Genomic DNA, 60,948 nt, shown 5'->3' on the forward strand with positions numbered 1-60,948 from the left:
CTCCTTACCAACCATGCTTCATTAAAGCTGCATATATTTACTTCCATTTTTGTCCTAAATGTTCTGCTCAAGCAGGTGGCATTTCCATACACCTGGTGCCCGTGATTTGAAGAGTCAATTACATTCCACACTGATTAGCTGCGTTGGGAGTTGATAACTGCTGATCCAACAGAGCTGTTGCCCGCCTAAAAATCCTATAGTTCTCCAAGGCTTCATTCCTCACCATTCCTGGTGGACCTTCATCTGACCTTAAAAACAATTCAAATAGCAGAAATGGAAGCTGCATCAAAAGAAAGTTCATAATCCTGTTTTCTTAAAGAAAAACCAGCTTCTACTATCAGTTGCTTCACAGTTCCCTCTCCCGTCGAGTCTTCCATCTTTCGCCTAAAGCTCTTGAAATGACTTGGAAGAGAAGAACAGGTTCCTATGTTCTTTGAGGTGGCTCAGAGACACTGGGAAAGTTCTCTAGGCTCTGGACCTTCTCCAGAAAATGTGAAAGTCATACTAAAGGTGCAGGGAACTATTTCTATAATATGAGAAGACAGATTCTTCTGAAAATGGAAAAGGGCATGTCATTGTTCATCTCATACTTTCTCCATCTTCTTCTTTTCATGAGAAATATATGGGTTATATCTTTTTTTTTTTAAGAACTGTTCTTGCTCATGGTCAGTGGCAATTCCTTCTTGTATAAGTCTAGTCAATTTATTTTATCAGTCTAATTAAGCACATTGTTCTCTCCCATAGTGGATGAGGACATTCATCTTCTCTTAGGTAAGGTCAACTTCTCTTGAGTTTGTTTCATCCACAAGCACCATCCTGCTTCAGCAGGGATCTGAAAAATTTAAAACAAGAACCACTTCAAACACATGTATTTATTTTTCAAGAAAAATGCCTGAGGGGCTAATTCACAGTTTGAAAATTGCAAAAGAGGGAGAAGCAAATTCCTGTCCAACAAGTTCAGCGCATAACCATCAGCGTCTTATCAGAATTCACGCTGATCCAGTTTTTCTAATGTCCAAAGAATTACGAGCACCGTTCCTAGTTCAATTCCATCAGCAGGTCGAAAGGAATCTCAAAAAACGGAAGTGAATTCAGCATTCAGAAATATCCTCTTTGACTCCTTTCTTCTCATTTGGAGAACACTATAAAAATGAGAATAGGAACAATGATCAGCATCGGCTAATTCATTCCATCCACAACAATTGTTTTGGACACGTTGGGGTGCTTTGAGTTGACATGCTATAGCAAGAGTCTCCAAAGTTGGCAACTTTTAAGACTTGTGGACTTCAACTCTCTGAATTCCTCAGCCAGCCATGCTGGTTGAGGAATTCTGGGGGTTGAAGTCCACAAGACTTAAAGTTGCCAACTTTGGAAACCCCTGCTACAGCATGTAGTTGTCAAGTTTGGAGACCCCTGTACTATAGGAACTGTCCAAATATACATTGCCTCATTTATCCATGCATGTCTATGCTCATTTTGTGTTACCATCCGATGTGCCCTCTTCTCTACCTTCTCAGACTCAGAGGCCACAAGGTGGATTGTTGTTAGTTGTGAAGTCGTGTCTGACCCATCGCGACCCCATGAATGTTCCTCCAGGCTTTCCTGTCCTCTACCATCCTCTGGAGTCCATTTAAGCTCAGGCCAACTGCCTCAGTGACTCCATCCAGCCACCTCATTCTCTGCCGTCCCCTTCTTCTTTTGCCCTCCATCGTTCCCAGCATTAGGCTCTTCTCCAGTGAGTCCTTCTTTCTCATTAGGTGGCCAAAATCTTTGAGTTTCCTCTTCAGGATCTGGCCAAGAGCAGTCCAGGTTGATCTCCTCTAGGACTGACTGGTTGGATGGCCTTGCAGTCCAAGGGACTCACAGGAGTCTTCTCCAGCACCAGAGTTCAAGGTGGATAGAACTAAAGAAAGAAACGGGTGGGACACCCTTTCCTTGGAAAGGAAGGAATCTGAAAAAATGGGGCACTTAATTGAAAAATAAATTGTCGCCAAATTTAGGCAGTATAATCTTCAGGGTGTACATCTCAGAACTACAAACAAGAGATAGCACTCCATACTTCCTGTTTCTTTGCCTTACTGATACCAACAGAGCAAATTTGTCACTCACATAAATTGCCTAAAATACATGGAAGCAGAAATTTCCACAAAACTTGATCAGTAATTTATGAGCAAGGATGGGTTTGTTTGACTTTCCACAATTCCCATACTATTCCAGTTCTTTTAATAGCATACCATAGAAATGAGAGACAGACCAAGATCTGTTTTGGCTTGATTACCTGTAGCTTAAGGGTATGGGGGTGGAATTAACTTTGACTGCCCCCAAGTGGTGAAACTGAGGAAGTGAACCAAATTGAGAAATTGAGTAGTGAACTAATTTCTCCACTTGGGGGCAATCAAACGACTCAAATTACAGACCAAATTGGCAATTGATGCCAGATTAGGAGATTGTGAAAAACTTGGAAGGAATTCCTCCATCTACCCATGTGTTTGTTTTTGGAAAACCATATAAAAACAGTGACTATAAATAAAATCATCTGAACAACTAAAATAACAAAGTTACATTTTAAAACTACATTTTTTATTTGGGGGGGATTGTTAATTATTTTAGAGAAAGTTCTGCAAGGGGGGGAAAGAGATTAAATAACATTATTAGCAATATTCTCTCTTTCTCTGGGTACAGTACAGTTGCAACCACATAAAAAGAGAACTGAAATTTCTGCCCCCCAGTGGCCATATTTTGCCAATGCTCCCAGAAGGAAACAATTTAGAACTATTCCAAAGAATTAAGAGTCTGTCCCCTAGTGGCCACATACTGCCCTACCACCTGGAGAAAGAAAACATGCAGGGAATTATATTATGAAAATATTCTTCCCTCTGGCGGCCAAACTTTGAAACTACACCCAGCGGAAGGGGGAAAAATACTACTGTATTCCAAAAGATTGAAGTATATTGTCATCTGGTGGACCTACTTTGCTATTGCACTTGGAGAAATGAAACAATAGTAAGGAGTGAAGAGTTTGCCTTCTGGTGGCCACAATTTGCAACTGTTCTCAGAGGAAGAAAAGAGGGACTATTCTGAAAGCTTAAAGTACTTTGCCCTCTAGGGGACCTAATTTTCTATTGCACTTGAAGAAACAATAGCAAGGAATGAAGAATCTGCCTTCTAGTGGCCACAATTTGCAACTGCACCTAGGGGGAGAAAACAGTGCTGGCATTATGTCAGTTATGGCAAAGGAATAAAAAGTCTTCCCTCTAATGGCCAAGCTTACCATAAGCAAAGAATTTTTCAAATTCTTGCAAATACTGCCCTCTATGGTTTGTTATTCAGAAAACACTACTAGACGATCAAAACTGACATGTAACTATAAAATGTGGGAAATGAATTCTACATTTTTTGGATTCACACAGCCCTGAGTTACAACTTAACCAATCCCATTGAGCCTACTCCCCTATTCTGGAAATCTAGCTCTTGAGAAGCATAAGAACAAGTTGTTGAAGATCTTCAAAATGGAGAAAAAGAAGAAATTGTGGTATCCCCAAGGAAGGGTGATGGTGAATACACAATTGTAAAATTTTGTCAAGTTCACGAGAACTTGAATTTTGTCAAGTTCAAATGAATTCTAGGCTACACATTCAGTAGCAAGCTCTTTTGTCTGCTCTCTCCAGCTTTTCTCCTTGTGGTATTCCCCAATTCTCAACCTCACCCAGCCACATTCATTTTTTTAACAATTATGTGAATTGCTTAAATAATTGCTGATGTCTTGTCAACTTAACCAAGCGGACCAGACAGGAAATATACCCAGATGACCTAATCCTACTTTATTGAAAAGGTGAATGAACCTCTTGAAAGGCTAAAAGTACAAATTGCCCGCCGTTTCCTTTACAGCTTGAGAAACTACAGAGGGTCTCTTCTTTCTCTGTCCATTATGTAGTTGTGGTGTGGGAAACAGAGTTGTATTGTTTTTACAGAATTGTAAGAAGACATGTTGGCCTGTGAACAAAATACTTTGTATATGTTTTGAATTTCATGAGCTAGGCTGAAGCCTGAGAATTGTATGTAGGAGCTAGGATTAGAGGCCTTTGTTATGCTAGAAACTGGCCATAACCAGAATTTATTGATGATAGTTACTCTAAAGAAAATCCCTAGAAACTAGGACCATAAAAGGAAATTCGTAAATAAGGGCAGGGGGAGATAGAATTACAGTAGTGGGAGATGCAATCAGGGGTGGAGATAATGCAGGGGTGAAATCCAGCAGGCTCTGACAGGTTCTGGAGAACTGGTAGCGGAAATTTTGAGTAGTTCGGAGAACCGGCAAATACCACCTCTGGCTGGCCCCAGAGTGGGATGGAAATGGAGATTTTGCAATATCCTTCCCCCAGGAGTGGGGTGGGAATGGAGATTTTTCAGTATCCTTCCCCTGCCATGCCCACCAAGCCACGCCCACAGAACAGGTAGTAAAAAAAAATTGGATTTCACCACTGAGATAATGTATTCATTTTAGACACTTTGAATAGGTTGTGACATCATTATTACTAAGCCAATGAAGAAGAGGTGGGAGGTAAATTTGTAACGGGACAAGGGAATATAAGGCAAATGTATTGATGATTTAGGGTGTGTCCACTGTACCTGCGTGTGCTTGGTCCACCTGCTTTGCAAAGTGAAGAATAAAATTACCATTGTTTTCTCTTGGAAGTTTTGGCTGGCGATTGTTTATTTCCAAACTAGACAACGAATCCCACAATGGGCTATGCTAACTGGTATCTGATTTGAAAGTCTCTAAGCAGTGTCTCTGGGCCCAGCCTCCAAGGTCATTCCCATGTACACGTTCCTTGCAAAGCAAACTCTGCCAGAAGATGGATTACTCAATTGTAGATTAGGAGATTTCAGAGTTCTCAAGCTGTAGCAGAATCTGACTAACCCTGCCTGGACCATGTAACTAAGCAACATCAGGTCTGGTTAGAGTAGACAACAGGCCTATAGACGACTAAACCTCTCTGGATGAATGCCACCTACGATTTGTGTAGGCTGGGAAGGAGGTGCCTTTGAAAAGCCAGTTCTCAGGATCAAGATGGCACAGAACGGAGTAAATCTCTGTTAGGTTAGTAATTACTGTGAAGGCAATTGAGAATGAACATTCCAACACCTGCTTGAATGAACTCTTCTTCTTCTTCCACGCAAGTGGGTGTTGGGCCGCACCTCTTGGGTGAGCCTCCTCTTGTCAGTCAAACACTATAATCAACCACCTCCTCTTTTGCTTCTTTGTTTCCTTTCAAATTTGTTTACCAACATTCCAGAACTTGTCTACCTACAAAGAACGTCTCCTGAACAAAAGATGTGAGGGAAAATCTCAAGAGCAGAAGGATTCCATTCAAACCCCTCTTTCCTTCCCTCCAACTCTTCAGTTTCTAACTCATCAGTCCTGAACATTTTGTTGTTGTTGTTGAGTTGCTAAGTCATGTCCAACTCGTGATCTCATGGACCATAGCACACCAAGCCCCCTGTCCTCCATTGTCTCTCAGAGTTTGCCTAAATTCATGTCCGTTGTGCCAATGACGCTATCTAACTATCTCATCCTCTGTTGTCCTCTTCTCCTTTTGTCTTCAATGTTAATAGATGTCATTGCAAGGATGCAGGAACTGGGCATGGCTAGTCTAGTGAAGAGAAGGACCAGGGGAGACATGATAGCAGTGTTGCAATACTTGAGGGGCTGTCACAGAGAGCCTATGTTCCAAAGCACCTGAAGGTCAAACAAAGAATAATGGATGGAAAATGATCAAAGAGAGATTCAACCTGGAAATAAGGAGACATTTCCTGACAGTGAGAACAATTATCCCATGGAATAGAAGATGCCTTCAGAAATCATGGGAGTTCCATCACTGGAAGCTTTCAAGAGGAAACTGGACTGCCATGTGTCAGAAATGGTGTAGGGTCTCCTGTTTGGGAGGGGGTTGGACTAGATGATCTACAAAATCCCTTCCAACTCTGTTAATCTGTTAATATCATCTTATTAGCAAGTATTGGATGGAAGTATCTCATGTGAATGCAGTTACCAGGTCATCTTTCACCAAAGAATAGCCATGTCAGTTGACTGTAGCAAAGATAATCTTCTCACATTTGATGAAGCCAATGTGTCTCCATCCAGAGAAGTCTTTCAGCATCAATTCCCACCCTGGCAGGGGAGAAAATAACGTAAATTGAGCATCAATGTGCTGATCGCACATCCTTGCATTGGATCAACAGGTGTTGACAAATTGCAAAAGTTCAAAGGGAACCAAGGCAACATACTCTATGATGTCTTCAGAAAGCTACGGGAGATCCGTGGCCCACCTTGTATTGAGGTCAACATCATTTGGCACACTTCATAGTCTTCATAGACATCTGCGTCACATGACAATATTAACAGCTGTGACAATTTTGTCAAAAGGATTATCATCAAAGTATGCTAACAACAAAGACTATCACATTCCAAAATCCAGTTATGGATTTGGCACACCCTGTTGATCCAGATTCTTGCTTGCCATCACTGATAAGAGTACATAGATATCCAGATAAGGAAGGTTGGATGGAGTTTTTCAGGATTGGGTGGGTTTTTTTGGGTTAGTTCTTCAGCGTGAGGGTGGTGTGCTAACCCAGCCAACTGTGTCAGGTTAGGTTAAGGTTCAAATCCAGGAATGGAAGAAGTCAATCATCATCTGTTGAATGAGGTCAACTTTTAGCAGCATAATTACGAAGTAGATAGGATTTCAGTTAGAAAACTAACTCCTAAGGTTGTCTCTTCTCTTTCCCAATAGTGTTTAGGAGTGAACTTCAAAAAAAAGAAGAAGAAGAAGAAGAATGTTTTCAAGAAATACAATACAAATACAAACCAGGAAGTAATGACATCTGGGTGGGTGGGCGGAGCCTCGCACTGCCGCCGCTACTGGTTCGCTGAACCACACATTGCAACCGCTACCAGTTTGCATGAGCCAGACATAACAAGCAGGATTTCAGTACTGGATACTGGACCGGTAGATGTTCTCAGCTTAGAGCTGGTCTCGGTATGATCTACAGTTTGACGTGGGACCAGCAGTCACACTGAGGGGAGAATACTATGCCCCATTTATTTCAACAAGTCACTAATACGAACTATTACTTCACGCCTTATAGAATATACATTTACTGCCACAGTTCACAGAGTGAAGGCAGCACAGTTTTTTGGGGGGTATTATCTCCCCCTTCAGGGCCAGACTACTCCTGAACAAGACATTTTACCCAGGGTTGAAATGCTCTTCAGCCGAAGAGGTTGCAGAAAAAATAGTTTTAAAAGTTTAAAAAAAAAAAGTTGGCCACGCCCACTCAGTCCCATTCCCCCCCCCCACCAAGCCACACCCACAGAACTGGTAGCAACAAATTTTCACCACAGATTTTACCTAAGAATTGATAGATTTTTCTCTTTCCTTAGTCCAAATCCACAGTTTAGAAGCCACTGTAACATTTAGTGATGATTAGTTCCCTATCTCAGCAGCCAGAATTTAGAAAGCAGCTGCCTCTGTTCATGGAGACTTGAGTCCTAATTACAATTGATAAGGAAAAAAGGAGAATAAATTGCAACTGAGCACCATGTGAAAATTGCCGTTCAAGAGAGGGAAAACATGCTTAATTCTTTCTACAGTACAATCAGACTCGGGATGATACAATTTGCCCCCGGCCTGATTTCTGATTCAAATGTTTGCTCGTATTCCCTCAGGATATAAAAAGAAGAAAAGAGAGGGAAGGAGGAAAGGATGCAATGATGACAACATTGTATCCATTCATTAAAATGTTAGGGAAATGACTTTCAAAGGCCCATCATTTCTTTTGGCTAAAAATCTTTTGGCTTTGGCTCAGAATGTTTCCGGTATGTAAACATTGAAATGGGAGAAATTGGGGAAATGAGAGAAGAAGGAAGGGAGCGAGGGAGCGAAAATGGAGGGAGCGAGAGAGGAAGGGGGGAGTAAGGAAGGAATAGAGAAAGGAGGGAGGGAGGGAGGGAGGGAGGGACGTAGGGAGGAAGGAAGGAAGGAAGGAAGGAAGGAAGGAAGGAAGGAAGGAAGGAAGGAAGGAAGGAAGGAAGGAAGGAAATCACTGTTATGTCATTTTGTATCGGGGTGAATTTCAGCTGGTTCTATCCAGCTTGGGTGAACTGATAGTGGCGGCTGCGGGAGGTTCCGCCCACCCGCGTGGAAGTCATGACGTTGCTTTTTTTGCAACATCTTAAGCCTCTGTGCATGCAAACCAGTAGGGAAGGTAAGTGAATTTCACCCCTGTTTTATTTTTATTCTTGCACTGTTATATTTTAACCAGATTTATGTTTATTGGGCTATAGGCTTCCCAGAGTTGTTTGCGACTAAGGTGCTTATGAGGCCCATAAAGTAAATACAGAAATAAACAAACCCAGGGGGAGATTATTTTTAACTTTTGAACATGTATTTATTTCTTTCATCAACTTTATATGGTTACCTATCTCACACGCACAAAAATAATGACTCTGGGCAACATACAAGATAGTAAAAAAGTTAACATACAAAAGACAGCTGTTATTTTAAAAAAATTGAGGCTAAAGGAGAACAGATGTTAATTGAGATGTTACTCAATTACTGACGAGTAACTGAATCCTTCCCAAGGGATATCTATCCTGGGAGAATCCAATAACCCATGATAGCATAGTTAGGAAACAAGTGGTAATGAGTCACCTGGAGAAGAAGTTAGCAAGTTATACTGGATCTTGGGGCCCAGGTGACTCAATTCTTGAGATCTGGATTGATGCTAAGACTGAAAAGTATGAAAGGACAAAATTCACAGAATACCAAGCAAGAAATTCTTTTAGCACGTAATCATGACAGAGATTTGTCATGATTGGAGATTCCAATCAATTTCAAAAATCAATCCAACTCACCTCAAGCCCCCAAATTGATCTGGAACAGATCTCCAACCCAAACCTGAACTTGTCCAGTCCAATCCAGAGCTGGAGACATCTCTGAAACTTCAGAAGATCTCTGAATTGCTCCAAGTTAATTCAGATGCTGTCATATCTGGCCCAGTTGGCCCCCTCGGAAAATCAAGATTGTTGAATCCATTGAGTTGAATCAAAAGAATTTTTACTTAGAGAAACTGGATGCTGTAAATTCAGGCAGAATCTGAAGGTGCCAAGCAAAGCACAAAGCAATTCTTTTGGTTTCCCAATCCCAACCCTCCTGACTGGTCCACCACCAGCCAATGCAATGCCGAGAAGATGTTTTGAGAACGCTGAGGTGCTAGGAAGATAACAGTTCACACTCAGGCCATGATGGCCTTGGAACCTGACAAAAACCAGCTGGGAAGGAGTCCATCCTGTCTTCGAAAATAGTCTCCATTCCTAATTCCCAAGCGAACAGCAGAAGCAAAAAAAAAATGCCAAGTATGCCAACACCCTCCCTCCTCAGCATGATGTCAGGACACTAGAATACAATGGTGAACCTGACAGATGCATTCACTTGGTCCAATGGATTTGAGGATCTTCATCAATCTGAATCAATTGAGACAAATGAAGGTTCACCATGAAAGGATATGTCAGAACTTGGTATACCAAAAATAACTCTTCCACTTGCCTTTTCTTGGCATGGGGGGGGGGAGGAGAGAGAGAGAGGGAGAGAGAGGGGGAGAGGGGGGGAGAGAGAGGGAGGGGGAGAGAGAGAGAGAGAGACCCGATCCTGGTATTGGGTTCTAGAGCCAGAGAAAAGAGAAGATACCTAGGAGCTATGTAAACATCTCAGAACTGCAATAAATCAAAGAATTACTATTGCCTTTCACGTTCCAGACAATGCTTGTTGCCAATCTAATCTTGGAGCTTTGCAATTAAAAGTCTGTTTGCTTCTTTCTTCCAACTTTTGCTATGTCTTTGAGACAGCTGGGTTGATTCACAGGCTCTGCCAAAAGACGGTGAAAGAGAACCAAGTGTGTTTGTGGGTCAGGATCATACACAAATGTGCTGACTTTGGCAGAGAAAACGTAAGCATGAAGCTAATGGCCCAGGGGTCCACCAAAGTAGTTGCAAACCAACCTTCCCTAATCTGAGCTCCAGTTAATCCCTATAAATTGTAGGGTGTACTGATGCCATGCAGAAAGCCGAATGGAGCAGGCAGATTTTCATTATTTGTGATACTTCAGGGCTCCAGGGAAGGGCCAGTAGACACCATGTCTCCATTGCCACCCTCCATTCCTCAAGGGATGAGAGATAGCTGACATTTTGTGAGTTTGTCACACTTGCCCTGGAGAATAAGTGTGACAGAAGAAATCCTTGGATTCTGATTTACATCTTGGATTGCTAGTGACCCATTCCTCCAAGGGAAAAGGCAAGGAGATCAGGCTTAACAAAGATAGTCTTCTGTCTGCGGACTGTTGAGAAGAAATAGCCCATCTGCTTCCCTGAATGAATGGAACAGGAAAGTTTGAGATCCACCGGAGAACTATGCTCTTCCAAAGTGACCCAAGTCAAACAATCGACACTGTGGTTCAATATAGTGCAGATTCTGCTATGAATTAGAACTTTGAACCTCACCAACTAATGAAACTGATGAAGGACGGATCTTCATCAGTTGCACCTGCTTGAGCAATGGGTAGGACTGGAAGACCTCCAAGATTCCTTCCAACTCTGTTATCTTTAGCCCCACTTTAACTTCTTTGGATTGACCAAAATAGAGGTGGGATAATCCATCAACCAACCAACCAACTGTATTTTATGCTTCTGCCCACATTGTCAAAGCTGTCACTCATAGAACTAAGCAAAGATGCTGGTTAACCTTCAAGCAAGTCAATTCTTATCCAATATCTGGTCTTTGACTCTAATAATAAACTTGATTTGATTCGATAACCTCTAGACGTAGAGGTTCCATTGTGATCAATTACCATCTACTGCCTATCAACATCTTTTGAAACATTTTTATAGGCTTCTTAGACCATTGGACACAGGTTGTTAACCCTTTAATATATTTCCAAACCTGGTCCCTTTATTTTCTCTTTGACCATAATCAACCTGCTCAGGTTTTCCATGCTGTTGAGCAAGCTATGACTGATCCACACCAACACCAGCAGTCTAAGCAGACACATAAGCCAACCCAGACAGGATTGTCCACATATGATGAAGCAATCAGTTGCCTGGACAATTGGACAATGAGTTAAAACATTGGATCTGGGTCAACACTACTGATAGCAAAAAAATAGCTATTGATAAAGAAACTTGGTATGAAGATTAAATGTGATTAAATAAGGTAAGGATGTGGAAGGCTCAGCTTATCTTCTAAGGGACATGTTCTTGGCCAGGATAAATACTTCGGCTGATAATGGGGAAATTCTTAACAACATTCCCCCAAATCCTCTCAGGTTTTACTCATACTACACCAAGGAGAAATATCTTAAATAATGCCTTGAAATGGAATCTCTGAACCCACAAAATTTGTTCTGATCTGTGATCATAATAATCAGTCAGATGCCTTGACAGGAAATGGTCACATAAACGTGTCCTGCTATCAATTCCATTCAAGTGAGATTTGAAGATATGAGAACATCCAGTCTTCAAGACTGATAGCCTTCAACAGCCGTGTCCTTCATGAATTTAGCCATTTCCCTTGGAATGCCATCTGACCAACGACTTATATGGTCCTCAACTCCACTGATTAATGATTTTGTCTTATCAAACTGTTGAAAAATGTCTTCCTGATAATTGTAGATCCATGTAGTCCACTGTTATGTGAGGAGAAACCACAATAATGTAAGGACAAGTGAGCAAGACATCTGCAGCAAAATCATGTGTGCCAGCACAAGATCTACAGAAGCAGATCCCTCCACTATGTTAGAAAGCCCCAAAATAGCGTTGCCAGGTAGAAAATTGGGAGAATCAGGGCAATTTTTCCAAAAGGGAAAATACTCCATCTCTTCTTGTGCCCAATTCAGATCTTCACCTCTTTCCATTGGTGTCACTTTGTTTTCTTTTCTATAAGAACACATTTTGGACTTTTGAAGTGTTCAAGGACCCAAATTAGTTGATAGTAACTATTTTGTTTAAAGAAATGGCACTGTTGCAAACATTCCCAACGTACATGCCAGAGTAATATAATCAAAGAAGTCTTCCGGCTTGGATTGTCTATGCGCGGATGAGGTGATACTTTGTTTTGGTAAAGATCTACAGCCATCCAGAAATTTTGGTCTCAAACTTCTAGAAAAAGGATCAAGTTATTGATATTAGAAGAGTATGACAATGGAGTGAGTGGTGTAGGTTGACCTAACAAGCAATAACTCAACATTCTCTATGTATTTCTCTAGAGATTCTTATTCGGTACTAAGTGCATAGAACTGGCCGGTATTACTTTCTGAACTCCAATAGTCCTGAAGATATCTACTTATGGATTACAAGATGCATCTATGGCCTCTTCTTTCAAAGAATTCCTCCTCCTCTTCTTAGCTTCCTATCCACTTGAGTAAGAAGCATATCTTTCTTATTAGCTTAGCAATTCATTCATCTTCTTAGAGTAGTTTCAAGGACTATAGGGTGACCCTGATGATTTCATAATGCTGGAGAACCAAAGATGTTCTAGTATGATGGAGGATAAAAGATGTCTCATCCGTGTTAAGGTACAATTTCCTGGATGATGCTGACGGAGAAACAACAAAGTATAGCTTGAATGTTCTTGATGGATTGCAGCTCCCCAAATCCTAAACAATTATCCATGCTGGCTACGGTCAATGGGAGCTGGAGTATAATATCTGGAGAGCAACATATTGTCATCAATGTTCTATCTCTTCAGGTAGTGAACAGGATAAAGCTATTTTTTAGTTGTGGACATGTTCTGAGATTGGAAGTGATATATTACAGGACTTCACACAAAAAGATACAGAACTATCTCCATTCCCATCCTCCAGAAATTGTCCTCTGTAAACTCCAGCTCCATCCTGGTGGACTTCAAAACTAGTTTTACCTGGAAAAGCACACTTCCATGACCACAAACATTTTGTACCAGATTAACATGACTGTGGTCAGGCTCTTGATGAAAAGATGATCGCCAATTAATGAATGCTTGAAACAAGAGATGTCAATCTTTACATGTGGTACGGATTATCCTGGGTGCTTGCTAGACACAGTACAAAACAAGCAACCTCTCATTCCTGGGGGTGTCTCATTTCCTGTAGGACAGGCTTGAAGAGACAATATAAAAGGATCTCCAGACCCCAAAGCTCCAATCACTCAACTGCATCACTGCTGCAGAAGAAGGTAAGTCAATTGTTGTATCTATCCAGGAATAGTCAATCTGTTGAAGGGATTTTGGTTAAAAGAAGGCAATCAGTTAGACAATGAAAGTATAGCTCATCGTAACCTCTGGCTAAGGGTTACTCAAGAGGTCATTTGGATAATGGAGTTTGATGCAACTGAGATTTGCTTGAGGGAAAACAAAATGAGGAGAGAGATGCAAACGAGAAGGAAATTCAGATGAGATGGTAAACTGTGAGTCAATGCAACTGTCTAAAAAAACTATGCTGAAGGTTGTTACTGCTGCATCAAGGAATACTCTAAGCAATAGCCATTGTGTGCAATTTCACTGGCTTTAAAGCATCATGGTCAGAAATCAGAGATTATGGCTAAAATAGTACAGTAGGTTGGTACACTAAAGGCCTCCAGCTTGGTCCTTGGGATCTCCAGGATAACAGATTGCAAGAAACTATTGGGAAGATTTTAATACTGTCTCCACAAAAATGCTGCATGAGAGGTATAGAATATGGGATCAGTAGTACAAATCAACATTCCGTTGACTCAAAGAAGCTAGATGGTTGTGGAGGGCTTTGCAGGTTGACTCTCTTTTCTGGAGCTTCTGGGGTTTTTATGAGAAGATACAATCCTGCAACTTTCTTCCCATATATCACAAATGTTGGAAAAGCAGCTGAGTAGTGCAGTGGACTCTTCCACCTGGACAGCAGTCTCCCAATACTTGAGGGACAGTTAGAGAGAAGAGGGCGTCAGCCTATTCTCTGAGCACCTGAGGGCAGGACGAGAAGTAACAGATGGAATATTATTAAAGAGAGATCCAAATTAGAATTAAAGAGAGAATTCCTGGCAGCAAGAACAATTAATCAGCTTGTCTCCAGAAGTTCTGGGTGCTCCATCACTGGAGGTTTCAAAAAAGAGATTGGACATCCATTTGTCCAGAATGGTAGAGGGGCTCCTGCTCAAGCAGGGGGTTGGACTGGAAGACCTCCAAGGTCCCTTTCAACTGTTATTCTATGATTCTATCAGGAACCAAATGATGTGCTTTAGTACCTCATAAAACCCTCTCTGCCTATCAGAATTCTGTGTGGCCTGCAAGGTTCACAATTTAGGGATTTGCCATTATTTTGGATACAAAGCAGAGAAAGTTTATAGAAGGAGCCTTGATACACTTGATACACTTATTGTACTTGTTGATGCATCCTTTAAAAAGCTGTTTTTCTTCCTGGGTGCACACAACAACAGGGAATAACCACGAGTGCATGGTTGATCCATTTTTCTTCCCTAAGCAATAAAAAGAAAGAATATATCATAGTTTTGGATCCAATCATTCTTGAATTGGAGTTTCACCAGTTTCTGAATAACATAACATTCTTCTTTTTTTTCCCCCAAAGCCATCACAACAAAGAAGGTGGGAAATATCATCCATCGGACCCAGAAAGATGGCGTCTTGGCAACAAAGTAAGACCTGTTGTTGTAGCAGTGGAGGCAGCTGCGTGTGTATCTGTTCAGGTCAAGGAGGGTCATTGTGCTGCTGTAAAGGAAGAGGACAAGGTTGTGTTCGCTGTGTGTCTCCCATCCGGCAAACTCAGACATCCGTCTGCTGCAGTGGTGGCCGTCGAGGAAGCTCTGGCCAAACCATCGTCGTTCTCCCGGGCAGCGGTGGTGGAGATGGATGGTGTTGCAGAGGAAGAAGAGGCTCCAGTGGTGGAGGATCTGGCCAGATCATTATATCACCTGGAGGAGGAAGTGGAGGTGGACAGTCTTCTAAATGCTGCATTGGAGGAGGGGTCTGGGGGGCACCTGGAATTGGGATGGGTCAGCAGAAATGTGGTGGAGGAATCATATGTTCTGGAGGGGGGAGGCGGGGTAGTGGAGGTGCAGGAGGGTCATGTGGCGTTAAGGTTATTTCGGGGGGATCCAGTGGTGGTAGAAGGGGTAGCGGTAGCGGTCAAAGATCAGGAAGCCCCATAAGAAGAGGTTCTGGCAGTGGGGGTCAAACCATTATTATCCCATGTGGTACAAAGGGTAGTGGTACCGGTCAACGATCAGGGAGCCCCATAAGAAGAGGTTCTGGCAGTGGGGGTCAAACCATTATTATTCCATGTGGGAGAAGGCGTAGTGGTAGTCGTTCAAGATCAGGGAGCCCCATAGGACGTAGCAGTGGTGGAGGTCAAACCATTATTGTCCCATGTGGTTGCAAGAGTATTGGTGGTGGCCAAAGATCAGGGAGTCCCACAAGAAGAGGTTCCAGTGGTGGCAGAAGGGGTAGTGGTAGTCGTTCAAGATCAGGGAGCCCCATAGGACGTAGCAGTGGTGGAGGTCAAACCATTATTGTCCCATGTGGTTGCAAGGGTATTGGTGGTGGCCAAAGATCAGGGAGTCCCATAAGAAGAGGTTCCAGTGGTGGCAGAAGGGGTAGTGGTAGTCGTTCAAGATCAGGGAGCCCCATAGGACGTAGCAGTGGTGGAGGTCAAACCATTATTGTCCCATGTGGTTGCAAGGGTATTGGTGGTGGCCAAAGATCAGGCAGACCCATAAGAAGAGGTTCCAGTGGTGGCAGAAGGGGTAGTGGCAGTCGTTCAAGATCAGGGAGCCCTGTGGGAGGTAGAAGTGTTGGAAGCCAAACCATTATTGTCCCATGTGGTTGCAAGGGTATTGGTGGTGGCCAAAGATCAGGGAGTCCCATAAGAAGAGGTTCCAGTGGTGGCAGAAGGGGTAGTGGTAGTCGTTCAAGATCAGGGAGCCCCATAGGACGTAGCAGCGGTGGTGGTCAAACCATCATTATCCCATGTCCTAGAAGAGGTAGTGGCAGTGGTTCAAGACCAGTGAGCCCCATAGGAGTTTGCAGTTGTGGAGGTCAAACCATTATTGTCCCACGTCCTAGAAAAGGTAGTGGCAGTGGTTCAAGACCAGGGAGCCCCATAAAAGGAGTTTCCGGTGGAGGTCAAACCATTATTGTCCCGTGTGTTAGAAGGGGTAGTGGTTCAAGACCAGGGAGCCCCATAAAAGGAGTTTCCGGTGGAGGTCAAACTATTATTGTCCCTTGTGTTAGAAGGGGTAGTGGTTCAAGACCAGCGAGCCCCATAAAAGGAGTTTCCGGTGGAGGTCAAACCATTATTGTCCCGTGTGTTAGAAGGGGTAGTGGTTCAAGACCAGGGAGCCCCATAAAAGGAGTTTCCGGTGGAGGTCAAACTATTATTGTCCCTTGTGTTAGAAGGGGTAGTGGTTCAAGACCAGGGAGCCCCATAAAAGCAGTTTCCGGTGGAGGTCAAACTATTATTGTCCCGTGTGTTAGAAGGGGTAGTGGTAGTGGTTCAAGACCAGGAAGCCCCATAAAAGGAGTTTCTGCTGGAGGTTCAAGACCAGGGAGCCCCATAAAAGGAGTTTGCGCTGGAGGTCAAAACATTATTGTCCCATGTCCTAGACCAGGGAGCCCCATAAAAGGAGTTTGCCCTGGAGGTCAAACCATTATTGTCCCGTGTCCTAGAAGGGGTAGTGGCAGTGGTTTAAGACCAGGGAGCCCCATAACAGGAGGTTCCGGTGGTGGTAGCATTGTTGGTGGGAAAACTGTTATTGTCCCTTGTGGTGGTGGCAGTGGTGGTGGTGGAAGCAGCAGTGTCCAGATTTCTGGAGGTGGCATTACAGTAGGGGTGGGTGCAGCTTCCATGCAAACCAAGCAATCCATTATTTTGCCACCTTGTATAGGTCAAACCAAACAAGTTCCCCAATGTCCCCCTCTCCAGAAGTTTTAGCTCCAGTCTCTTGGTATGTCCCATTCCCCACCAGATAGTGTCAAGCCAGGTGAGGATGGTCTGCATGTCGCGATTCTTATTTTGTATCCCTACTGCAAGCTCTTTCTTCTCTGTATATTGTATGGTCAGTAGTGCTCTCGGTGTACAATTGTGCAAAATACTGTGATCATTAATGCCTCCCTGATGGGGAGGATTTGATAATGTTCTCTAGCCATTCATATTTCTGTCTCTGCTAATGACTGGCAGATAATAAAGCTTATTTGAGGATCATGTTATTTGGACTTTGACGTTGTCAAACAGGAATGAGCAAGATTTTAGCAGCCCAGAGTTGTGTTATCTTTTGCTTAGTCAAATAGGATCAAATCCAGAAAATCAACAAGAAATATGTTTAAGAGAAGACATATCAAGAGCAATTACAATTGCAAAACAACACAAAAACACAAACAATCAAACACAAATTTTAGCAGGTGTCATAATGGATTGGAGGACAATTGAGCACCTCTCAGGACAGACTTGTGTTTTATCCATACGATTCATCAGGGCTTCGCCAAGATTTCAAGCAAAGAGTCTTCTGGAAAAAATTATTATACTCTGCCTTTGAGCCATTCTCTTTGCTCTTTCTTGATTGTTCTGTTTATGATACACTAGTTCATTGTCTTTTAATCTCTGGAACTACCTGACAAGTGACGCAAGATCCTGTCTCAGGAATATGGTGCATCTTAGGCCATGAGACAAGTCATCCCATAATCAAAGTCTGACCGATAAGCATGCCAAAGCGTGATTCTTGAATTCTAAACATATTTTATAACACTTTGGCAAAGAAGAAAGATCAGAGAAGCCATGATTAAAATAAAAATAGATTTACATAGCCCCACCCACATATACACATATTTATGAGAAAGACCAAATCAGTGGATTTCTGTTCCATGCTTCTTTTCCACATCTTTCCCTTTATTCCAGACTGTATTTAAACCCACCGGAGACTGCTGTCTTGCAGTCTCCTTACAAGGAGCAACTGTCTGAAGTACTTGTGGGCAATCTCATGTCCTCTCCTTGACCAGAGAGAAATATCATAGACCTCGGTTCATTTTCCAGTTCTTCATTCCACCACTATTGTCAGCTCCTCTTTCAGCAGAACTATCTTCAGTTCGCCATGTCTTCCCCAGAAGTAAAATTCTGGGGGGGGGGGTTTGACTGCTGTAAGCCATCTTGATGGTCCAATAAGTAAAAAAGTAGCATACAAATCCAAAGTAAATATACAAATCCAAAATAAATATGGTTGATCATCTGCCTTTTTGATCTCACTGTATTTTTTAATCCACCTACTCAACAATCAATTATCAAGTATCAAAGTATCAGGTACCAAATCTGTTTGTTTCCTTTCTCTGAGCATTCTATTTTATGTATTTATTTAATCTTGAAATCATTCTCACCCTGATTTGGAAAAAAAATGTAAATGTAAAGCTGAACATGAAAGGAAATTTGATCCAGCTCACTTTTGGAGGAAAAATTCTATAAAATTCTATTTTTTTAAAAAAAACATATAAAATGCATTAATTTAGAGAAAATGTGTGCCTAAAAATACCCCACAAATCAGCGTATATTAGAAAATGTGCATATAGAAATAGTCCAGAAAGCATGCATATTAAATATATAGATAAAATTTATTTATCTGGAAAAATGCAGACAAAAATGCCAATCCATTTGTTGAACTCATGAACTTGTACAAAAGCGTTCTTTATATGTTGATATAGAAATGGGACAGTGTGGAATGAAAAACTTGTAAAAGAAAAAGCTGAGTGGAATTAAACAAGTTAAATTTCACGTTCCTTCATCTCAACTTCTAAAAAAAAAAAATTGTTCCAAACATCTCTTTTTGGATTGCGTGCAATTAGAATGTATTCTGTTTTGAGCAGCAGTTTGGCGTATCTTTTCTCTCCAACCGTTGCAACAGCTTAGTTTGAAAATAAAAAGCAATTGAGTAGATAGAGAAGCACTTGAAAAATCCATTTGGGGAAAAAAAAAACAGAATGATTCATCCATACTTTCTTAAAACCCCTCTCCAAAAAAAAAAAAAAAGATTGAATCTTGAATTCATCAGAAGCCCCCTTGATGGGAGAGGCCCCTCAACAATCCAGCACTTCCGGAATTAACCTATTAGGTGGAACAGGTCATTAAATTGTTTGTGCTTCCTAAACTGAGTAGTGATGGAAGAAAGAGATATTGATCTCATATGACTTGCTAAACTTTCATGAGGCCAGCTGTTAGACATGCTAACTAAGTCACTCACCGTGATTGGGGGTGTCTCATTTCCCGTAGGAGAGGCTAAAAAGATGATATAAAAAGGTCCTCAGTCTCTTCAGTCATAAAACACTCCTTTGGGATTTCTTCATCCTGCTCATTTGTCCAACAAGGTAAGACCAAGCTCAGAAATACCCAATTCTTTTCTTCCTTGGTGGTTTTCTTTGCATGGATGCTGGAGGAACATCTGTGATAGATGCTAGCTCTTGAAATGGTTGGTTTGGAAAACTGAATGATTTTCAATGTGAGACTCTCTGAACAGTGAAGAATTTCTTCTAGATTGGAGAAGGAAACTGGGTTTCTTCAAACACTCCAACTTCCATTAGACCAACCAATGTAGCCGATAGTCAAGGATAATGGGATTTGGAATTCCAAAACTTCTGGAAGACGGTTCGTCATCCTAGTATGAGACAAAACTCCAAGGATGATTTTGTTGACATTTCTTCCATCTCTTTGCTGATCTTGATAGCTCATTGTAAGGGCTGGGTTTGGGATGTAACCAGACTATTGGGTGTACCTCCTGATTTCAGAAGCATGAGATTAGCATTGTCTGGTTGTATGTTAGCAGAGGGATTTCTCTCAATTCTCTTACATCTAAATGGTTATATGAGGACACTCCCTCATATTTATCCTCAGAGATTCTTTAAATTAGCAAGTGATGAAATTGTCTGTCAAGATGTTCCCTTCAAAACCTCATGTCTGCATGGGGACACAGACGGTTCAGCACTGGCAGTAGTAGCCATGTGATGTGCCTTTAGGAACACGATCTGGGTATTTTGATGCTGCCATGCTGTAACTAGCAATGTAACTTTAGAGGACGGTCGATGTGAACCAAATCTTCGAAACTGAATGGAAGCCTATTTCAACTTTGCATGACATAATTTGCTTCCCTTGAAAAAAGTGAAATAAGATAGAAAAGGTGAGCAATTTAAACAAACTTAAAGGAGAACAATTTATAAATTTGACCTCCTTAAGAGGCCCACTTTTTTATTTGAAGGGAATTCTTTTTCATATGGCCTGGCATTTATTCAAAACAACAGAGCCACCAAGATGCAGGAGCTGTATGATAACCTACGTTGTTTTCATCTAGGTGAACATTTATCAACCAAAACCACTCACTTCCAAAAAAGATGAGCCAACAAATTCAATCTAGTAGTTGCTGTGGCACTGGTGGTGGATCCAGCGGTCACTGCCATAGAAGAAGAGGCAGTGGAGGCTCCAGGTGTTGCTGTGCATGTTGCTGCTGTAGAGGTGGATCAAGACATGTGATGGTGGTATCTGGAAGCCAAGGATCATCCTGTTGCGGTGGCATCCAACAGATCCCGAGCTCCGGCTGCTGTGGTGGAAGTTCTACTGGAGTCGTCGTAGTACCAGGCGGCCAATCTTCTGGATGTTGCATTGGAGGAGGACTTGGGGGTGGGATTTGCCAGCAGAAGATTCCCTTGATTGGAGGTGGCAGTGGTGGAGGAATTTGCTGTGGTGGTGGATCAGGGGGTCAGACCACTATTGTAGCCGGAGGTGGTAGTGGCAGTGGATGCTGTGGTGGATCAGGAGTAGTGAAAGTCATTGGTGGTGGAAGTGGCAGTGGGTCCGGCTGGTGTGGAACTGGTGGTGGATCAGGGGGGCAGGCCACTGTTGTAACTGGAAGTGGTAGTGGATGCTGTGGTGGATCAGGAGTAGTGAAAGTCATTGGTGGTGGAAGTGGCAGTGGGTCCGGCTGTTGTGGAACTGGTGGTGGATCAGGGGGGCAGACCACTGTTATAACCGGAGGTAGTAGTGGATGTTGTGGTGGATCAGGAGGAGTGAAGGTCATTGGTGGTGGAAGTGGAAGTGGGTCCGGCTGGTGTGGAACTGGTGGTGGATCAGGGGGGCAAACCACTGTTGTAACTGGAAGCGGGAGTGGGTGCTGTGGGGGATCAGGAGGAGTGAAGGTCATTGGTGGTGGAAGTGGCAGTGTGTGTGATGATGGTGGATCAGGGGGTGTGAAGGTTATAGGTGGAGGATCCTCTGGAGGTGGAGGAAGCTTTGGGGATGTTAAAGTCATCGGTGGAGGGTCTGGTGGAATATGCGGAACAGGGGGAAGTTCAGGTGCAAAAGCTGTTGTAGTTACTGGAGGAAGCAGCGGGGCGTCTACTTGTTGCAGCACTGGGGGAAGCTCAGGCACGGTTGCAGTTGTAGGGACTGGTGGTAGTGGAGTTTCTGGTGGGAAAACCATTGTTGTATCAGGAGGAAGTGGTGGATCTGATTGTTGCAGTGGAGGAGGATCCGTTGTCATTGCGGGGGGCGGTGGTTCCTGCCAGACAAAATGTCCCATTGTTGTTCCACCCTGCATCGGGCAAACAAAACAGGTTTGCCCACTGCCACCCCACATAAAGTAAAATAACATACTGTTTTGGTGGGAAGGAACCTTGGTGAGCGTCCCTCTTGTTCTTATGATGTCTTGCTCAGCCAATGCACTTATGGGGTGTGGTATTGCATGTTCTTTATCGCCGTTTCATTTTCGACTATGTATGTCGGAGCATTTTAAAACTTGAGGGTTTGTGCAGCCCTGTGGTGGATGGGAATTAATGGCAACACCCGCTGAATACTTTGCTTGCATCTCCGTTTTTAGGCATCGGAGAAAATAAAGCTTGTTACAGAATGAACACATTGTTGTTGTCTTCTTACCTCATGCCATCAGTGCTGACAATTGTCTCACGTGTCTACCTTTTTCCAACACAAGTTTGCAAACATTTTTTTCCAAGTTCCTCTCATTCCACCTTCAAATGTGTATCGCTCAGTTGTGCATCTGTCAGCGCCATATGCCTGAATTCCCAAAATGATAAAACGTAGTAATAAGGATGCCTGCCTTTTTCATTGTTTCCAACTTTAAGTAAGTTTTGACATCACATTTTAAAAATTGGTGGGAAAGTGTGATTTGGGGGGGGCAGTTTCCCTGATCTAAACATTTTTGTTCACAATTTTGCTCTCTATAGAGAACAGGTTTCAATTGCCTTGCAGAGATTCAGGACTTCACAGTCCCAGAAACATATAATATGGCCTTAGATTATAACATTGATATCCATTCAGTTTTGGTCGCCACGATGTAAAAAAGATGTTGAGATTCTAGAAAGCGTGCAGAGAAGAGCAACAAAGATGATTAAGGGACTGGAGGCTAAAACATACAATGAACGGTTGCAGGAACTGGGTATGTCTAGTTTAACGAAGAGAAGGACTAGGGGAGAGATGATAGCAGTCTTCCGATATCTCAGGGGCTGCCACAGAGAAGAGAGAGTCAAACTATTCTTCAAAGCACCTGGCGGTAGAACAAGAAGCAATGGATGGAAACTAAGGACAGAAGCAATTTAGAACTAAGGAGAAATTTCCTGACCGTGAGAACAATTAATCAGTGGAACAACTTGCCTGCAGAAATTGTGAGTGCTCCAACACTGGAAGTTTTTAAGAAGATGTTGGATAGCCATTTGTCTGAAGTGGTGTACGGTTTCCTGCCTGGGCAGGGAGTTGGACTAGAAGACCTCCAAGGTCCCTTCCAACTCTGTTATTCTATTCTATTCATTCTCAGAATGCTTCCCAATCCCCAGTCAACTGGGGACATTAGATTGGAGAAAGACTGGTATGAAAGAATGCTAGGGTCTGACAATTTGACATGCAGACTGAGAGCTGGCCGTAAGATGAGCAGCATTAATTGCCATTGTCTCCTAAAACTTTGTCCTATAGGAAGACAGTTGAAATCTTTCAAGATACAATTCCAGAGTTTATTCTTGGAATACCAGCTCTACCACTGCTCAGCTCTCCACCCCCATCCAATCAGATAGGGTGGCTCCCTGTTTGGATTGGCAAGGAGAAATGCTGAATTAGACAAACTAGGAAGCCTTGTTTGGGATTGTGACCTCATTGGATGTGTCCCCGAAGCCATGAGTGACAACTGTAATCACATCCAAAGGCAGTAATTATATTTCTGCCATCATTTAGGGTTTAACAATGGATGGTGTTGCTGCCTATTACTCATGGGTAAGTTTCACCAATGACCTGGCAGCAAAAGTTTGCAGGATTATTCATCTACTTTTCCCATGTGGAGTTTTTCTTAAGGACACCAAAATAAATTAGTATTTCAACTAGCCAAGCTTCAGATTAACCAAATTTAGATTGTGGCAAGTTTGGTTGCCTGAAGATGTTTCACTACCCGACTAGGTAACTTCATCAGTGAATGTGGGATTCGCTCTCTGTTTATATACAGTAGTTTTCCCTGCCAGTGTTGTTGGGGATATGGTTTTCTCTTTGGAAGTTCCTTGATTAGATTATTGTTTTCTGTTCATTTGTCTAGTATTAGTCCCTGCTTATCTGAGTGTTAGGGACGCGGTGGCTTAGTGGCTAAGACACTGAGCTTGTTGATCAAAAGGCCGGCTCTTCAGCGGTTTGAATCCCTAGTGCCGCGTAATGGGGTGAGCTCCTTTGACTTGTCCCAGCTTCTGCCAAACTAGCAGTTCGAAAGCAGGTAAAAAATGCAAGTAGTAAAACAGGGACCACCTTTGGTGGGAAGGTAACAGTGTTCCGTGCACCTTTGGCATTTAGTCATGCCGGCCACATGACCATGGAGATGTCTTCGAACAGTGCTGGCTCTTCAGCTTTGATGGAGCCGAAATGGAAATGAGCACCGTCCCCTAGAGTTGGGAACAACTACCACATATGTGCAAGAGGAACCTTTACCTTTGCCTTTATCTGAGCGTTGCCTGCTAGAGAGGATTTCCTCTTTTTTTGTTTCCTTCTCAGCTTGTTGTTGTCTCTTTTGAATGGTAGGCAAATACAATTTATTTTTTGGGGTCCCTTGATGGTTTCATGCTCCAAGTAAACTCAACCTTTGTGTTCTTTCTCTCCAGAAGACCCATAATCAACATTCTCGCAATACGTTAAATCTGTTGGTTAAACAAAACCATTTTCTGGGTTTGCACAATTGCTGAATCCCAAAGTAATTGGATTTTGTTGTGAGGAAATTACCCACTTAAAGCATAACTAGAAGTCTCCAGTTTATCTGATGGTTCTTCTTGGTCTTCCACTCCCTCTAGTGATGCATGTCTGAACTTCATCCCTGGGAAAACAAGTTATGGTTTGCTGAAGAGCAAACTGGAAGGACCAGAAGTGGGAGGAACTGACAAGTGTTTACCAAACATCTGTCCTATTTAGCCTGTCTAGGAAGAACTATTCATTCTGACAACCAATCCAGACCCTACCCATCCACCAAACATGGAGATTTGCTGAGGCAGCCAGAGGTGACATTCCATTTGTATTTTATGAATATATTCTCAGTCCTTCTTTGAATCAAGAGAAATCCAGAAAGGGATGAAAGGTCTCAAAGAAGACCTACCCTATTTTTCCCTGCAATAAATCTAATTAATCAAATTTTGTGAGAACCCTAACCTTCTTGAATATGGCAACCAAGTTAATCAATAAACCATAATTAAGCAAGCCATGTCTTACAAAACCTGGATACCCGGTGGATGGGTCTTCTGTAGGTACATCATCTTTTGTCTATTATCCATTGAAAGATCTAAAAGGTGCCATCTGCCATTAACATTTTGAATAGGGAGAAGCTACAATCTTGGTGTCCGAATTAAACTATACTCTGATTTCCCCCTCAAAAGAGGTTGACAACAAGAGGAGAGACCTCACTGTTGATAAAATTGGGATCCTAAACTGTTGGAAGATGCCAATAGGCAGTTGTTTTTAGACCAGCCACCTTAAAACGTAAACCTGGCATCAATCAAGATCACGTGCCTCCACAATAAAAATATATTAAGAGTTGTTAACCTAATCTTGCATAGCTTCTTCTCTGGTAATATTGTACTACTAACTAGAGCATACAAAACATTTGCTAGACCAATTCTTGAATACAACTCATCTGTCTGGAACCCGCACTGCATATCAGACATTAATACAATTGAGCGAGTCCAGAGATATTTCACGAGAAGAGTCCTCCACTCCTCTGCTCACAACAGAATACCTTATGCCACCAGACTTGAAATCTTGGGGCTTAGACAACTTAGAACTACACAGCCTTCGGTCTAACCTAAGCGTAGTACATAAAATTATCTGCTACAACGTCCTAACTATCAATGACTACTTCAGCTTCACCCACAACAACGCAATAGATACACACTTAAGGTAAACTGCTCCAAACTCGATTGCAGAAAATATGACTTCAGCAACAGAGTGGTCAATGCCTGGAATGCACTACCTGACTCTGTGGTTTCATCCCCAAACCCCCCAAAACTTTAACTTAAGACTGTCTAGTGTCAACCTCACCCCATTCCTAAGAGGTCTGTAAGGGGCGTGCATAAGAGCACCAACATGCCTACCGTCCCTGTCCTAATGTCCCCTTTTATTCATAACCATCTCATGTATTCATAATCATGTTTATACTTTTATCTGTAATGTTATATATGCTTGACAAAATAAATTTAAAAAAAAATAAAATGCTACTGAAGCAACATTCTTGGCATCTGACGCCATTGGAACAGACCCAGATTGTTAGCACAATTAACTGTAATACATATTATTGTGCAAGATCCATAGTTTAAAGCTGGCATGCCCACACTGGTATGTGATATGCCATTACTCTAAGAAGTTGACAGCTCAGCCTACAATGTCCTGATTTGGCTAACAAATTCCTCCATTCTGTGAGGAGGTTAAAGGACCATAAAGAGAGTCTTCTGAACCACATGTAGCCCAACTCTCCACCCCAATCCTTCTTCTGGCCCAGCACACTTTTGGACCCCAACCTTTGCCATGATATTCAACACTAGCAGAAACATCAAGCCAGCTGTGATGTAGGAGAACCAGTGGCCTGCTGGTCATCAGAAAAATTGGCCCAGATTTATTGAAAATGACTCAGTTCTCTTCCTGAGGATACTTCACACCAACATGACTTAAGATAAATGGGACATCCAACCTGGAGGCCAGGCCCCTCAAATGCAATATGCTATAGATAATGGAGAATAAATCAGCTTTTGCTTCCATGTGCCATCTCTCCACATCCTTTCACTCACTCTATTAGCATGAGGTCGAGTACTTTGTGGTGTCAATTACACTGTCCACATGGTTTGTGAGATGGCGTCACAACATTTGTGGAATCACTGTGGTTCATGATGAGTCCTGCGTTGTCCAGCCCTGTGTTTGTTTGGATATTGCCCGTCACGGGAACACAGTGGAGTGTACTGTTATGACCATGGTCAGGTTGGTCTGTCATGTGAATCCCGTATCTAAAGTGATCTAGTTAAACCTACTGAGCAAACCCTACTACCCTTTCTAAATGAACCCAAGAGCTCCTGATGATTCAGAATCCACATCAAAACCCATCCTTCAAAATGGAGTCCCCACTCTCCTTACCCAGACTTTCTAACTAAAAGTTGACATTGGCCACTCCTCAACGACAAAGAAAAATTTGCAGGGCATGTTTTTCTGAGCACTCACATGCATGACTATCAAATGAATCCATGGTGGGCTTCCATAAATGTTAAGATTTGTGGGTTTTACCAGAAAGAGCAAAACAGCCAGTATCATAGGAATGTTTCAATCCCTTCCTTCTTCCTCTTCTTTCTTTAGCGAATCTATTTCATACGCTTGCATTTCGTTTCCATCCTTTTGGTCTCCTCTTCCTTTACCCAAATCTTCTCCAGAATTTTGCTTTCTCTTTGAGGATCTTCCTCCAAAAGGATTCATCCAAAATGCTCTCTCCCTTTCTTTTTCTTTTTTTTTTCTTTCTTTCTTTCTTTCTTTCTTTCTTTCTTTCTTTCTTTCATTCTTTCTTTCCATGTATATTGCAAACTTGTGCTTATTCCAGCTAATTTACAAACTTTTGTAGCTACTTAGATTAATTAGACGCCGCTTTGAGAAAAGAGGGTATGTGGGAATTAAAACATTCTTCCTGTGTCTTGAGGTGTCTTTAAGGAATCCGGTCACACCATCCCATTAAAACTACCTGTCTTGGGTGCCCATCTTTCATTCTCCCTGATGTTGGCCAACATTTCTGAGCCTTGATATATGGAATCTTTGACATAAGGCAATTACATTGCGCAGGCTGTTGTGATGGATGAAGACTCCAGTTGCAATACACAGCCCACTCCTTCCGCTTATTGGGTCATGAATTGGGCATTTCCCAGGAAGGCAGGCAGAGGAACCGTATAAAAATGCCTCACCGCAAGGACCTAAGCACACATTTGCGGTATTCCACCATTGCAAGCTTCTCTGCTGAACTTTGGGTAAGTCTACCAAAGCTTTGTCTTCTTATGGCTGGGATTGATGAGCTGGTTTAGGGGTAGAAACATAGTGCTTTCGAAAACTAAGAATATTGGACAGCAGATTCTGATGAGCAAGATTTATTAACTGTCTTATGGATTAGCAACATTGGCAGAAGAGAAGTAGATATGCACTACCAACAAGATAAATTATTCTAGTTTACGTTTGATATAAAGATATAGGATTTGAACCGGTCAATAGGTGCCAACATTTGCAATGAATTATTTATTGTCACTGTTACTCTGCCAGTAGCTCTGCATTATGGTTTGAGATACCATCTTTTCTTCCCCGGCTCTTCCTCTAGATACCTGAAATGACTGGGAAGAAGGGAGTAGAGAATTAGATAGCATAAACTGAATTTATTGTATTAAAAATGTTTGCCTCCTGCCCCAATTTCATGACTTTGAGCTGTTTACAACATGTATCAATGTGCAATAGCATATAGCTAATAGCCGACACCATCATTAGCATTGGTGATGTTACCTTGTTGGGTCATGAAATGTCTGCAAGAAATCAGCCAAGCTCAGAGAGCACCAAGGACCCCTCTTGTCAGCCCCCAGAGCTACAAATATTCTCTTTTATTGATGTATCATCTTTTTCCTGTCTTTGAGATATGTTGATGAGCATGTAATAACAAACTTGCAAGAATTGTAGACAGCATGAGCATGGAAACTTGTAAAAAGTTCTCACTGTCTTCCAAGACAACAGTACTTCCTAAGGTCCTTTGTAAAAAGTTACATTTCCAAGGGCGTCCGGATTGTAAGACTTAAGAATTAAAAAGACATTGAACTCAGTTTAAAATTCAGGTAGGAATCCAAGAAACCACATCTCTGTGTTGTTAAAAGTTTGGGAATGCTGGACGGGGCTTTCATAGCAGATGTATTTATCATTTCTTGCTTTGCCGCAGAATTGCCAACAGACAAATATCAGGATGTGCTCCCGCAACAACGAAGGGTGTTCTCATGACAATACGTGTCACAGTGGGAGGAGTTCCTGCCACGAGGATCGAAGTTATTCCTGTGATAGAAGCAATCCCTCTTTCACAGTTATGGCCATACCGGTGGCTCAGGATAAGAACCCACTCACCCAGACCCAGAAGCAGTGCCCCGTGGTTTATTCCACTCCTCAGCTCCAACAAACTCAACAGCTCAAGCAGCCCATTCCATATCCTCCCCAACAACAGCTGAAGCAGCCACAACCGTTGAAGAAGTAGCAGAGCAAAACACGGAGGAAACACTGCAACGCAATGCATCTGAAAGCCAGCAAATTCCACTGCTTCTTATCCTGTTTGATACAGGATTTATAAATGTTAGCTTCTTTGACGCTTTGGCTTAGCCACAGTCAGCATCAAGCATTAAAATGCACAAATCTATGTTTGGTTTTGAGTCCTTTTGTACGTGAGTGACTTGGAAGGGGAAGAAGATTTGTTGGTGGGAATGGGGGGGGGATTAGTATGGTTGAACCAATTAAAACGTCTCTTTTAGGAATTAATCAAAGTTTAAATGCCCAGTACAATCATTTTTCCATCCAATCTTAGCAGCATGAGTCCATGTAAGGTCTCTGGATTTCCCACTTCAGAAAGAAAACATTCAAATTCTGAGCCAGTGGTTTGGAAAACAACAACCGAAATCCGAAAAGGTACATCAAATCTCAAACTGACACCTCTTGTTAAAATTAGACTATGCCTAGAGACTATTCGTCTCTCACACACATACACAAAGAGAGAGAAAACCACATTCTGTTTTACAGTCTTCTGATTTTAGTAGATTTCCACCTGGAAATCTGAAGTTCTTCAGAACCATTCAATTCATTTCTGATTAAATCTTGGAACTGATTCTAATTAATAAACCACCAGCAGGTACAATACATTCTCAGGCTTGAACAGATGATAAAATCCACTGCTTTGCTTTTCACTGGTTCACCCTTTTTTCAAGACTTTAACAACTTTCTCTTTGTGTATTCTTATTTGAAACAAAAAATGACAGGCCCAGGATGACATGGTAAGAAATACCAGAAGCTGCAGCTCAGCAACAAACCACAGACGAATCATCTCCACCTTAATTTTCACCAATTCCTTCTAATAAGTCTCTATTTCCTGATTTGGTTAGGTTGCTCTTTGATTACTACTCATAATAGCCGAAAGAAATTAACAGACCATAATCCAGGTAGCCCAGATCTGCACTAGATGTTCAGACAGGTTAGTTTGTAATCAATGGAAGAGGTGAATTAGCACATAAATGCATTCTAGATCATCTTGGTGACCTTCCAAATATATTACCATTAGAACGCTCAGAATTCCAGGTCAGAATAGAACATATCATTGGCATTATTTTCTGATAATTTTGAGAGCCATAATCCCAATATCTTTGGAGGACATAAACTTTAAGAATCTAACTAAAGGTTTCCAAAGGGCTGAAGAATATCAGAAGAGGTCTCAAGCCGTCTTAATTATAAGTCCATGGGCAGATAACGGACAGGAAGAAATGTATTCTGGATAGGGTCCAGTTTTGTAGGGCCAAGCCTATGATGATATTCTAAATACAATGTATTGTTTCCTCAATTCTTCTAATAAATAGATTTGACTGCATAGAAGGTTTCCATAGGTTGGTAGGTAAACCGACAGAAGGATGATCCTAGTTAGTTGGCAATTTCAGATCAATTCTGATTCCTTTGAAACAGGGATGTCAAACTTGATTTCATTAAGGGCTGCATCAGAGTTGTGTTTGACCTTAGGGGGGCAGGGGGGCGTGGCCAGCTCAACATCACTCGTGTTGGGGGCGCCTGTGATGGCCCGAGTGCATTCTACAAAAACACAGAGTCAAAATTGCTGATTGCCTTCACATTCCAGAAGGCGAGGCCTTTATTCACCCAAACGTCACCCAAACAATATGTATACAAGCAAGATCAGGTTACAAAACAGATTGGAAAGGAAGAGGAGGGAAGGTGAGATGTCAGGCAATCTCGACACCCCAAGTCTTAAATTGGAATATTAGAGGCAGGTTCACCCGTTCAAATTAAAAATCTGCGTCACTCTGATCATGGGACAGTTTTGGGCTCCCGCCAGATCTATTCAGTTGAAATCAGAAATTAATGGACAACAGAGAGAAATGGTTCGGATAATTGAGGGAGCGGGGGGATTCCTGTCCAAAGTCACCCTTCGGGAACTTTTCCTGCAATTAGTGGAAGAAAACAGAGACAGGTGCAAAGTTTCAGGTATGTCGTTTGGCAAGGCAGATACCCTAAAGTGAATCCAGACGGGAAATGATTGTTTTCCTCCCAGGGGTTAAGCCTGAAAGAGGGCAGATGTGCAATTACATTCCAGATTTTCCTTTTATTCCAATTGGCTTATTCATTAAGAAATAATGCAGCATTCAGGGAGGGAAAATCCAGGAAATAACAGCAAGGGGTATATATATATAAAAATCTTTCTGTTTGGAGAAATAAACAAAAAAAAAAGATGAATCTGTCTGGGAACTTCTTAAATTCTATCTTCCTGGTAGGGAAAGAAGCTGAGCTGAATTTAAGGAGGATCAAATACAAGCGCGTTGATGTTTGATGGATTCGACCTTCCCTAGCACAGGGCTAGCAATAATGGAGTGAAAATAGCACTAGATTATTTGGATTATGATAGATAGCAGGAAATGAAGATGATAAGAGCAAGAAAGAGGCCAAAGTTAGACAGTGATGCGCAGAGGAGGTAGCGGCTAAACCCAGTGCAGCAAACATGACTGCTCTGGGCCAGCCATTCTTCTCAGATCCGAAGCAGAGCAGCATATATTATTTCTTCGTGGCACAGCAATTCAAAAGTCCTGGAAGGGATGGCCAACTTCACTTGCACTGTTTACAGCACTGGGAACAGCAGGACGATTGACCGCAGCAACCCGAAGAGCAGCAGCAGGGAGAGCAGCAGCAGGGAGAGCAGCACGGACCGCAGCAGCAGGGAGAGCAGCACGGAGCACAGCAGCAAGGAGCGCAGCAACTAGGACCACAGCCACAGCCTCCGGTGGGCATACAGATGACGTGTGCATCAGATCCGCCAGAGTCGCCACCACAGCCGCAGTTGCAGCCGCAGCCGCCGCCACCACCGCCACCGCTAGATTCCATGTTGCCCATTTCTGCAAAACAAGAAAGAACGATCTAACGGAACAGGAGAGGAACTGGGATCTCCAATGGCTCTGAAATTTTGAGATAATTTTTCTTTAACATCCATGGTGTGTGATGACTTCTAAGTCAATCTACTGCCTACATAACCCGTATCAACATTTCTCTTCTCCAATTTGCACACTCCGTCCCTTATTAAGTTAGCATGCTAAAATCAAATGCTTCGTTTTTACAAGAAAAAGAAAATCACTCTTGTCATGAGACCAATAAAAAAATATTTTGGCCATAAAAATCAGAGAACCATAGTTTCCTAGAATTGGAACTGTCCACTGAGACCAATTTCTTGCTGTATATCAGGTCCCAAATTAAAAATAACCTAAAACTTAGACAGAGAGTTGTCCAGCTTCTGCTTGATTTTATCCATTGAAGGACAGCCACTACTTCTCCAGGCAGTTAGGCCATGATGATCCTATTTCCAGAAGAAGCCTGTGAGATACTTCTCAGAAGCAGGCATGTCCCAGGTGCTTTTTCTTTCAACATCAGAATCTTAAGATATCCTCCCATCAAACAGTAGGTTTTGTCATCTTGTCTAATCAAAATGATAAGATGTAAGCTTGATATTTCTGGCGATTCTAACATACATCTATTTGAGCCAATGGTTCTGAATTCCAAACAACTTCATTGGTCTCCAACTAACTGTTGTCTCCAACTAACTGTTTAGAAAATACCAAACTATATGTTATTCTGTTCAGCAAATGGTACAGATTCACAAAGGGTCCCTGTTCTATTGCAGCAAGCTTCCTATCTGAAGCTAAAGATTTTATCTTCTTCAGGATGACCAATCAAAGTCAACTTACCTGCTGGAGATGTTGCTTGCTAACAAGGTACAAGAAGGAAGGTTATGATATTCTCTTGTGGACGGGGGGCCACCTTTTATACTGCCTCCTCAGCCTTCCCCCAGGAAGTGAGACAATGTCATGGAACGGCAGGTTCTTCACTCACCCAAAAAGCATGTTTCCTTCTACCTGGTTCTTTGACTCAATTCCATTTCTCATTAAAGGACATTTTTCTAGAAGTGTATGATTAACACCATCTTCACTTAGCAATGCTATAATTCCAAGTCCAGAGGCACGAGGAAGTTTGCTCTTAAAATGTGAGCCCTAAACTCAAGACAAATTTCCATGCATCATGAGGACCCCATAGTTGAAGGCCTCATTACGGACCTCATGCCTCTTCATTGACTTGACCCATAATTGACTTGACTCTCCGTTGTCTTAACCCTTCATTAGCATGATCAAAATTAGGTGTAAGCAAAACAGATCAAGGAATTCTGCCCTAGGGACTATGAAATCTTAATGAAGCTCCTGAGAAATGAACTGGTAGACTCAAGAGCAAAATTCACTGAGGTGGGAAAAATTCTTAAGGAAAAAAAACCCTCAACAATCCAAATGTCCATAATCCATGGTCATACAATGCATTGATAATACACAATATCCAAGAAAAATGTAGGTCAGGTTGTCTGGAATGCTATTCATGCTACAATTTTTCATTTTGATTAGAAATCTGGAGGAACTAACTTGATTTCTGGAAGGAAGGATCAAGAGCTGTGTAATGCTTTGAAAGTTTGGTTCATTTCTATGAAGTTCTGAGTGGGGTTTCCATTTGAAGCTGTTTCGTGAAGCAACATGACCTTCTTACTTCTAAAAAAAAGAAGCCCATGGACTACTCCACTTCAGTTTATCTCCTCCATCAGTTTCAATAGCCAGAAGAGATTCTTGGTCAGGATTTTTCTCCTGCCATTGGAAGCTTCAAGATGACATAAACTCCTTCTCAAGGAGAAACACATCCTTCACCTCAATGAGAAATTTCATGGTCCAAATGTTTCTGGAGATTCTCAATCATCCAGGCCATGGTTGTCCCATGGTTTCCAGAAGGCAACTGGATTTTCTTGGGTTTTTTTTTTCTTTGAAAACATTTCACTTCTCATCCAAGAAGCTTCTTCAGAACTTGGATGAGAAGTGAAATGTTTTCAAGGGGAAAAAACCAAGGAAGTCCAGATGCCTTTTGGAAAAGCACCTTTGGGACTTCATAATCCAAAGTGCATTACTAAGGTGATGCCAAACCAACATTGCACAGTGCTATCATCTTCGTACTATCTCAGCGTTGCATGTTCCTGGATTTAACAATGTGGTTTTTATCAACCAAAAAGCGTAGGGAGCATGGTGACTACAAGGGGACAGTCCACTCCAAAATTCAAGCTGGTGGGAAAACATTGTAGGGAGAACCTATTAAAAGAGTTGCAAGCTCAGAATGTTTTTAAGTGTTAAATGTTGTTTTTTTTAACAAAAGAAGAAAAACAAAACATGAAGAGCTGAGACAAAGCAACAGGGACCAATTTGTCCATCTGAGGTGTGATTTGATGATTCAGCTACTGCATTTGATTCATCCACTGCATTTCCTAGTGTGACCTCCTGATTACAGATGCCAAGCAAACATAGAATTGGCATTCTTCTTTTAGTGTGGGGCCCTTCCTCAGGGGTTTAAAGGTAACACTATAATTAGAAGTTATTTCCGTGCACTAGTTCTCATGTAACTTCCCAACTTGGTGCTCAAAATACGTCTGGTTGTTGTTTTTTATATCATCCAGTAGTGATTGTGACATGGTCACAATGGAAAGAGTACTCAATGTTCACCCTTTCTCCTTCTTGTCCTTTGCTTCCCTTCCATTTTTCTTTCTTTTTCCCCATTGTCTCCTTCTCCTAATCCTTTAAACCACTTTGATGTTAGGTGAGAATTATAGAGTTGGATACCTCATAAAGCACGGACATACGTTGACTAAGGACAATGAGCCGGAAAAATGACGTGTTCGATGACCATTTGGCTTGATGGTTAATAAAGAGATCACCATTCCTTGTTAGTGCCTCATTTCCCAAGTGTAGGGTGCACGGAGCTGTATAAAAGGTCCCCCTGTTCCCCAAATCTTCATTCACTCAACTGGGTTAACTCTCCTAGCCGTTTCCACCACCTACAAGGTAAGTGGTCCTTTGTTGATATAAGATAGACTATTCCTGGGTTTTCTTTTTTAAAAAAGCTATAACGTTTTATAGCTTTCTCTCCCATTTCATTTTTTCCCCCATAGCTGATGGTTTAATCTAAGGTTGGGATGAAAAACAAGAATATATAGAATCCATTTCTATGTATACTTATTAAAAGTAAGTCTTGTTGGATATCCTAAACTGACTTCCAAAGGAGAGGCTACAATTCAGTCTTGGGGCATAAGCTGTTGAATGATCCCAAACTGAGTTTGTTGCCTCTCCAATTAAGAATGAATCAATTGTCGAGGTTGAACAGGTACAAGATATGAAAAGCAGAAAGCTTTCAGAACAGGCCAAAAATCTGTTTTATCAAGCATCTGGATCATTCAGCAGCAGACAAAGGTGCATTGGAGAAACTCAACAAAATGGCAGGACCACCATCTCATTCATCCATGGTCTTTCCTTAGTATGCTCCTTTCAGTTTTGAAATAGTTATAGACAAGATAGAACTACTTTCCAAGTCATCCAGATCGGTGGGGGATGCCCTTTGGAGCTAGTGAGTTCCATAATTTTCCTCCTACATTCCTCGTTTACAAGTAGATATTTTAATGCATGGAAATTGTGGCTCTGGAATTGTGGCCCATCGCTCTTCTGAAGAGACTGCCTCTAACATTCCCTTGTTTCTTTTCCACCAGAACTTCACAACTCATCAAAAAGATGGCCTGCTGTCCCATCTGTGGCTGCTACCCCTGCTGTTGCGTCCCCTGCTGCTCTTGTGGTTGTGGTCCCTGCTGTTCCTCCTGTGGGGCACCTTGCTGTTGTGGCCCTTGCTGTTCTTGCTCTCCCTGCTGTGCTTGTGGGGGTTGTGGGTCATCCTGCTCGTGTCCCCAATGCTCCTCCTGTTGTGGTTGTGGACCTTGTTGCAGTAGACAGTCATCTGGGTGTGGTTGTGGTTGTGGCTGCTCCCCTTGCTGTGGTTGTGGGTCCTGTGGTGGGTCCTGTGGTGGATCCTGCGGCGGCTCCTGCGGCGGCTCCTGCGGCGGCTCCTGTGGTGGATCCTGTGGCGGCCCCTGCGGTGGGTCCTGTGGGGGCTGCTGTGGTGGGCCCTGTGGGGGCTGCTGTGGTGGGTCCTGTGGCGGGTCCTGTGGGGGTTGTGGTTCCTGCTTCCCTAAACAGGGATGTTCTTAAAGAACTCCAAACGACACTGCAGTAGGACAACCGAACTACACAACCCAACTATTCAAGAAAATGCCATCGTCATTCCATGGCGGTTGACCTCCTTGTACTCCTTCACTAAATGCATTCAGTTTTTATAACTCTGTCCCTCCCTTCATTCTCCCTAGGTCCTTCTCACCTCTTCCTTCCCTTCCTTTTCTACAGCCCTCCTCCCCACCCCCCCAAGAAGGTCTGTTCAGTTTTTGAAATATTACTCTCATACTATCTCTCCCACTCTGTTGTTTTTTTCTTGGTTGTATGATAGATAATAGATAATAAACATTCCAAACAGCTCTGCATTGTTTCAGTGCATTTCATTTTCTGGTGTCCCCATTGAATCAACACACCCCGGGTCGCATTCGGACCCGGTTACACTAAGTTTCTCGTGGAACAAATTACACAGAACATAACAGTACAACATCGAGCACAATATCAAATAGGATACATAAGAATTGCTCATGATTAGGAAATTAGTGTATGATCTTTCCCACTTCTTCTAACCCATTGCAGTGTCGATGAAGATAACAGTCACGAAACATGATGTGTGAACCTAGCCATTTACAATTCAGACTCTGCACCTGGCTAACTACCACTACTTGAAAAAGCTGGTTAGTACTAGTACTAACCCTACTACCTGAAAGGAATGATAAGCTACTTCCATACTCTTGTCAAGAAAACTACCTGGGTAAATCTGTCGAATTACCGAGAGCTGAGTCTGGCTTAATGGTATTTTGATCTTTAACCTAGATTTTATGTCTAACTTCCACTCCCCAACTCCATTTAGGAATACTGCCTTTTTCCATGACAAACGGTAGGCCTGTTTTGTACATGACATTAAACTATAGTTTATTTCACTAGTGTTCATTGTAGTTTGGGTTTACAAGTGTAAAGACAACAGAAACTAAAGTACATTTTGGTTTAAGCAGCTTAGATCTTTATTGTCATCATCATCATCGTCAACATCATCATCAAAGCAATGTAGAGTAGATATATTTCTACATCTAATTCCTTTTTTATGGTTATTATTAATTAAGCTGTCCTCCCAGGCATGTAGAAATGAACTCAGAAATTCTCCTGAACTTGTAAAATATTATTGATATATTTCTAACACTATAAATAGAATATCAGCACAGACCATGAGACATTTCTTCCTCAGCCATATATTGTGTTTTTAAACTGAATATTAGCACAAAGAACGATATAGAGTACATTAAAAGAAAAAGCTGTGATTGGTGAAATCTCCTGTAAAAATTCAAACGCTTGTTTTTTAAAAAAAAACAATGGAGGATTCTAAAAGAATTGATTTTGTTTTGGAAATCAGACCATCTAGGATCTGGGGAGATTTCCAAGACCTTAGCGCCTTCCGCTGTGCCCTTAAAACCCACTTTTTCCAGCAAGCCGGGCTGGCTTAAGAAGAAATTTTAAATGTTTTAATTGGTTTGTATTTTTAATTTTGAGCCAAATTTATATATATTTTAATTGTTTTTAATATTTGTATTTCATGTTTTTTAATTCTGGCTGTACACCGCCCTGAGTCCTCAGGGAGAAGGGCGGTATATAAATTTAAAATAAAAAAAATAAAATAAAATTTTCAGTTGCTTCCTCTTGTTGGACAGAACAGTCTTCAGGTTTGAAAATGGAGAGTCGTACGTCTTGACAGCAAATGCTTATTCCATGTTGTCACCTGGATCTTTCTTGCCCAAAGGTAGTTTGCCTTCCTTAATTAGTATAATTGGCCTAAGTGGCCTTCGTGGAATTTTATTTTTTAGGGTGTGTGATAAAAATGGAAAACCTTTCATCCAATGAAACCCACGTAACAAGCTCATGAGGAGATAGGGGAATGAATCCTGCTTGGAAGCCTGTGAAGATCAACATTCTTCACTGCAATTTCCTACTGCCTTCTGGTGCTAGGTAGGCAAAAAAAACACTGTTATTAACCTTAATCATTCATTTTTGTAACTTAATCGTAAAAATGAAAGAGGCACCTCATCAAACAGAGACAGCTATATTGGCGGAAGATAATGTAGTTCCCCATTTTTGTTGTGATGTCTCATTTCCTCCGGAAAAACTACATGGAGTTGTATAAAAGGCCCATATCCCAGAACCGAGTTCCATAAACCTACAAGCTTCTCTCTACTACTACACAACGTAAGTTGTAACAAATTTGGCATGATTTTTATTGTTCGATATAGGTGCATCTCTGCTCTAATCCTTCTTCTTTTGTGGCAAGGTGGTTGCGATTAGGTAACTTCCAGAGAGTGTGCCTCACTGAATTCAACGGAAATTGTTCAAGGAATGGAATTGCGGTATTTATAATGTGACTTCCGAAAATTGAGGATTGCATGCCAGTTTTCTATCCAAGGATGCTTTCTTTTAAATGCTTTCTTTCTTTCAGCTTCTGAAGTGAGATAGACTTCACCTTTGTTTTAGCACCCTTTAGCTTTTTTAAAAAAAAAATAAAAATACTACATTCAACAGAAGTCTTGATACCTGGGCTGCTCATTCTTCAATGCCGATCGCCCAATTTTCCAATCTAAAGGCCAGTGGAGGCCACCAGAAATCTTAGAATAGTTTTTGTTTTAATGGATGCATTTCCAGTATCTTGGTATTTGAAAGAAATCATTGCAGATTTGTCCTCAGAATGATGGGTTATAACAGAGCAAGAGAGTTGCTGTAGGAGATTTACAGAGTAGAATCACAAGAAATGCAGCAATTGACATTTAATTATAATTTTAATCCTAACCTTTCTTAGGTATTACGTAGCAGTTACTACACCCACTTTATTTATTTCATGGAAATTAGCAACATTTGGCCAGGAAGCATGTCCTATACAGAGTAAAAATTACTGGATGACTGAATTCATTTTCGTTTATTGGATTTTTACTGATTTTACAAAATCCTAATCACTTACTATAGTATTTATTGAGATTGGATTATAATGTGGCATTTGAATAACATTCTTTTAGAATTTTAGTAGCTCAGACGTCTTATTGTTTAGCACTGAAATAAATTTATTTTTTGTAATAATCATTATTCATATTACTGTTCTAGTTCTTTTCTTTTTTTTTAGTCATGTTTGTATTCCTATACGTTTTAGCTTACTTATTTGCACTTATTTAATCTGCTGCTTTTTAATGGGAAGTATGGTCTTTTTCTCTTATCATCAGTTAATGTGTTCTCCTCTGGGAATTCTTGAGTTTAATCAAGGAAAGTGTAGATGAATTTCTGTCTTTCAAAGATTTTGAAGTGTAGTGCAAAGCTCTTAAATTAAAGTCGGCTTCATAAGGAATCTCCCTCTGGTCCAAAATTGCTGTAAATCACTTCTAATATAATCTCTGATTTTATGTTTATAACTGATTCCATTTTTAACACTGGTTTTATTGGGTTTTTTAAACACACGTTGCCAATAGCCTTCAATTAGCCTAGCACGTTTGATAAATCTATTTCTCCAATATCTTTTTTCCTTGTACTCCATGGATATTTTAATATCCCCAAGTGCTGAAGACCATCACTATAATTGGGTTCAGCGCATGAAGATAGGATGGGGGTCGCTTGTTAGGTAGACTTTGCTTGTTAGCTAACCCCACCATTTCTTCTGGAACACTAAAATGGTAGCTAGATTAGTGTAGCTGGGGTTCCTTGGATCACTCCAATGGATGAGAAAAGTTGGTTGCTTCTCTAGAACTGAATTGCAGAAAAGTATCATCCTTGTGAACACTTTCCTGGTTTTCTTCCTCTATTCCAGCCTTCCATCTCTTACCATGGGCATGTGGGACTGCTGCAGCTGCTGCGGGAACGGCCATAGGGGTAGATCATCCACCATTGTGTTATGCATGCCCTCCGGGGGCTGTCAGTCATGCTACCCAGGTTGCATGCCGTCCTTCGGCTGTGCGCCTATGTGTTGCATGCCCATTTACTGCACGACCGGACGTAGAAACTCATGTTGTGGCTGTCACTGTGGCTGTGGCTGTTGAAAAATCAGCATTCCCCACTCAACTCTATGGCTGCAATGAAATCAACACAACAACACCGGCACCCATTTGAAGTTTCGTTGGTCGACCTTTTCTTTTCCTGTCTGCTGAGAGACAAGATGAAGCTTTGCAACTCTTCTTCTAAAACTCTTCAATTTCTTCTTTTTCATTTTTTTGGGGGAAAGAAGCTCTATTCATCAAGAGTGGATGACCCTATTGCGTAGAATAGAAAAGTGCATAATTTTCATTCTCTTCTCCTTAAGCTAGAACCTTTTTTCCGTTCTGTTCTTTTGCAAATAAAGTGTGTATTATTGCAATATCTATTTGTGTAATGCTGATTTCTTGAAAACTAAAAGCTGTACCAAAAAAGGGTTCAAGATGATCCTTAACTAGCTTGAGGTAATTTTCTCACTTGTCCTCTTGTTGACATTTTCATTTCACTGAAGAGATCCATGTTAATTTTTCAAGGGAGATGCCAACTCTTTATTGTTCCACAGAGTAGTTAACCTTTGATCTCCCCTTCATATATCTAGTAATCCTGCTACCACATATAAACCAGGATATATGGAAACATAATTCAAAATGAAAACTCCAGTTGGGGGAAACAACCTTAAGTTCACATTAAACCAGTGGTGGGATTCAAAATTTTTTACTACCGGTTCTGTGGGTGTGGCTTGGTGGGCATGGGGAGGGGAAAGATTTACCGGTTCTCTGAACTACTCAAACTTTCCACTACCGGTTCTCCAGAACTGGTCAGAATCTGCTGAATACCACCTCTGCATTAAACCAAAACTTTGAACTGATTCTGGAACCAACGTAATTTTAGTTGTAGTGTAGTACATGCTATTTTAACCATAGATATTTAGGTCAAACCTCATCTCCATTCTCATGAGATATTCTTGATATGGCATTCATTCATCCAATGAAACATAAAGATGATCTCAGGTCAAGTTTGAGCCTTGGTGATTGCTTTCATGCAAATTTTCCCAGCAATGTTACAGAAGAAGCTTGCCTTATCCTCAGATGCTTCTTCTTCATCAACCAACTGCCCTGGGGTTTCCAGGCCGATCCCATCCTAAGTATTAACCCTTCTGATTCTGCTTAGCTTCCGAGATCAAATCAATTGCAAAAACATGCATTGCAACGACAACCAGATTGGTCACAGCCAAACTGTAGACTGCTGAGCCATGGTGGCACAGTGGTTAAAATGCAGTATTGCAGGCTAACTCACTTCTCACTGCCAGGAATTTGATCTTGACCAGCTCAAGGTTGACTCAGCCTTCCATCTTTCTGAGGTCAGTAAAATGAGGACCCAGATTGTTGGGGGCAATAGGCTGACTCTGTAAACTGCTTAGAGAGGAGCTGTAAAGCACCGTGAAGCAGGATATAAATCCAAGTGCTATTGCTAAGTTCTACTGCAGGGGGGGAGCATTTTTGTGATGGTGAACAAAGATGGATCTGCAAGAAAATCATGAGATTTCTCTCTGGCCCACATTCAAAATATTCTACATTTGGAATACATTTGGTTTGAGAAGCTACATTACAGCCTCACCAATGCCCATCTAGCATTGTCTTTGCAGTCTTGGAGATATGCTTGAAATGGCCCACTAGGCATGGTAGGATTTATTTTTGAGTAAGCCCACATCCTGCCTTGACAAGTATCTGTGGAGTATATTAAATTTGTGAATGAGGCCCTCTTGAAATGGGTAGGGCTTATATATCACTTCATAACCCTTTCTTTAGGAAATGAGGCATTATCGTGGTTCGGCAAAGTATTCACTAACTCTCAGTGCAGTATCTGACAATGGCGTTTACCTCCTGCTTCTATCCCTGGACTTAAACCATCTCTAATTTTTAAAAAGTATCTCAGATAATTAAAGGTAGATATACATGAAATGGTGAGGTTGTCATTGAACAATCAACATTCATGATCATCCACAACATCACCTCTTGGCTCATGAGTTTGGTTTCAACTGGATCTGCTTTTAAAAAGTCTCCCCGTTCTAGAAGATTAAAAGGCACACCGAAATTATTCCGCAGTAATTCAATCAGACTGAACCAGAAGGCATGCGAAAGATTACAGTTTGAAACTCATATGAAGTCATAATTTGGGCAAAGCATTTACAACGTGTTTGCTAATCCATCATTTAGGACTCCCTCCTTTGTTAATTAAAATTTAAGGGCTATCTGAAGATAACACATATTTATGATTGATTGGTGCACCCAGCCTTTAGGCTAGCAAAAGATGCCCGATACAAAACCCCTGCTGATCCCAGATTGCATCATTGAAATTTGACCGTCCAAATACAAGCCCACGGCAGTGCTATTTTTCAGGTTTGTTTCGTGCAAATAACTAAATGTCTCTGTTGTGAGTCTAAAAAAGCTATTTCATGTTAAAACTCTGCAATACTAGATTTTTTTTAAAAAAAAATGGCTCCCACCGAGAAAATTGTAATATGTGCACAAGGGAAGCTGTGCCCCATGTACTGTATGTATCTCCAGCCCAGAAATAAGATGCTTTAGATAGCAAAAAAAAAAAAAAAAAAAAAACCCTCCAAAGCAGTGGTGGGTTTCAAAATTTCTTACTACTGGTTCTGTGGGTGTGGCTTGGTGGGCGTGGCATGGCTTGGTGGGCATGGCAGGGGAAGGATACTGTAAAATCTACCACTCCACTTCCCAATCCCACTTCCCACTCCAATGGAAGATTACTGCAAAATCCTCATTTCCTCCCAATCAGCTGGGACTTGGGAGGCAGAGAACAGATGGGGGTGGGGCCAGACAGAATTTTTACTACCGGTTCTCCGAACTACTCAAAATTTCCACTACCGGTTCTCCAGAACTGGTCAGAACCTGCTGAAACCCACCTCTGCTCCAAAGCTGTTTGGGTACTAATTATTATTATTATATTTATTAGCCATGAGGCTAATGGGTCACTTTGATGAGCAAGCATGCTCATTGCCTGGAAAACTCTTTTAAGTTATATTTTAAAATAAATCTTCAGTACAGCACACTAGATCTGAACCTTACCCTGCCGCAATACCATTCTTGTATTTAATCATAGCCTTTATCAGATATTTGCCACAAGGGATGAATGTGTAAATCAAAAGATATCTGAGAGGACCAGGGGGCATTTCTTAAGTGGTGAGAATTAATTGACATTCTTCAGTGCTGACTCACCTTCTAGGGAACCAATGCAAGAAGCTCTATTTTTTTAAAAAAAGATCAGAATTAGGCTGCTGTTCATTCATCTGGGTCTATTGCCAGCGCTGGTCGTTTCACTCCCGTTTAAGAAGGTAAGGAGAATTCCCTGAATTTTCCTGGGTTAATTCGGGGCATGTTAATTCTCCTTCCAATTGTATTGCATAGATTATGGGGAAAAACCCATCCCCGTCAGAGCTCTAGAGATAAGCTAACAATTTTAAACGTAGAGGGCTTGTAGTACAATCAGGGTGACAACTTAGAAATCAGGACCGGTTTGACTTCGAAAACAAAAAGAGAGAAGAGAGAAGTAGGAAAAGGGAAAGATAAAAACAAGTGGTGAATAGAAGCTATGGAAACCTGAATGCAATTAAAATTACGGTGTATTTTCTTCTCTTATTCGACTTTCTTTGCGTGCTGTTTTTTCTTCCAGAAGCTGAGCTTGGGAACGGAAGCTAGTTACCTCCTTTTATGAGTTATTTTAAGGAACTTTGTCCTTTTTTTTTCTTTCTGTTTTCTCTAGCATTAAGTGAGTTAAGCATGTTGTGGAAGTAGAATCATCTCCAAGTTAGAAAGGACCACCAGAAGTTTCTCCTCGCCTTCAAAACCTCTTTCTCTTTCAGTTTCTTCCTTCTCCTCACAAGGATGGATGGTGGTGATTACTGTGGTCCTTCATCTGTTGGATCAACTGTGCTTTGCCACCCTTCTGGTGATTGCCAGACCTGTTGTGCCCCTTGCTGCTGCCAGTCTAAATGCTCTACCAAGTCTTGCTGTATCCCCTGATGTGTGCCAAGACCAAATGTTGCTGAAGAAAACTAGAAGATCATGTTGATCTACAAAGCAGAGGGTCAGCTCCATCACTTCCTCCAACTTCATGGTTGCTTCCTTTATTTGATTTACAACTTGGAACCAATACGATATAGTTGTATTCCTAATGAGTCCATCTAGGTGATAAGTCTTATCTTCTATCTTCTAAAAACCTGGTCAACATTGTTGCCATTCTGCTCTGCCTCATCTCTGCTTCGCGATGCCAGACTATCATAAGCCCGCAGGGGGAAGGGAGGGCGAGCTAACACAGAGAGGGAGAAAAGCCAGAAATCAAAACTACACCGAATGCCTGGCAGAGACATCAGCCGGCTGACCCCAAGGCCACAAGCGTGGGAATGGAGTGTGGAGCTTCATCGACCCCGACAAGAAACAGGACTGTTACCAAAACAATTTGTTTGAATCCCATTGGACACTAAACAGATAATGAGGGGAGGGGATCTGAAAAGGGAAAAGTAAATGGGCAGATTTTGCACGGATCTGGCTACACCTGGCTTGTCTTTAGTAAAGGTGTTCCTTTCATTAATAATGCAGTTGGAGGCTCTTCTCTTCTAAATGAGCAAGTTGGGACAGGCCCGACAGGGTGCGATAGATGATGTTTCCATGTTAATTCAAGGTTTGAGATTTTCCCAGATGTTCTATCCATCCAATAAAACTCTGGAGCCATGAAAGGCAATATTCAGTTGACTGTCTGTGTTTCTTTTCCCCTCCGTGGCAATAAGTTTCAGTCAGTGGTGGGATTCAACACATTTTACTACCGGTTCTGTGGGCGTGGCTTGGTGGGTGTAGCAGGGTAAGGATACTGTAAAATCTTCATTCCCACCCCACTCCAGGGGAAGGTTACTGCAAAATCCCCATTTCCTCCCAATCAGCTGGGACTCAGAAAGTAGAGAATAGAGGGAGGTGGGGCCAGTCAGAGGTGGTATTTACTGGTTCTCTGCACTACTCAAAATTTCCACTACCTGTTCTCCAGAACTGGTCAGAACCTGCTGAAACCCACCTCTGGTTTCAGTGGAAGAATTTCACATACCCACGGACCTTGAGAAATCACTAAGTTTGCCCAACGTATTAGGCTAAAAGGGTTCAGCACTTTGTGGTTGTCCAGCAGCTGTCTTAGTAGATTGTGTTAACAAAACAAACCCATGAGAGTTTTACCTAAGCTCTCTTGTCATCTAAAAGCACTCAAAAGTACATATTTCCCCTGAGGTTGAATAAGAATAGCTTCTTATAATCAATATTGTCGTGACCTTTTTTTCAGCACAATGCTAAACAGTTAAGATGTCCCTGCTGTCATCTGTAAAGATGAGGACCTAGAGACTCGTGAAAATGAATATTTCTAAGCAAAATGTAGCTGTAATCGTTCAATGGTTATATATACACGAAGAGAGAGATCCAGTACGCCTACAGAAACAGGCGAGGATGGGAAACTGGCACAAATCTATAAAGTGTCCTCACTGCACCCATAAGTGGTTAGGAAGCAGCAACCTTCTAACCTGTCCTCCCGTAGGTTGGGAGGACTGTAAATAGGAGTAGCATCACCCAAACCACAATCAATTTGTGCTGAGTTATGGTGTACCAAGTTTAGATGAGGGAGCAGGATTACTGGGGCCATCTGTGTTACGCAGACGTAAGTTCCTGTGGTTATTGTCAGCCTACTTTGAGAAAATTGGTGCCCTTGTTGTGCAAACAGACTCTCTCGCTTTGATGTGGCACACAACAGGGTAGGCCAATCCTGGGCGATAATTATTTAGAAGATAGCTGAGAAATTCAAGAAGGCAAGATGAGTGGACGGGTTGTGGGGAATCTGGGGTCATGTCACACTGAATCAGGACAGCCAATCATATGTTTTTGTCCAGCAAGTCTATTATCTTAAACAACAGGATTGCAGAATTCCTTCCAGGTTAGCATTAGAATTACATTGCGGTTATTCCAAGATAGTCTTTAATTATCTACAAGACAATAACATCTTTTTCCACCGACTTTATGGTGAGTCAGCTAAAAGTGGAAGATGATGCAAAGATGACCACTTCCAGACATCTAGGTTACTTCTTAGACCATGATTCCATACAATTGATATGAGTTCCTGTTTCATAGTAATCTCTGTGGCTGCTAATATTATTACGATGAATAATAGCACAGTTTAGGTCAGAAAGAAGGCCCGGATCTCTGCCATGTCTTACACGTGTGAACTGGTTGCGTCTTTTAAGATTTAGATGGTTTCTTCTTGACTGAACCTCTGAACAGTAATGGTGAAGCCACATTCAGATAGTCCTTATTTCATGACCAAAATTGGGACCGGCAACTTGGTTGTTAAGCAAATCAGTCTCTGAATGAAATTACTCATTTATATAGGTGAGGATTGGACTGCCAACTAGACATTATTAATGTGACCTCAGTCACAAAACAAGTGCCCATGTTTAACCTATCCCGAAGCCAAATTGCTGGAATTACCACCTTGTAATCCAATAAAACTTTCCACTCCTTGGAGGGAAGGCTAAAGCGTTGACTCCTGTCCCAGCCGTAGAGTCCCCTAGGCAAATATTGTCATCAGAACACATGAAGCTGACATCTGTGTGTGTCTGTCCTGAGCCAACCTTGCTGACCTCGGCTACAAGGTTCATGTGAGGATTACATGCTAAGTCTCTGAAAAACTTCAGAGTGGACATTCCCCAGATCAAATCACCTTTCTGAATCAGATTGTCAGATGAGAACAAATCGGAATTCCTCGATATCAGTTCAAATGATTTGGAAAATCTTTTATGCACAAGCCAACCCCTTTCCTTTTTTTCCCCAACCTGATTCAGAAAATTCTCTTAATTGAGAATATCAAGTGACACTTCAAATCGGATTGGATCCACATATTCTCATGCCCACATGATATATGGGCAAGTGCATTAAACCACTCAAAATCATTTTATAAATGCTAACCAGTGTACAGACATATTTTTGATATTGGTCTTCTTGTTTAATTGTTTGTTTGTTTATTTATTTATTTGTTTATTAGATTTGTTTGCTGTCATCTTGCCTAGAGGCAACTCTGGGTGGCTTACAAAAATTGGGCCCCAATACCATTAGCTTGCACTAAAAAAACTATTCTATTTCTATTTCTCTAAATGTTTCTGTTACTTCCCTTGTTGTATGTGTGTTTATATTGATACAATACGCCCAAGGTGGACTCAATCCTACTTTTGTTATTTCGGATAAATCCTCTAGTCGTCTCTAGAGATTGGTGCATTTAATACAAGTTGAAAGAGATTTAATGAGGACCAAGTACACAGGAAGGGATTAAAAACCCAGATGGTTTTGTAAACTCTGAAGCTGGTGATCACACAACGAAATGAATGTGTGTGAACTGTTAATCTGTGGCGAAGATTAGTAGAGCGACAGGCAGCAGGAGGAGTAAAAGATACAGGAATAGCAACAGGGAGAACATCCAGTCCTGGGAACAGCAGCAGGGATGCACCCGTATTTAGAAAAGCAGAACTTCTCACAACAAGAACAAAGAGATCACATTTGGCAACAAGCTTTGGAATCGTTCTTGCTACTGTGAGGAAAAGCAAAGCTATACACAATAGAGAGGTTATTCTGTAGTTCACACAATTCAAACACAACAGGAAGTAAAAGAACTCCTGCAGGAAGTTAGCAAGTGGCCATCTTATTTGGTGAAGGCCATTTTTTTTCTCCCACAATGGGGTGGGGGGAAGATATTCGTTTTGGGACATCCTACTTAAAAAGAATTTCTACAAGGGAACGCTTTCATATCTGTCAGATACCCACTTCTTGGAAGGAGTCCAGCTTGGAAAATACTTTAGAAAAAATAAGGAGTTTTGAGAACAAGGTTGGCATAGATACTTTGCTGCCTGAAGCAAAAACAGGAGCATCATAGAATTGGATACAATTCACAACTACATCTTCTCCCTCCAAATTTTTCATCTGAGATGACTGGCTTACTATGGTTTTGATACACCAAACCCTGCTGAGCACTTCCCCTGGGTCCTAATAATCGCATCAAGAATTTGGTTGAAAAGCCCAACAATCTCCCAAACACTTGAGCTTATTTTGGATTTGGTGTAAAGCAAATCGGGAGAATGGGAGCTTATCATTGGAAGATTTGTTTCATTTGGGGGGCAAATGAGAAATTCTGAAGATGTAGACTTTCAAAAGGATCTACATCTTTTCCATTCGTCATCAAAACACACAACTTTCCATCGTGCCTGATGCTCTCAGACTCAAACAGGAGAGCAAAAGCTACCTTCAGATCATCACAAATTTCACACCTCCTCAGATGATTAAGTATCCATTTCCGTTCAAGGATTTCATCCATGAGAAACACTAGCTAACAAGTCCTCTCAGTTGATTGCCCATCGCACCGTTGAAGGTCATCCTTTTCCCCACTTCATAGTTATAATTTGTCTTCTGTTCTCATGGACGGAGGCATACTTTTTCTTTCTTCCTAATCTGTCCTCATGACGCTCCCATCAGCTAACATGTCATAGGAACACAATTTGCGTTCTTCTGAGTCACTTAGTCCAGTGTTGCTGACTCTGACTATCAGCAGCTGCTTTCAAGGCATTTTTCCACCCTAATTGGAATATGGCCAGGCAACAAAGGCAAAACTTTTTTGCAAACAAGGTAGTTGTTCCCTCTACATCCCTGAGGCCAGTACAGAACATAATCCAGTCTATTTTTCCGTTGAGTTTCTGATTAATGTTTTCAACCTAAAATGGACCAAATATGTATTTCAAAGCGGTACTCAGCTTTTAAAGATGCTCAGCTTATTAGCTGGATAGCTGACAGCCGGGGTTCAAGACCCAAGTGCCGCACAATGGGGATGGCTCCCGTTATTTGCCTCAGTTTCTGTCCACCTAGCAGTTCGGAACCATGCAAATGCGAGTAGATAAATAGGCACCACTTTGGTGGGAAAGTAACAGCATTCTGTGTACTCGGCATATAGTCTCAGAGCCATAGAAATGTCTTTGGACAACGCTGGCTCCTTTGGCTAAGAAACAGAAATGAGCACCAGCCCTTAGAGTCGGATATGACTGGACAAGGAAACCTTTACCTTTATGTATTTCAAAAGCAGCATGGAACATGTTTTAAGCAAATTCAGAACTAGTTTAATGAGGGAAGAGAAAGGTCTAATACCGTGATGGCGAACCTATGGCAAGTGTGCCACAGGTGGAATGCGTAGCTGTATCAGTGGGCACGCCAGCTCATCTCTGGTGTGCATGCGCGCGCCGGCCAGCTGATTTTCAGGCCTTCTGGACTCACCAGAAGTAGGAAAACAGGCTGTTTTCTGCCTCTGGAGGGCCTGGGGGCATGGGGAAGGCCGGTTTTTCTTTCTCACCTGGCTCCAGATCCTCTCTATGCATTTGGTGAGGGTCTTTCCCACTCCCTTGGAGGCCTGAAATGGCCCATTTCCCAACTCTTGGTGGGACAGGAAGTGACCTTTTTTGCTGTCCCCAGCCTCCAGAGACTCCTAGAGAGGCCTACTGGGCCATTGCGTGCCAGGAGTTGGGGGGGAGGGGGCTTGCGCACGCATGCGCAGGGCAGGGCGCATAGAATTATGGGCATGCACACGTGCAAATCTCCCCCGCCCCCCCCCTCATGGCACGCGATGGCAAAAAGGTTAGCCATCACTGGTCTAATATGTCAATATTATTGCTTCTTCCAAAGCACCTTCTCCAAAAAGCAGGTCCAAGGAAACTAATTATTCTTTTAGGAGGCAACCAGTGGAGGCAAACAATGAAAAGGCCCTGCTTAATTTCCAACAGAAGGGGAATCTAGAACAAAGTCTCGGGTGATCTGCCAAAAATATGGATCAAATCACATACCATATCTAATAGAGTCACATGAATACTGACATCACCCAAAAAGAAATGGACAGGCAGAAAAGATAAATATGTATATACATTACTAATTGCAACGATTAAGGGAAGTGGGGGAGAACTCTAGCAAGCAAAGTCATATGGAATTGCCAGAGGGCAAGCCATTATGTGTTATTGAGCAATAATGACCATGACATTTGACCCACATGGATCCCAGCAAGGAGCCGTTCTCATTCTCTCCCTTCTCATGTTCTTATTTAGGAAAGAATCTATTTCAAGTGCCCTCTGGCATGTCTGCGATGTAAGAATTATAATATAATGAACCTCAGATGCCTCTAATTATATATTGTAGGAAAATTCTCTTCTAATGAAGAACCAGAAAATCCAAAAAGACATGAGATAGGTAGATGGCATAGCGCTAACATGTGGTTCGGTGTATGAAGAATTTTCCCGTTCTTCTGTGGTGCATCACCACTTAGAGGCAGGTTCTATGGAGCTATATAAAAACTACCCAGTCTCTGGGTAGTTCATTCGTTCACTTTCATCTCCAGTGTGCTTACAAGTTCAGTGCCGAACAAGGTAAGTTGAATTCAATGCCTTATTTAACAAGGTTTCAGATAGATGTAAACTGCTTCATGGAAGTCAGAATTAACAGGTGACTCATCTGGAACGTCTTGTAGAACGAGATCCATCAACTTCTCTTCTTAGCTACCATGTTTTGAGACTTTCAGAAGTTCATCTTGAAGTATTTTTTTTATTATTATTATAATAACTTTTATTTGTGGTCACAGACCAAAATACAAATATAATTGCAAAAGAACGTGGGGAAAATAGCATCATAAACAGTTGGCTACCAACTTTCAGAAGTTATATTTGCTACTAAAATGTTACTCTAAGGTTAAATGTTTGCTAGCTGTTTTGTGAATACTTGAGTATAGGGATAATATACTTTAAATATTGGCTATTTAGCATTCTAGGATTTTGACGCTCTTGGTTTCTTATATTAAAGTGACTTTGGGTTACTATATTCAACAGTTCATCCCAACTTATATGTTATAACAGACCTTTACTAGCAATGTCTACTGTAGTTTTAGCAACAAAAGAGATATGGCATTAACCCCATAACTTTTCATTTTATAATCATAATTTTATATTTCATGTTATACCATTTCCCTGAAAATAAGACCCAACTGGAAAATAAGCCCTAGCATGATTTTTCAGGATGCTCATAGTATAAGTCCTACTACAAAAATAAGCCCCAGTTAAGATCATCAGCCAGACGGACACAATTAGTATTGTATTTTCCCCAAAATAAGACCTAACCAGAAAATAAGCCCTAATGCAACTTTTGGAGCAAAAAAATAGTATAAGACCCGGTCTTATTTTCGGGAAAACATGGGTAATCATAACATTTTCAACATTTTATTGCTACCCAAAAGTTTTGAGGATAGTAAAATATCAAATACCCAGATTTCAGATCTGGAGATAAGTTTTCATATTCAAAGGCACACGTTCTAAGATTTAAAAATTGTACGCTAAAATTTGCCATAGCATGCTGAACACTTTGGTCAAACTTTTTATTTTACCTGAAGAGTGTAGCTGCCAATGAAAAAAGAAAAGTGCTCATTTTGTAGGACTAAAACGTAATGAACAAAAGATCAAATAATTAGTCTGGGAAATTAAGACAGCAGCCTTTGTATAGTAATTCAGGTATATAAATACTATCTTTGTTAACAAGAATCTTATTATTTTTTCAGTTCATTACAACAAAATGTCTTCTGGAACCAAAAGTCCTAAATGTGTCAAGTGTGGATCCTCCCCTTGCTGCTGCTCTAAAGTTTCTTCTACCACGAAATGTGCCAAGTGTGGGTCCTCCCCCTGTTGCTGCTCTAAAGCTACTTCTTCCTCTAAGTCTAAGTGTTCCAAGTGTGGGTGCTCTCCCTGCTGTTGCACAAAGACTCTCTGCTCTAAATGTGGATGCTGCCCCTGCTGCTGTCCTCAATCCCGCTGCTCCAAGTGTGGATGTATCCCCTGCACCTGCTCGCAGTCTCCCTGCGCTAAGTGTGGATGTAACCCCTGCTGCTGTCCTCAATCCCGCTGCTCCAAGTGTGGATGTATCCCCTGCACCTGCTCACAGTCTCCCTGTGCTAAGTGTGGATGTAACCCCTGCTGCTGTCCTCAATCCCGCTGCTCCAAGTGTGGATGTATCCCCTGCACCTGCTCACAGTCTCCCTGCGCTAAATGCGGATGTAACCCATGTTGCTGTCCTCAATCCCGCTGCTCCAAGTGTGGGTGTATCCCCTGCTGCTGTCCTCAATCCCGCTGCTCCAAGTGTGGATGTATCCCCTGCACCTGCTCCCAGTCCCCCTGCGCTAAATGTGGCTGTATCCCATGTTGCTGTCCTCAATCCCGCTGCTCCAAGTGTGGATGTATCCCCTGCTGCTGTCCTCAATCCCGCTGCTCCAAGTGTGGATGTATCCCCTGCACCTGCTCCCAGTCCCCCTGCGCTAAATGCGGATGTAACCCATGTTGCTGTCCTCAATCCCGCTGCTCCAAGTGTGGATGTATCCCCTGCACCTGCTCCCAGTCCCCCTGCGCTAAATGTGGATGTAACCCATGTTGCTGTCCTCAATCCCGCTGTTCCAGGTGTGGGTGTATCCCCTGCTGCTGCCCACAATCCCGCTGTTCCAAGTGTGGGTGTTCTCCCTGCACCTGTACCCAGTCCCCCTGCGCTAAATGTGGCTGTATCCCATGTTGCTGTCCTCAAGCCCGCTGCTCCAAGTGTGGATGTATCCCCTGCTGCTGTCCTCAAGCCCGCTGCTCCAAGTGTGGATGTTCCCCCTGCACCTGTTCCCAGTCCTCCTGCGCTAAGTGTGGATGTAACCCATGTTGCTGTCCTCAAGCCCGCTGCTCCAAGTGTGGGTGTATCCCCTGCTGCTGTCCTCAAGCCCGCTGCTCCAAGTGTGGGTGTATCCCCTGCTGCTGTCCTCAAGCCCGCTGCTCCAAGTGTGGATGTTCCCCCTGCACCTGTTCCCAGTCTCCCTGCGCTAAGTGTGGATGTAACCCATGTTGCTGTCCTCAAGCCCGTTGCTCCAAGTGTGGGTGTATACCCTGCTGCTGTCCTCAAGCCCGCTGCTCCAAGTGTGGATGTTCCCCCTGCACCTGTTCCCAGTCTCCCTGCGCTAAATGCGGATGTATCCCCTGCTGCTGTCCTCAAGCCCGCTGCTCCAAGTGTGGGTGTATCCCCTGCTGCTGTCCTCAAGCCCGCTGCTCCAAGTGTGGGTGTATCCCCTGCTGCTGTCCTCAGTCCCCCTGTGCTAAATGTGGCTGTATCCCATGTTGCTGTCCTCAAGCCCGCTGCTCCAAGTGTGGGTGTATCCCCTGCTGCTGTCCTCAAGCCCGCTGCTCCAAGTGTGGGTGTATCCCCTGCTGCTGTCCTCAAGCCCGCTGCTCCAAGTGTGGGTGTATCCCCTGCTGCTGTCCTCAGTCCCCCTGCGCTAAATGTGGCTGTATCCCATGTTGCTGTCCTCAAGCCCGCTGCTCCAGGTGTGGGTGTATCCCCTGCTGCTGTCCTCAATCCCGCTGCTCCAGGTGTGGATACTCCCCCTGTTCTCAGTCCCGTTGTTCCAGGTGTGGATGTTCCCCCTGCTGTTGCCCTCAGTCCCGCTGCTCTAGGTGCGGATGCTCCCCATGCCGTTGTTGCTCTCAATCTCGCCGCTGTTCCAAATGTGGATGCTTCCCATGCCGCTGTTCCCAGTCCCGGTGTTGCAGGTGTGGCTGCTGTCCCTGCTGCTGCCCCCAGGCTTGCTGTCCCAGATGTGGCTGCTCTTGCTGTCAACAGAGCCAACCTTGCTGCTATCCCTGCCGCCGTCAGACCAATTGCCGCTGTCCCCGTTGCTGCTGTGGTTCCACCTGCTGCTCACCCAAATAATGTAACGGAGAGCTGCAAATCTCATAATAAATTCTCCAAGAACTGCCAGTCTAACCACTAGAAGATAAACCTAATTGTCATCTGTCATCTCAGCACCTGGAAATGCCAATCTCATTATCAACAATTTTAAAGAAAACCTACTGATTATAACCCTGGGCCCACCTGCCTAGTGAAATGTCTAAGTGTTGTACCTACTTCCTATGTATAATGGAGGAGTCTTTAATGTAAACAGTTTTGAAAATAAGTAACGAAAATCAGTTTTAGCCTATTCTGTAGAAAAAGAGGCTTTTCATTTTTTCTTCTTCTTCTTCTTGGTATTTCTGTTGTATCTTCAAATTTTACTGTAACAACTATAATTAAATTCTGAAATCATGCAAGTGATAAGTGTGGTTGGTTTATTTCCATTGGAGAGAAGGGGGGGGATATTTTGTAGAATGAATCTTCCCAGTCTTCTTCGCATTCATGAAAATGTTGAGCGTGATTTTTTCAATAATCTATTTTGAAACAAAAGCTGCATTCACACATCTCACATATCACTTGCTTTCACCATAGTTTCCTGGACAAGCCACAATGGGTTGATACTTCGATTACACTAAACTAGTACTGATGATTTTACCTAGTTTGAGTATTAAACATTTGCAAGAAAACAACCAAGCTCAGAAAACACCAAGGACCCCTCAGTTCAATTACCATTTCATTATTTATTATTTTTTTTATGCTGCCCATCTCACTGATACGATGACTTTTGCGGGGGCAGGAAATATGATAATAAAATTTTTAAAAAGTATTACAGGACAAAGTTAAAATAATTAAATAGAAAAGCTAAAAATCAAGACAACAGGTGGCCCGGAGGTGGGGAGCTTCTCTACCCATTTATTTTGATCAGAAACAAGCCACCACTGACCAGTTCACATGTAATAATTAACTGTGTTTTACAGATTATAGTAGCTGAGAAGCTCCTATCTTAGTTACCTTGGACTTCAACCTTGGCACCGTATTCATGTATCCTTCTGCACACAAAAAACCCTCAAGGATATGACTACTGAATCTATAATGTTTGCCGTATTACAATTCCAAACTGTCTACCTTGGACCTCACCCTATTCTTAAGAGATCCTTAAAGGGGGCATGCATAAAGGCAGCAGCATGTCTACCGTCTTTGTCTCACTGTTCCCATTTATCGGTATTTACTTCCTTTGTCCATGTTTATGTTCATACATATACTTGTTATCCTGTACATGTTTGATAAACAAATAAATAAATAAAATAAATAAATAAAATAAAATAAATAAATAAAATAAAATAAATGCTGGAGTCCAAGGATATTTTTTTCACGCCTTATTATCCTCCACAAAGCTGCTTCTAACTCTCCATGACTGGGTCCCTTTCCAACGGTGTTGTCTTCAAACGAAGCAAGGCTAGCACAAAGCTATGAGACAGCTCTGGAGAATGCCAGTGTGACAGCTGTTAATAGAAGAGTGATTTAACAATTTGGCTTTCAAAGCCTTCTGATTTATCACCTGAACTCATCATGTCCAATTAAAGGGTTGTCACTTTCCTTGCCTTCTCTTGTTAATTACATGTCTCACTCATCTTCCCTCTGGACGGAGTCTAGAAATGATTTTAGTCACTCAAAGACAGACGAGCTGACTTTATCTTCTTTACATCGAGTTTCAATTGCATTTTGTTAGTCTTTTACTTTACAATACTGATTTTGTGGTTCCTTTCTCCCAGGGAATTATAGTTCTGGGGTTCGTCTAAGCCTTTCCTGGATCACGTCCTGGACAACCATTTGTCTGAAATTATAGAGGGTCTCCTGTTTGAGCAGAAGGTTTGACTCGAAGACCTCCAAGTTTCCTTCCAGCTCTGTTATTCTTCTTTTCTCTTTGCTTTCTTTCCTTATTTCCTTATGGAGATATTCACAATGCAATAAAAAATACTCATACACATTCTTGTTTTCATGTCTCTGTTGATGCTCTATTCTATTTATACCCCGACTTCCTTCTAATTATCCAGAAAAGATGAGCAGCAAAACATCAGCCTGGCTTTCTCTAACTGGCTACTCTTACCAAGGTACAATTCTTTGGATCCTTCAGAAGCCTTGTTATAAAACACACACACACACACACACACACACAAATATGGGACATATATATATATCCCATATTTTAGTGTTCTCAAAAATTTCTAGGATTCGACATTCAAAATACTATACTTGTATTTCATAGCTAGAGAGAAATGGCAAAGTCAGAGCAACTGAACTGCAGTTAAGAGACAGATGATGATCAATCTAGCTCCAGCTCACATCAGAAGGAACTACTATTCTTTCATATATTACTCCTGGCCTGTTTCACAATTCGTAATCAACAATATAGACAGGCAAGACCTACAATATAGGGCATGAGAGAATTAAAGTATAATTAATTTGAATCACGATGTATCACTAACTATAGGTCATCCAAAGCTGCAGTTAAGAAAATCATGGGGTACCTTTTCATCTTCTCGGCATTTCACCAATGCCTCCTGGATTTATACTTTGCTTGCATTGTCACTAAAGTTATTTAAGGTAATCTCTACGGTCAGTTGCACATGAACAGAGACGTCTGGGTGGGTGGGTGGAGCCTCCCGCCATGGCCGCTACCAGTTTGCCCAATCCGTAGCAACCCACCACTGGACTGATCAGGAATTGTACCACAACACTTGATCCTTCATCTTTGTTGATTTGATATCTGCTTCCCCTGGCAGACATGGTAGCCAAATCCAACAGACTCAGCACACTTTAAGAGGACCATGTTGTGTCTACTAGAGATTTTAAAAATCTATCAAAAACTTTTTAAAAGAGGTGATCGAACATAAAGGAAACCCCACATTTTGTTGGAGAACTTGGGGATGGAGTCAAGAGAAGAATTAGCATGGAGTCGTTATGTGCTCATAAATGGTCAACATCCAACCCCTCTTGAATTCCATGAACCCTTATCTAATGTCAATTTAGTGCTGTTAATTGACTAGATTCTTGTGTATAGGCAATAAATCAGCTTAAGTGGAACTTCAGGTGTGGTTCAGATTCTTCGTGCCTGACACTTTTTAAGAGATAAGTGTTCAAAAGCCTTCTCCTACATGGACAAGTCTGCTAAAAGTTCTCTCTTCCACGGTTGAATCTTCTAAAATACAGATTCATCCTGGTTCATTTATTAAGGATTTTGCAACCGTGATGCCCTATTGTATCAAATGCTCACTAATTCCTAGCTAAGATGTATCTTACCCAAGCAAGTAAGGCAGCAAAGAAGAATGACCAATTCTCCGTCAACCATAAAGTACATTTCTACTTTCCGAGCCACCATCCTCTTGATTCTGGTTTGCATTTGTTAATAAACAGCATGAATTTCACTGTTATTAAATCTAGCTTAACTAACAACACTGCAATTTGCTTATGGGTCCAAGAAGCAAGCAAAAGATTATTTTAATAGTACATAGGTTGGTGAACATTGATTTAACATACTGTTTGGTCTGTCGTATTTAAGCACCATAGCTTATGACCAGAAAATGGTTACACTTTTTTTTTTGTACCTGAGTTCATTTTATCCACTTTGGGAGAATGTAATCAAACATAATCAAATTACATTATTGTTTTGTCACACTTCTCAAGGAAGCGCATGACACCTTACTAATGAGTTGTCTAAGTAAGAAAGAAGTGGTGACTAAAAAGTAATTCTGGCTTGTAATCGAGACAGAAATGACAGATCAGCTACACCGTACAATTTTTTAAAAAATGCAATTATCTTTAAATCTCAGCCAGTGTTTATCTTATTAAAATATTTTTAAAAATCGAACTAAAAAATGGTTAGGTCATTGGGAAACAAATTAAACTCAACTACAGAATAACTACATTTTCTGATCCTAAAATATTTAAGTTTTTCATGGAATAAAAAAAGTCCATACATTAGTCATCCATTAAAATAGTTTCTGGGTTTTCTTTGCTTTAAACTCAAGGTGACATTTTGGCATTATAGAGAACCTTAATAATCTGCCCCACAAAATAACTCAGTGGGTTTTTTTATCTTCTTCAGACACCATCAGTACAAATAAAATCATACATTCTTGGAATTTAGAAGGCCAGAATGGAGATTGTATTTGTGCTTACCGTCCTCCGATTTCACCCCCATGAAATGTACAACTTTGTTCCCCATTCCACCAATTTCTTACTGAGTTCACAGTTTTCCCCCAGTGACAAGAAGCGTCTCAACCATTCCTCCTTTGTGTTAAGTACTTAGTTACAGAAACAAGTCAAACTTTACCCTTTTTTCGTACCACAGTAATTTTCAGCCAACGTTGCTCCCAATTATCTAGATGAGATCGCTCACGAGAATGTTTTTATTATTTTGTTTAATAGAGCACAACAAGTTGTACAAGATGGCCAAGTTTTGTTTCTCTCAACAAAATATTTCCGGAGATATTATGTCTCAAATTTGCTGAAATCTCGGAGTCATACTGTCAAAGGCTGCGGTATGGGATCATACAAATAACTATATCTCCACCAAGTATTGCATCGGCAAACATAACACTTTACCAATGTTCATTGTGGATGTGTGTGCATGTTCACACCAATTTTCATCAAAATCCATGATGGTTGACCTGGGAGCCCCAGACCACTTGACGTGGAATGACCCTGTAAACTGAAAACGTCAGCCAGAAAAAATTCTCACGTGGAAACAAATACCAGCAGTGCTAAGTCAAATGGGGAATAACAAGTCCTAAACTATGTCATGGTAGTAAGAAACTCACTCATTAGCCATTCGTCCACATAATTCATTTTAAAAGAGATCATTTAAGAGATCCTTTAGATCTTCCTTAATCATAGACCTTTTTCCTTAATAAAGGAAATGAATAGTCAAGGAATAGAACGCCGTGTGATAATTTCATGGAAGCTGATGCTGAGCCATCATAACATTCCCATCATTCTTCAGTTTGCACATTGCTCATGAAAGGTTGTGAAGACTATATAAAAAGACACATTGAACACTTGGCCATTCACACTGGGATTCACATCCACATCATTCCTTCCTCTTAAATAAGGTAAGTTCCTTCAATATTCTTAAAGGTGGGGAAAATATCAAGTTCTGGAGATCTTGTCTACAGAGAGAACAGCCTCCATGGTCCATACCGACTTAAGTAAAATCTTATCCAAGTTATAATAGCGATGTTCTTTGTGTTCCTTAAAAAAGAACCGAATAGTTTAGCGGGCAAAAGAGTTCCAGATGTGCAAAGTAGCCTAGCCTTGATTTGCAGAATCATTCCAGGTGAATGTGGATTTTCCTCGGATCAGAATTGTATCAGGTTGCATTCTGGACAATGTCTAAAGGACGTTCCCGGATTTGACTACTGTAAACTGACCTCGAGGTTGACTCAGCCTTCCATCCTTCCGAGGTCGGTAAAATGAGGACCCAGATTGATGGGGGCAATAGGCTGACTCTGTAAACCGCTTAGAGAGGGCTGTAAACCACTGTGAAGCAGTATATAAGTCTACGTGCTATTGCTATTGTTCAGCAAAATAATAGAGAGGAGTTGCACAATCTTAGATTTGTAGCTCAGGATTGAAATGAGGAGTCCTTGATGCGTTGATGTGCACTGATGACATTACCTAGTTTGGGTGATGAAATGTCTGCAAGAAGACCACCACAATGGGAGAGTGCCAAGGACCCCTTAATCTTAGATTTGTTTAAAGAACTGCAGGCAGAACTGCTGGAACTCCACCGACATGCATTCAATATTTCTCAACTGGCTCCGGTTTGTTAATGTAATATCGCTTGATTCCTTCCAGATCTTCCTCTTCTTCGCCTTCCACCGCCAACATGACTTGCTGCTCCAAATGCGGTTGCTCCCCCTGCTGCTGCCAGCAGAGCTGCTGTTCCCCCTGCTGCTGTCAAAAGACCTGTTGCCAAAGCTGTTGCGGAAAAGGCTGTGGCTGTGGCTGTGGCTGCGGCTGCGGCTGTGGTTGCGGCTGCAAGGGTGGTTGCGGCTGTGGCTGCGGCTGCAAGGGTGGCTGCGGATGCTGTTGCAAGGGCGGCTGCGGAGGCTGTTGCAAGGGTGGCTGCGGTTGTGGCTGTGGCTGTTGCAAGCAGTGCAAGTGCTAAACAGCATTAAGGAGAGCGCTCAAAGCAAGAAAGGCAGGGATGTAATGTCCACTGCCCCTCTCGCCCCCTTTTGATTGTCCTCTTCAAGGCTACAACTTGCTTCTGTTTCTGAAAATCCTGCCTGATATTCTGTCGTCATCTAAGCCATTCCTGGATCAAGTTCTGGACAACCATTTGTCTGAAATGATAGAAGGTCTCCTGCTTGAGCAGAAAGTTTGACTCGAAGACCTCCAAGTTTCCTTCCAGCTCTGTTATTCTTCTTTTCTATTTGCTTTCTTTCCTCCTTATGGAGATATTCACAATGCAATAAAAAAAATACTCATACACATTCTTGTTCTCATGTCTCTGTTGGTGCTCTATTCGATTCGTAGCTTGACTTCCTTCCAATTATCCAGAAAAGACGAGCAGCAAAACATCGGTCCCTTAAAAGACCTCTGAAATTTATAATCCGGAATGCCTTCAATCCATTCCTGGAGACTTTTCCTAATGCATTGTACTGATCATTTCGGGTCATCTGAGCAACTAAAGAAGCCTTTCAGATAGTAGTAAAAGTCCTTCTCATATAGCAGTTCACTTCCATACAGTACTGGCCGAATCAAATGCCGGCAAGCTTCCTGTAAGACTATGAATAGAATAAATACTTTATTACGGTCATTGACCAGCAATAGACATACAATAAATTGAAAATAATACTGACATTAATCATGAATAATAACTTCCCTGTTATGAAAATACATGATCTCAAACCGTTAGGGTCACTCTCTAATTTACATGAGTGGAGAGCCAATAAATATGTGATTACTTCTCGTCTGGATTACTGCAACGCTCTCTACATGGGGCTCCCCTTGAGGTGCACTCGGAGGCTCCAACTGGCGCAGAGTGCGGCCGCGCGGGTGGTGATGGGAGCGACATGGAGTTCCCATGTGACACCTCTCCTGCGCGAGCTGCACTGGCTCCCGGTGGTCTTCCGAGTGCGCTTCAAGGTTCTGGTTATTACCTTCAAAGCGCTCCATGGCTTAGGACCTGGTTATTTATGGGACCGCCTGCTACCACCAATAGCCTCCCACCGGCCAGTACGCTCCCATAGAGAGGGGCTCCTCCGGGTGCCGTCGGC

General features: G+C 41.9%; 2 protein-coding genes and 2 long non-coding RNA genes across 5 annotated transcripts; 3 read left to right on the forward strand and 1 right to left on the reverse strand.

Moving 5' to 3' along the window:
• The first annotated feature begins 19,337 nt into the window (after positions 1-19,337).
• LOC117676301 (uncharacterized) lies at positions 19,338-21,953 on the forward strand. Of its 2 annotated transcripts, none has more exons than XM_034435688.3 (2): positions 19,338-19,421; positions 20,399-21,953. In XM_034435688.3, exon 2 carries the CDS (start codon positions 20,439-20,441, stop codon positions 21,684-21,686), a length of 1,248 nt encoding a protein of 415 aa, XP_034291579.1. In that variant the 5' UTR covers positions 19,338-19,421; positions 20,399-20,438; the 3' UTR covers positions 21,687-21,953. The 2 variants fall into 2 exon arrangements, with proteins under 2 accessions (XP_034291579.1, XP_087736782.1); XM_087880656.1 differs by lacking the exon at positions 19,338-19,421 and adding an exon at positions 20,115-20,227.
• An 8,471-nt stretch (positions 21,954-30,424) lies between these two features.
• Positions 30,425-32,607, reverse strand: LOC117676264 (uncharacterized). The gene is made up of 2 exons (XR_004594387.3): positions 32,559-32,607; positions 30,425-31,715 (listed from the first exon to the last, which is right to left on the reverse strand). It is a non-coding gene; the product is annotated as an uncharacterized LOC117676264 (long non-coding RNA).
• A 10,498-nt stretch (positions 32,608-43,105) lies between these two features.
• Positions 43,106-44,627, forward strand: LOC117676263 (uncharacterized). Its single transcript, XR_004594386.2, has 2 exons — positions 43,106-43,215; positions 43,744-44,627. It is a non-coding gene; the product is annotated as an uncharacterized LOC117676263 (long non-coding RNA).
• A 4,467-nt stretch (positions 44,628-49,094) lies between these two features.
• On the forward strand, positions 49,095-59,908 carry LOC148111501 (uncharacterized). Its single transcript, XM_087881173.1, has 4 exons — positions 49,095-49,108; positions 50,289-50,352; positions 51,531-53,705; positions 59,522-59,908. The coding sequence occupies exons 1-4, from the start codon at positions 49,095-49,097 to the stop codon at positions 59,906-59,908; spliced, it is 2,640 nt and encodes an 879-aa protein (XP_087737299.1).
• The last annotated feature ends 1,040 nt before the right edge of the window (positions 59,909-60,948 follow it).

The sequence above is a fragment of the Pantherophis guttatus genome, chromosome 18 (assembly GCF_059756535.1).
Source record: "Pantherophis guttatus breed Tessera chromosome 18, ASM5975653v1, whole genome shotgun sequence".
Lineage (NCBI taxonomy): Eukaryota > Metazoa > Chordata > Lepidosauria > Squamata > Colubridae > Pantherophis > Pantherophis guttatus.

Coding starts and splice junctions, on each gene's coding strand:
- LOC117676301 (XM_034435688.3), top strand. CDS start 20,439: ATGAGCCAACAAATTCAATCTAGTAGTTGCTGTGGCACTGGTGGTGGA.
- LOC148111501 (XM_087881173.1), top strand. Junction 50,353..51,530: donor CAAGTTCAGTGCCGAACAAG/GTAAGTTGAATT, acceptor TTATTTTTTCAG/TTCATTACAACAAAATGTCT. Junction 53,706..59,521: donor CTGCTGCTCACCCAAATAAT/GTAACGGAGAGC, acceptor GATTCCTTCCAG/ATCTTCCTCTTCTTCGCCTT.